Source organism: Panulirus ornatus, chromosome 10, assembly GCF_036320965.1.
Source record: "Panulirus ornatus isolate Po-2019 chromosome 10, ASM3632096v1, whole genome shotgun sequence".
NCBI lineage: Eukaryota > Metazoa > Arthropoda > Malacostraca > Decapoda > Palinuridae > Panulirus > Panulirus ornatus.
The window spans coordinates 34,390,761-34,462,849 of NC_092233.1; the positions used below are offsets into that span (position 1 = coordinate 34,390,761).

Consider the following 72,089-nt stretch of genomic DNA (forward strand, 5'->3'; position numbering starts at 1 on the left):
TAGCGGGTGGAGTGCGGTACGAGAACCATGGTGCCTAGCATTGTCAAGAAAAAGATTTTGTGCTCTATGATAATAGCTTTGTGTCTCAAGAAGAAAAGGATAGGGTGTAAAGATTGGTTAAAGAAAAGAAGTATGTTTAGAAGCACTGCAACAATACTTCATGAACTACAAAGTAGTGAGGAACACGACTTCAGAAATTACCTGAGGATGAGTGTAAGCACTTTTTACATCTTGTTATCAAAGGTGGAGCCATACATAGTGAAGAAAGACACAGTTATGAGAAACAGCATTACAGAGGAAGCTCGTCTGGAAGCAACTCTGCGATTTTTAGCAAGTGGATCTACTTATTCGGAGTTGCAGTACAGTACACGCATTTCAAAGCAAAGATTGTCCCGCATAATACCAGAAACATGTAGGGCCATATACGAGGTGCTGAAGGCTGACTACTTACAGGTAAGTGAATCTGTTATAAACATGTTACGTGTAAATAATGTTGTGACATTGTGATATAAGTAACTATACCTATATAATGGGTATTGATAATTAATCTGATGTCATATCTATTAACATTTCTGTCTCTCGTGTATATATAGACAATATATAGGTCAATCAAAGTACTAGTAAGTGCTTTAGACCAAAAAATTGTTGGTGGCTCACTAGAGTTATCCTGGGCTGCCATCGTTAAATGTTCACTATGCTACTATGCCGTGGGATGTGGGATGAAGGCCCGCTGTGGGTTCACGATATTATCTTGCGTCTGGCAGCGTAGAAACTCCAGCTACCGGGCACCAGCTCAGTGATTTCGCTCGGCGGGCTTTCGGGCAATTTGATCGTTTGCCCGTCAAATATGCCCGTTAACGGGCAAGCCCGCCGATCAGGCCCGCTCGTGTAGACAGGCCTTAACACACACCTACCTGTAAAATATTGCTGTAAGCCTAACTGATTATTTTCTCTAATAGTAGTATAAATCATATTGTCAAAGGACTATTCAAGTAACACTACTATAGGTTAAGACACTTTATACCAATGAATAAATGGGGAAATGTCTTAATCTAAATCACTAGTGAACTTAACGAGTACTGTAATTCATTGATACTTCTGTAAATACTTTCAGGAATGCTTACAAGTTACAATATTGCTTAATGAGGCATCTTTTTTTTCATTAAGATCTCTGTATTGGCATACAGTTAAGCAGTTTTCAATCTTGGTACTGAAGCAGTGTATCAACAAATCATGTCCATGAAGAAAAGCTGACCTGCTGTCTCTGGTACAGAGATATAGGTATATATACTCTCAATACAAACACATGTAATCAAATTTATGTTTATTATTATCATTATAGATAATCGCTGCCTCCCACATCAGTGCGGTAGCACCTGGAAAGACAAAAAATGGCCTATCCACTCATATACACATATATATATACATAAATGCCCATAAATCACATATACATACATATATCAACACATACATACATACATAGATTGCTACATATACAGAAAATGTACATATTCATACTTGCTTGCCTTCATCCATTCCTGTCGCTACCTAACCCCCCTCCAGCAAAGTATTGCCATAAAAGACAAAAAAGGCTGCATTCATTCACACTGTCTCTAGCTGTCATGTGTAATGCACAGAAACCACAGTTCCCTATCCACATCCAAGCCCCACACACCTTTCCATGGTTTACCCTACATGCTTCACGTGCCCTGTTCAGTCCAATGACAGCATGTCGACCCCAGTATACCACATCATTCCAATTCACTCTATTCCTTGCACACCTTTCACCCTCCTGTATGTTCTGGTCCCAATCACTCAAAATCTTTTTCACTCCATCCTTCTACCTCTAATTTGGTCTCCTGCTTCTCCTTCTTCCCTCCACCTCTCGACACATATATCCTCTTTGTCAATCTTTCGTCACTCATTCCTCCATATGTCCAAACCATTTCAATACACCTTCTTCTGCTTTCTCAACCGCACTCCTTTTATTACCACACATCTCTCTTACCCTTTCATTATTCAATCAAACCACCTCACACCACACATTGTCCTCAAACATTTTATTTCCAACACATTCACCCTCCTCTGTACAACCCTATCTATAGCCCAAGCCTTGCAACCATATAAGATTGTTGGAACTACTATTCTTTCAAACACACCAATTAATGCTCTCCAAGATAATATTCTCTCCTTCCACATATTCCTCATCGTTCCCAACACCTTTGCCCCTTCCCATACCCTGTGACTCACTTCCACTTCCACAGTTGCATCCACTTCTAAGTCCACTCCCAAATATCTAAAACACTTCACTTCCTCCAGTTTTTCTCCATTCAAACTTACATCCCAATTAACGTGTCTCTCACCACTACAAAACCTAATAACCTTGCTCTTATTCAAATTTACTCTCAACTTTCTCCTTTCACACACTTTTCCAAACTCTGTCACCAACCTCTGCAGTTTCTCACCCAAATCAGCCACCAGAGCTGTATCATCTGCATACAACAACTGACTCACTTCCCAAGCCCTCTCATCCACAAAAGACTGCACACTCGCCCCTCTCTGCAAAACTCTTGCATTTACTTCCCTAACCACCCCATTCATAAACAAATTAAACAACCATGGAGACATCACACACTCCTGCCACAAACCAATGTTCAGTGGAACCAGTCACTCTTCTCTCTTCCTACTCGTACACATGCCATACATCATTGGTAAAAACTTTTTACTGCTTCTAGCAACTTACCTCCCACACCATATATTCTTATAACCTTACATAAAACATCTCTATCAACCCTAGCATATGCCTTCTCCAGATCCGTAAATGCTACAAACCCCTGTTTTTCTAAGTATTTCTCACAAACATTCTTCAAAGCAAACACCTGATCCACACATCCTCTACCACTTCTGAAAACACACTGCTCTTCCCCAATCTGGTGCTCTGTATATGCCTTTACCCTTTCAATCAATACACTCCCATATAATTTTCCAGGAATGCTCCACAAACTTATGCCTCTGTAGTTTGAACACACCTCTATCCCCTTTGCCTTTGTACAATGGCACTATGCATGCATTCCGCCAATCCTCAGGCACTTCACTATGATACATACATACAATGAATATCCTTACCAAAACAATCAACAACATAGTCACACTTTTTTTTTAATAAATTCCTCTACAATATCATCCAAACCTGCTGCCTTGCCTTCATTCATCTTCCCTAAAGCTTTCACTACCTCTTATTTCTTTACCTAACCATTCTCCCTGACCCTCTCACTTCACACACCACCTGACCAAAACACCCTATATCTGCTACTCTATCATCAACCACATCCAATAAACCTTCAAAATACTCACTCCACCTCCACACTTATTCACCACTTATAATATTATTACCTCCACACTTGCCCCCTTCACCGATGTTCCCATTTGTTCCCTTGTCTTATGCACGTTATGTACCTCCTTCCAAGACATTTTTAGTCTCCCTAAAATTTAATGATATTCTCTCACCCTTACTCTTATTTGCCCTCTTTTTTACCTCTTGCACCTTTATCTTGACCTCCTGCTGCTTTCTTTTATACATCTCCCAGTCATTTGCACCACTTCCCTCCAAGTATTGTCCAAATGGTCTCTCTTCTCTTTCACTAAAAACCTTACTCCATCTCACCACTTTCTAATCTGCCCACCTCCCACCTTTCTCATGGCACATGCATCTTTTGTGCAAGCTATCACTGCTTCCCTAAATACCTCCCATTCCTCACCCACTCCCCTCACGTCATTTGCTCTCACCTTTTGCTATTCTATACTCAATCTCTCCTGGTACTTCCTCTCACAAGTCTCCCTTCCAAATTCACTTACTCTCACCACTCTCTTCTCCCCTACATTCTCTCTTCTTTTCTGGAAACCTCTACAAATCTTCCTTCTGCAGTGCTAATAGATCCCATATGAAAGTCTCATTATTGCTTTGTAAAACTATCAATGGTCTGATATCACCCATAGCTTACACACTACAGAATATGTAAACTGCAAGACTGACAGTGACTGATCATACCTATTTGCTCACAGAAAGGTCTATTCAATTTTTAAAATATCTGATATTTGAAGATCCAAAAATCTCTAATGCAAGTGGTCCTTATATTGATTAATAATCTACTTTTGAGATGAAGACATCTGTATTTTAGCTGGTAATGTATATCTATGAATATCAAATCTTTGATATGACGAAAACAATTTGTGAAAAATAATTCTCTCACATGGCATATCAGTGAACACCAAATAAACTTGATAACAAGTAGTGGTGATGTGAGGAGGAGATGGAGTTAGTATTTTGAAGGTTTGTTGAATGTGTTTGATGATAGAGTGGCAGATATAGGGTGTTTTGGTCGAGGTGGTGTCCAAAGTGAGAGGGTTAGGGAAAATGATTTGGTAAACAGAGAAGAGGTAGTAAAAGCTTTGCGGAAGATGAAAGCCGGCAAGGCAGCGGGTTTGGATGGTATTGCAGCAGAATTTATCAAAGAAGGGGGTGACTGGATTGTTGACTGGTTGGTAAAGTTATTTAATGTAAGTGTGTCTCATGGTGAGGTGCCTGAGGGTTGGCGGAATGCTTGTATAGTGCCATTGTACAAAGGCAAATGGGATAAAAGTGAGTGCTCAAATTACAGAGGTATAAGTTTGTTGAGTATTCCTGGGAAATTATATGGAAGGGTATTGATTGAGAGGGTGAAGGCATGTACAGAGCATCAGATTGGGGAAGAGCACTGTGGTTTCGAAAGTGGTAAAGGATGTGTGGATCAGGTGTTTGCTTTGAAGAATGTATGTGAGAAATACTTAGAAAAGCAAATGGATTTGTATGTAGCATTTATGGACCTGGAGAAGGCATATGATAGAGTTGATAGAGATGCTCTGTGGAAGGTATTAAGAATGTACGGTGTGAGAGGCAAGTTGTTAGAAGCAATGAAAAGTTTTTATCGAGGATGTAAGGCACGTGTACGTGTAGGAAGAGATATAAGTGATTGGTTCTCAATGAATGTAGGTTTGCGGCAGGGGTGTATGATGTCTCCATGGTTGTTTGATTTGTTTATGGATGGGGTGGTTAGGGAGGTGAATGCAAGAGTTTTGGAAAGAGGGGCAAGTATGCAGTCTGTTGTGGATGAGAGAGCTTGGGAAGTGAGTCAGTTGTTGTTCGCTGATGATACAGCGCTGGAGGCTGATTCGTGTGAGAAACTGCAGAAGCTGGTGACTGAGTTTGGTAAAGTGTGTGAAAGAAGAAAGCTGAGAGTAAATGTAAATAAGACCAAGGTTATTAGGTAGAGTAGGGTTGAGGGACAAGTCAATTGGGAGGTAAGCTTGAATAGTGAAAAACTGAAGGAAGTGAAGTGTTTTAGATATCTGGGAGTGGATTTGGCAGTGGATGGAACTATGGAAGCAGAAATGAATCATATGGTGGGGGAAGGGGCGAAAGTTCTGAGAGCATTGAAGAATGTGTGGAAGTCGAAAACATTATCTCGGAGAGCAAAAATGGGTATGTTTGAAGGAATAGTGGTTCCAACAATGTTATATGGATGCGAAGCGTGGGCTATGGATACATCTCAATGTATACATATATATACACACAGACATATACATATATACACACATACATAATTCATACTGTGCCTTTATTCATTCCCATCGCCACCCCGCCACACATAAAATAACAACCCCCTCCCCCCCTTATGTGCAGAGGGTAGTGCTAGGAAAAGACAACAAAGGCCACATTCGTTCACACTCAGTCCCTAGCTGTCATGTAATAATGCACCAAAACCACAGCTCCCTTTCCACATCCAGGCCCCACAGAACTTTCCACGGTTTACCCAAGGCTTCACATGCCCTGGTTCAATCCATTGATAGCACGTCGAACCCGGTATACCACATGATTCCAATTCACTCTATTCCTTGCACGCCTTTCACCCTCCTGCATGTTCAGGCCCCGATCACTCAAAATCTTTTTCACTCTATCTTTCCACCTCCAATTTGGTCTCCCACTTCTCCTTGTTCCCTCCACCTCAGACACATATATCCTCTTGGTCAATCTTTCCTCACTCATTCTCTCCATGTGACCAAACCATTTCAAAACACCCTCTTCTGCTCTCTAACCTCACTCTTTTTATTACCACACATCTCTCTTACCCTATTATTACTTACTCAATCAAACCACCTCACACCACTTTGTCCTCAAACATCTCATTTCCAGCACATCCACTCTCCTCTGCACAACTCTATCTATAGCCCATGCCTCGCAACCAGACAACATTGTTGGAACCACTATTCCTTCAAACATACCCATTTTTGCTTTCCGAGATAATGTTCTCAACTTCCACACATTCTTCAGTGTTCCCAGAACTTTTGCCCCCTCCCCCACCCTATGATTCACTTCCACTTCCATGGTTCCATCCACTGCCAAATCCACTCCCAGATATCTAAAACACTTCACTTCCTTCAGTTTTTCTCCATTCAAACTTACCTCCCAGTTGACTTGTCCCTCAACTCTACTGTACCCAATAAACTTGCTCTTATTCACATTTACTCTCAGCTTTCTTCTTTCACACACTTTACCAAACTCAGTCACCAGCTTCTGCAGTTTCTCACATGAATCAGACACCAGTACTGTATCATCAGCGAACAACAACTGACTCACCTCACAAGCCCTCTCATCCACAACTGCCTGCATACTTACCCCTCTTTCCAAAACTCTTGCATTCACCTCCCTAACCACTGCATCCATAAACACATTAAACAACCATGGAGACATCACACACCCCTGCCGCAAACCTACATTCACTGAGAACCAATCACTTTCCTCTCTTCCTACATGTACACATGCCTTACATCCTCGATAAAAACTTTTCATGCTTCTAACAACTTGCCTCCCACACCATATATTCTTAATACCTTCCACAGAGCATCCCTATCAACTCTATCATATGCCTTCTCAAGATCCATAAATGCTACATACAAATCCATTTGCTTTTCTAAGTATTTCTCACATACATTCTTGAAAGCAAACACCTGATCCACACATCCTCTACCACTTCTGAAACCACACTGCTCTTCCCCAATCTGATGCTCTGTACATGCCTTCACCCTCTCAATCAATACCCTCCCATATAATTTACCAGGAATACTCAACAAACTTATACCTCTGTAATGTGAGCACTCACTTTTATCCCCTTTGCCTTTGTACAATGGCACTATGCAAGCATTCCGACAATCCTCAGGCACCTCCCCATGAGTCATACATACATTAAATAACCTTACCAACCAGTCAACAAGACAGTCACCCCCTTTTTTGATAAATTCCACTGCAATACCATCCAAACCCGCTGCCTTGCCAGCTTTCATCTTCTGCAAAGCTTTTACTACCTCTTCTCAGTTTACCAAATCATTCTCCCAAACCCTCTCACTTTGCACACCACCTCGACCAAAACACCCTATATCTGCCACTCTATCAACAAACACATTCAACAAACCTTCAAAATACTCACTCCATCTCCTCACATCACCACTACTTGTTATCACCTCCCCATTAGCCCCCTTTCCTGAAGTTCCCATTTGTTCCCTTGTCTTACGCACTTTATTTATCTCCTTCCAAAACAACTTTATATTCTCCCTAAAATTTAATGATACTCTCTCAACCCCAACTCTCATTTGCCCTCTTCTTCACCTCTTGCACCTTTCGCTTGACCTCTTGCCTCTTTCATTTATACATCTCCCAGTCATTTGCATTATTTCCCTGGAAGGATCGTCCAAATGCCTCTCTCTTCTCTTTCACTAATAGTCTTGCTTCTTCATCCCACCACTCACTACCCTTTCTAATCTGCTCACCTTCCACACTTCTCATGCCACAAGCATCTTTTGCTTTGAAGAATGTATGTGAGAAATACTTAGAAAAACAAATGGATTTGTATGAAGCATTTATGGATCTGGAGAAAGCATATGATAGAGATGCTCTGTATAAGGTATTAAGAGTATATGGTGTGGGAGGCAAGTTGCTAGAAGCAGTGAAAAGTTTTTATTGAGGATGTAAGGCATATGTACAAGCAGGAAGAGAGGAAAGTGACTGGTTCTCAGTGAATGTTGGTTTGCGGCAGGGGTGTGTGATGTCTCCATGGTTGTTTAATTTGTTTATGGATGGGGTTGTTAGAGAGGTGAATGCTAGAGTTTTGGAGAGATGGGCTAGTATGCAGTTTGTTGTGGATGAGTGGGCTTGGGAAGTGAGTCAGTTGATGTTTGCTGATGATACAGCGCTGGTGGCTGTTTCGGGTAAGAAACAGCAGAAGCTGTTGGCTGAGTTTGGTAAAGTGTGTGAAAGAAGAAAGCTGAGAGTAAATGTGAATAAGAGCAAGGTTATTAGGTACAGTAGGGTTTAGGGACAAGTCGACTGGGAGGTAAGTTTGAATGGAGAAAAACTGGAGGAAGTGAAGTGTTTTAGATATCTGGGAGTGGATTTGGCAGTGGATGGAACCATGGAAGTGGAAGCGAGTCACAGGGTGGGGGAGTGGGCGAAAGTTATGGGAGCGTTGAAAAATGTGTGGAAGGCGAGAACATTATTTCAGAGAGCAAAAATGGGTATGTTTGAAGGAATAGTGGTTCCAACAATGTTGTCTGGTTGCAAGGCATGGGCTATAGATAGGGTTGTGCAGAGGAGGGTGGATGTGTTGGAAATGAGATGTTTGAGGACAATATATGGTGTGAGGTGGTTTGATTGAGTAAGTAATGAAAGGGTACAAGAGACATGTGGTTGAGAGAGCAGAAGAGGGTATACAGGGTATAGAGGGTATAAATAGCTTGGTCAGATGGAGAGAATGAGTGAGGAAAGATTAACTAAAAGGGTATATGTGTTAGAGGTGGAGGGACTGAGAAGTGGGAGACCAAACTGGAGGTGGAAGGATGGAGTGAAAAAGATTTTGAGTGATCAGGGCCTGAACATGCAGGAGGGTGGAAGGCATGCAAGGAATAGAGTGAACTGGAACGATGTGGTATAACAAGGTCGATGTGCTGTCAATGGATTGAACCAGGGCATGTGAAGCATCTGGGGTAAACCATGGAAAGTCTTGTGGGGCCTGGGTGTGGAAAGGGAACTGTGGTTTCCATGCATTATACATGACAGCTAGAGATTGAGTGTGAACGAATGTGGCCTTTGTTGTCTTTTCTTTGTCCTACCTCACACGCGTGCAGGGGGAGGGGGTTGTCATTTCATGTGTGGCGGGGTGGCAACGAGAATGAATAAATAAATGGTAGAAAGTATGAATTATGTACATGTGTATATATTTATATGTCTGTGTATGTATATATATATGAATACGTTGAAATGTATAGGTATGTATATGTGCGTGTGTCGACGTGTGTGTATATACATGTGTATGTGGGTGGGTTGGGCCATTCTTTCATCTGTTTCCTTGCGCTACCTCACTGGTGCAATTTACGTTTAATATTTCTTTAATGTATTATAATGCGGTTTCAGAAGTGGTAGAGGATGTGTGGATCAGGTGTTTGCTTTGAAGAATGTATGTGAGAAATACTTAGGAAAGCAAATGGATTTGTATGTAGCATTTATGGATCTGGAGAAGGCATATGATAGAGTTGATAGAGATGGTCTGTGGAAGGTATTAAGAATATATGGTGTGGGAGGCAAGTTGTTAGAAGCAGTGAAAAGTTTTTATCGAGGATGTAAGGCATGTGTACGTGTAGGAAGAGAGGAAAGAGATTGGTTCTCAGTGAATGTAGGTTTGCGGCAGGGGTGTGTGATGTCTCCATGGTTGTTTAATTTGTTTATGGATGGGGTTGTTAGGGAGGTGAATGCAAGAGTTTTGGAAAGAGGGGCAAGTATAAAGTCTGTTGGGGATGAGAGAGCTTGGGAAGTGAGTCAGTTGTTGTTCAGTGATGATACAGCGCTGGTAGCTGATTCATGTGAGAAACTGCAGAAGCTGGTGACTGAGTTTGGTAAAGTGTGTGAAAGAAGAAAGTTAAGAGTAAATGTGAATAAGAGCAAGGTTATTAGGTACAGTAGGGTTGAGGGTCAAGTCAATTGGGAGGTAAGTTTGAATGGAGCAAAACTGGAGGAAGTAAAGTGTTTTAGATATCTGAGAGTGGATCTGGCAGCAGATGGAACCATGGAAGCGGAAGTGGATCATAGGGTGGGGGAGGGGGCGAAAATCCTGGGAGCCTTGAAGAATGTGTGGAAGTCGAGAACATTATCTCGGAAAGCAAAAATGGGTATGTTTGAAGGAATAGTGGTTCCAACAATGTTGTATGGTTGTGAGGCGTGGGCTATGGATAGAGTTGTGCGCAGGAGGATGGATGTGCTGGAAATGAGATGTTTGAGGACAATGTGTGGTGTGAGGTGGTTTGATCGAGTAAGTAACGTAAGGGTAAGAGAGATGTGTGGAAATAAAAAGAGCGTGGTTGAGAGAGCAGAAGAGGGTGTTTTGAAATGGTTTGGGCACATGGAGAGAATGAGTGAGGAAAGATTGACCAAGAGGATATATGTGTCGGAGGTGGAGGGAATGAGGAGAAGTGGGAGACCAAATTGGAGGTGGAAAGATGGAGTGAAAAAGATTTTGTGTGATCGGGGCCTGAACATGCAGGAGGGTGAAAGGAGGGCAAGGAATAGAGTGAATTGGATCGATGTGGTATACCGGGGTTGACGTGCTGTCAGTGGATTGAATCAGGGCATGTGAAGCGTCTGGGGTAAACCATGGAAAGCTGTGTAGGTATGTATATTTGCGTGTGTGGACGTATGTATATACATGTATATGGGGGTGGGTTGGGCCATTTCTTTCGTCTGTTTCCTTGCGCTACCTCGCAAACGCGGGAGACAGCGAAAAAAAAAAAATCTAGCAGTCTAAGCTATACTTTAGACATATGGAAGATGTATAATTAATGGGTTAGAGGTGTGTTGACGAATTATCATTACGTGAACACGGATGGTTCAGCAAAACGGTTAATCCAGCAAGGCTTTGGAACCAAGAATGCCGGAAAGTCAGTGGTGAACCAGTAATTTTTTCAATTTTTAGAACAAAGTAAAAACTAATCTAAAATCTAATTAATTTAATAAATACCTATTACACTGAGTTTTAAGACCAGTACCTACTAGAAAGCATATCCCTAGAATTGGGAGTTCCCTTTTGCAGCCTGAGTGATTGTAAATGAGAGACACAGCTCTGTAAAGTTACTATAACAGATGAATAGTGCCTGGAACATATAAGGTGGCATGCCTGAATTTGCCACAAACAAGGGTTGAATGAAATGTGAGGAAAAATGACTATTGTAGTCAGATGGAAGAGTGTGTACATCAAATCTGTGTATATCAACCTATTATTACACAGCGAACAGGAAATTACAGTTCATAATGCTAGATAATCTAAGTATTTTCAAATCCTCAAAGGAAGAACACCATAATCATGCTACCCAAAGGCTATGATGGTTGAACAGACTCAAGAAACATCATTCCAGCCTGCCTGCTGTGCTTCTACTGGAGTTAAATATCATATAATAAAAACACTTTTTCTCTCTCATTCTCATCTTGTACAATAACTGGGCTACTAAAACAGCTGGTCAGCAAGCTTCAAGAAATAAATGGTAGTCGAGTGTATGAAAAGTGAGTGATTTAGTGACCAAAAGTGATGGATCAGCTTCATGCCATCTTGTGGTAACCAACAGTCTTGTCAACAACTGTCATGATAACCAACCATCTACCATCTCCGACAAACTGTTCTCTCATTTCTTAATTCAGCTCTAGATATATTACCAATAACTTGCACACACAACTCATTCACTCAATGTATATGAAATGTTCCTTACAGTGACAGACTCACTCACTCACTAGCTTTAACCTTTGAGTTTGTCAGAGACATTCTGAGGGGTATTTCTTTATATGATATCCTAAAAACAGGAAGAAATCTTACAAAAACTGGTAATGTACTCAACTAGTGTCCAGAGGCGAATTATACACACAGTAATCTCATTAACAGAAATGGAGACTTGTCCACTTGGTGTGAAATGTGAACTTCTGTTGCTGCTAGTTTCAGTTGTATTGACAGCAAACATATTGATGATTTTGAAAAGTGCCACTGTACTGAGGGTGCTGTTTTACCAAGTATCAGATAAACAAGAGTTTATTGTAACACTTATCAACACTGAAATCAGACCTCATTTAGAACATGCTGTTCTATTCTGGTCACCTAACATGTTCAAAGAAGAAAAACTAAAACAAATTCAGAGATGAGTAATAAAACTATTCCTTTACTCAGTAATAAGCCTCATGAAGATGCTGCAGAGTTGTAGAACACTAAAATAAAGTATCAACAGGCACTGTCAATGAAATAATTGTCAATACCTTCAAAACATATGTAGGTACTTCATTAATGGCTATAATTAGTATATACACCTGCTTTAAGTTTGTTTTTTCTCCTGGAGAATCTCACTGCTGTTAGAGAAACAAACTTTTCCAATCAAGACTTTCCAATGAAATATCTATGGCAGTATCCTTCCTCAATATACATGTTCCTTCTCAGTTTTTCTCACAGGGTTTGTGGGCAGATTGACAACTTCTGCTTCCCTAACCTGTCAGCCACAATTAATATTATGGCATTAGTACACTAATGCTGTCTTCCAGCAGACAACCTCATCATGGACCATAAGGAGTCCTGTTATCTGTCCTTCCCATGTAATCCAACTTATCAACAAAATACATTTTCTCTTCAATTATCTGCAAACTTCCTCAAAGGTAAAATAAACACAGTGAACAGTTACGAACATTCTTACATCATGATTCTGCACAAGGAATCATATTTCATTGTAGATGAAATCTTATGAATAACAATACAGAATATGTCTATCTTACTTATTACCTCTCATTAACCATTATCACCATGCAACTATCATCATCCACATTTTATTTGTAGATGTAAATCTTCAACATCAAATCTAATTATAATTTACTAATGTATACATAGTTTCCATTTCCCCATCTTGAAAAAATAGACACCAATTCAGAAATAGAAAGAAAATCTAGATTCCATAACACTGAATTCTGTCAACAAAGAAATACCATGGACTTATAACAATAAGCTATGGGAAGTAAGTATGAATCTGGGATTAACATTTTTATATCCAAGCATAATCTATCACAAAAAATACAGAATCAAGATAGCACTTTCACAAGTTATTTTTCTTATAATCTATACAATGCCCTACAAACCTGTGAAATAGGTAGATCATACACAGGAGGTACAGCACATTCTCTACCCTCTGGGTAGTCTTCTTCTTTGATAGCCTTGCTATCAGTTATGTTTCGTATATCATGTGGCTGAACAGCTAACATTAAATTAACTGCAGGATAAATGAAGAACACAAATATGACCAAAAGCATAATAATCACACTTGGAAAGGCTAAGGCCCAGTAAGGTTGTGGGATATATGTAAGTCCAAGGGCAGCCAAGTAACTATGAGGTATGATGGCCCACAAAAGATATGTAATAATACCTACCCAACCAAGTAGGTACAGGACAAAGCCATAATAAGAGCGACCTGGGGAGGGTGCAGGGGTATGTTCTCCCATGGTTGTAAATAGATGCTTCAGCTAAGAGCAAAAACTGTTCAAGTGACTTTAACTTTTGGCAAATGCTTCAATGTCATTTAGGTAAAACTTTTCAAACTATTGTGTTATAATTATCTCTGACTTGAGTGTACTTTGAAAAAGAAATTGAGGCTACTCCATGGGAGCTTTCAAATTTTCATTTGCATTTGATCATATTACCCTTGGCAGATAAGCACAACCATCATATCTTTCTCTATACACACACTATGGTAAAAAAGAAACAATAAACAGAATAAAAGAATTCTAGAAATGATAAAAATATTACACTCTTCCATCAATGTATATCAACAAGCAAGATGTCACACACACATTTTTTTGGACTGTTGTGCTGGTGGACCAAATTGATCAATGGTCTTCGATACTAGGTGCAAGAGATCCATGAAGGAAGAAAGTGCTGTCCTCAACTGTCGAACATCTGGTGAACGAATCTCTCTGTAAAAAGCAGGTAGATTAGTCTTGAAATTCTGATACTTCAAATAATCAAGCAAGAAAATTATGGCAAGATGTTGCACGATCTGATATAAAGATTCCAATTTAGTAAAAGCATCTATATTGCTCTCATCTTTTTATCATAACATGAGCCATCAGAATACAACCCATGCCCAGTTGGCTACATGCCACAGGGTGCTTGTACTCCACGTCCCACTTTGACCACCACGTACGTTCTCTGCTAGCATTAAAAATACGAGGAAACATTGTTTGATACTTGCACACTTCTACATTTCTGCTCACTTATTTAAACACTGGCAGTCACCATTATGCTTAAGTATCCAACAAGTACCCCTGTCCCTCGACCCTGCTAAACCTAATAATCTCGCTTTTATTCACAATTATTTTCAACTTACTCTTTCCACACTCTCTTCCATATTAAATTGCAAACTTTTGCAGTTTCTCACTCGAATCTGCCACCAGTGCTGTATCATCAGCAAACTAAAACTGACTCATTTCCCAGATCCTCCCATCCCTCAAAGACTACAAACTCATTCCTATTTCCATGACTCTCCCATTTAGCTCCTTCACCATCCCCCCCATAAACAAATCAAACAACCATAATGACATACCACACCCCTGCCACTGACCAACCTTCACTTGGAACCATTCAATCTCCTCTATTCCTCCAACTCATATGCATGCCTTACACCCTTGATTTTTTAAAAACTTTCACTGCTTCTAGCAGCTTTCCTGCCACACCATACATTCATAAGTTTCCATAAGGCATCTCTGTCAACCCTACCTTAAATGTCACAGACATCCATCTATTTCTCATTTCGCATTCACATTCTTCATACTACAGAGGAAGGGGGGAAATAGGGACCACAGATTGGCAGACTCACTGGTGCAATATTGATCTTTCTACAAACTACAATTCTACAGATTGTACAAAATCTACATGACATCACACTTTACTGAATGTTACAGATTCAATTAAAAATAAAGATATATATTTCACTTTTTCCTCTTTGAAAATATTCCATTTAAAGTTATCTCTGGCTTTTTCTTGTTCTTTATTTACATATTTGGAATGCATCTTTTGAGTCAAACAATCTTGGAAAGGGAGGGAATGACATTCTGACTAATGGTGAAAAGGGTGAATGGGGCAAGAAAGGTTGAGAATTGCTGCTTTATAGCAAACACCTGATCCACACATCTTCCACTTCAGAAATCACACTGCTCCTCCACAATCTGATGCCTTGTACATGCTTGCATTCTCTTAATCACTCCCATCCCCCATATAACTTACCAGATATACTCAGCATACTTATAACTCTATTGTTTGAACACCCACCTTTATCCCCTTGCCTTTATGCAATGGTACTAAACATACATTCTGTCAATCCTCAGGCACTTCATCATGATCCATACATATATTGAAAATCTTTACCAACCAATCAACAACACAGTAACCCCCGTTCTTAATAAATACAACAGCAATACCATCCAATCCAGCTACTGCCACATTTCAACATGCGTAAGGATTTCACTACCTTTTCTCTCTCCACTAACTATTCTCCACGACTCTCTCACTTTGCATACTACCATGACCCAAACATCCCACATCTGCCATCCTAACATTGAAGACAATCAACAGTCCTTCAAAATACTTACTCCACCTCCTCCTCACTTCATCACAACCTGTTACCACTTCACATTTTGCCAACTTCACTAAAGTTCTTATTTGTTCTTTTTTTGCACATAAACCTCCTTTCAAACTCTTATTCTCCCTTTAGTTTACTGATACTTACTCCTCCCAACTTTCATTTGCCCTCTTTTTCAACACTGCACCTTCCTCTTGACCTCTTTCTGCTTGCTCTTATACTTTTACCAATATTTATGCTTCCCCTTAAGTTCTGTCCATATGTCTCTCCTTTCTCTTTCATTAACAACTATACTTCATCTCACACTCACTCACTATCTCTGATGCTCGTTCCCTCTAGGAACTCCCATCAAGGGGGTGGCCACGGCAAAAGAATCTCCACTTATCCCAGTCCTTACATGCCTCCCTCACATACAGCATTCCACGCATTCTTCCACCATTTCTTTCCCTCCAGTATTCTTCCACTCCATTTCTCCATGTCACAGGAGGTCTTTTTCTCACTTTTTCTAAACTATAAGTCTTGTATTCCCTCCACATGCACAAACCACCTCAAAGTAAACATTTCACCCACTCTACCACTTTACAATTTATTCCCTTTGAATTCCCTGCCATACCAAATCTCTTATACACCCCTTCATTTCTTTCTTCATTTCCACAGCTTGGATTCTTGACCTTTGTGATTCATTCCATGTCCATGTTTTGGCTGGATGGGTCAGGATTAGGAAGACTATGCTGTCCCTCAATCCTCTTTTCACTTCCATAATTACACCTCTACCCTTTATTACTCTATTAAGGGGCCTAATGATTCTTCTACCCTGCACTGCTGTCTCCCTAATCTCTCCTTCCATACCACCAAACTTACCCATGACAGCTCCTAAATACTTAAATTTCTCACCTCTTCCAGTCTTTCTTCCCCCACATCCAAAACACAGTTTAGTACACTTGCTTCTTTAACTTTATATGGTTTTGCAAAAATCTATACTTTCACTCTGTTTCCTTTCAAACACCATTACTTTATTTTTACTTGCTTTTGTCTCCAATTTCCTAAGCTTACACATATCACAAAACACACTTACAATCTTCTGCAACTCCTCGTGACCCTCAACAAACAACACAGTATCATCCACAAACTGGCTTGCCAGTAGCCACCATACCTAACTGCCACACTCCATCTCTGCACTCATTTTCTACAGTTTTACTTTCATTTCTCATCACTCCATCCATGTATATATCAAAAAGCCATGGTGACATCACACAGTCCTGCCTCACATCCACATGTACATATCAAAACTTTTGCTCAACTCTTTATCCACTCTTACACAGGCATGCGCTCCTTTACAGAGGGCTTTCACACCATCGACCAGTTGTCCCCCTACCCCATTAAGCATTCCACTTGACTCTCATACACTTTCTCTAGATCCATGAGAGCTGCATACAACCTCTTACCTTTAATCAAATAATTTTCCACCGTCACCTTTATCACAAAAATCTGATCCACACATCCCCTACCTTCCTAAAACCCCCTTGCTCCTTACTAATTCTGCATTCAGTCACACACATCGCTCAACCAATCAACAGTCTTGCATACACTTTTCCTGGTATGATTAACAGACTTATTCCCCTATAACAGTTACATAAATCCCTAGCACTTTTCCAATGAATAAAGAAGCAACAATAACTTTCACCCAAACCTCAGGCACAACCTTCTATTTCCTTGCTAAATTACATGTCAGATACATCCACTCTATCACACTTTCTCTTCCAAACTTCAGCATTTCAGCCACAATCCTATCCACTCCAGGTGCTTTTCCTACCTTCAGCCTCATTAATGCCCTTCTTACCTCCCTTTCTGCTAATGGCCTCTGCACTTGTATCCTCTTCCTTCCATCCCCTATACCCATATATGTAACAACTGCAACCTTACCTTCTCCTACATCTATCAGGTTTCCAAAATACTCTCTCCATTTTCCTTTCACCTTCTCCTTTTGATTCTGCAACTCCCCATCCTTACTTATGACTAACATTTCCACTCCTCCTTCCACACCCTCCTATAACTCGCATTCATCATTTCCATTTTACTCCACACACCTTAACTAAGGATATGGGTTTTCCCAATCCCAGTACATCCTAGCTCAAACTAAAACTAAAACTCAAACTCCCTCCTTTTACTGTTACCACCCATCCTATTTACATTCAGCAGCATCACCCTCAATAACTAACCACTTTTACTTCTCAGCATAACAGGTACACTCCAGTTCTGATTCTTAGCCTTTTGTGCCTCACCCCTGACAGGTCACTGGCTGAGGTCAACTCTAAAAGTCAGCTTTATTATATGCCTAACAATCAATATGTAATCCAACAATGCCCTTTTAAAATCAAGTATTCCTAATCACCAGTACTTTTACAGCACACAGCTCCACAAGCAGTGCATCTCCATTCAAAAAATTTTCCACCAGTTACCTCCTCAATTGCCACATTATTCATCTTCACATTCCAATCACCCATAACTAACACCCATTCTCTTACATCAAAACTACTAACATACTCACTCAGCTGCTCCCAAAACACATGTCTCTAATGATCCTCTTTCCCACACTTCCACATATCCTGCTTATAATCACCTTCTCTCACCACCCATTTTCATTTTTACCCACATCACTTTAGAATTTACTTCCTTACACTCTTTCTCACACTTCCACAATTCCTGCTTCTGAAGTAGTGCCTCTCTTTCCTTACCTCTTGTCCTCTCATTAACTCGACTTTACTCTTAAAACATTTTCAAACCATTCTTCCCCTTTACCTTTGAGCTTTCTTTCACTGAGCCAGAACATTCATGTCTCTTTCCTCAAACATACTATCTTCCTCTCCCCTCTTCTCAACTTGGTTACATATACACACATTTACACACTACAGCCTCAGACTCTGAGGAGGGAAAGAAAATGTTTTTCTGGGCTAAAAAAAAAAAATACCCTAAGCTATCATTATCTGTATATTTTTTATTTATATTTTTTGATAGGTACTAGATTTCCTTGAAAACCTCGGTATAAGGACTAGTTTTTCATGCTGAATACGAATCTGGGGGTTAAAATATTGTTTGGGGGTCATTCAGGCCTGTAAGTAATGATTACATCTCAGGAAGATTGTGTCAATAATCTTTTCATATTTTTGGGAAGCATTACAAAATATTTTGATTTTATTTCAAGTATAAAAAGGGTTTCATTATGTTATATTATAGTTTTAACAGAAAAAGATTTTTGGGCTAAACAACACCACAATCTATCACCTGGAATTTCTGGAATTTTTTGTAAAGAACACAATTTGCTTGAAAACTTAAGTATGAAGACTATTTTTCATACTCAATATGAATCTCCAGTTGAAATATCATTTGGGGATTATTAAGACCAGTAATAATGATTACATTTTACAGAAGATTGTGTCATTATTCATTTCATAATCTATTTTGTATCTGACAGCTATGGCAAACACTGAGATATTTTTCAAGATCATTTCAAGTATAAAAGTGCTTCATTATGTTATACTACCAAAAAAGTCTCAGGTCTAGAAAGTACTCTGTACCTGCAATTTCTTGTATTTTTTGCAGAGTGCTAGATTTGCCAGAAACCCTAGTATAAGGACTATTTTTCATGATGTATACAAATCTGAGGTTGAAATATTGCTTGGGGGTCATCAAGGCCTACAATGGATTATCACATTTTTAGAATATAGCATTGTTATTCATTTCATATATATCAGTTAAGTGTTGGCCAGGGGAAGCATTACAAGATATCTTCTATGCTTATATCAAGTCCTGAAACATTTCATAATCTTATATTGTCATTTCAAAAAAAGTCTTTGGGCTAAATAATACCCTGAACTATCACCAGAAATTCTTGATATTTTTTTTGAAGAGTACTAGAATTGCTGGAAAACCTCAGTATGAGGAATCTGGGGTTTAACTATTGTTTGGTGGTCAGTAAGACCTGTAATCAATGATAACATTTTAAGAAGATTGTGTCATAATTCATTTTGTGTTTATCGGCTATCTGCTGTCTACAGGAAGCATTACAAGATAATTTCCAAGATTATCAAGTACAAAAGCATTTTATCATTATATACCCCTGGGGATAGGAGAGAAAGAATACTTGCCATGCATTCTTCACGTGTCGTAGAATGCGACTAAAGGGGACGGGAGCAGGGGGCTAGAAACCCTCCTCTCCTTGTATTTTAACTTTCTAAAAAGGGGACAGAAGAATGAATCATGCAGGGAGTGCTCATCCTCCTTGAAGGCTCAGATTGGGGTGTCTAAATATGTGTGGATGTAACAAAGATGAGAAAAAAGGAGAGATGTTTGAGGAAAGGAACCTGGATGTTTTGGCTCTCAGTGAAACAAAGCTTAAGGGTAAGGGAAGAGTGGTTTGGGAATGTCTTGGGAGTAAAGTCAAGGGTTAGTGAGAGGACAAGAGCAAGGGAAGGAGTAGCACTACTCCTGAAACAGGAATGGTGGGAGTATGTGATACAGTATAAGAAAGTAAACTCTAGATTGATATGGGTAAAACTGAAAGTGGATGGAGAGAGATGGGTGATTATTGGTGCATATGCACCTGGGCATGAGAAGAAACATCATGAGAGGCAAGTGTTTTGAGAGCAGCTGAGGGAGTGTGTTAGTAGTTTTGATGCAAGAGACTGGGTTATAGTGATGGGTGATTTGAATGCAAAGGTGAGTAATGTGGCAGTTGAGGGAATAAGTGGTGTACATGTGGTGTTCAGTGTTGTAATGGAAATGGTGAAGAACTTGTAGATTTATGTGCTGAAAAAGGACTGGTGATTGGGAATACCTGGTTTAAAAAGAAATATACATAAGTATACATATGTATACATATGTGGGAGCGGGGGGCTGGAAATCCTCCCCTCTCATTTTTTTTTTTTTTTAAATTTTCCAAAAGAAGGAACAGAGAAGGGGGCCATATGAGGATATTCCCTCAAAGGCCCAGTCCTCTGTTCTTAACGCTACCTCGCTAATGCGGGAAATGGCGAATAGTATGAAAAAAAAAAAAAAAAAAAAAAAAAAAAAAAAAAAAAAACATATGTAAGTAGGAGAGATGGCCAGAGAGCGTCATTGGATTATGTGTTAACTGATAGGCGCGTGAAAGAGAGACTTTTGGATGTTAATGTGCTGAGAGGTGCAACTCGAGGGATGTCTGATCATTATCTTGAGGAGGCGAAGGTGAAGATTTGTAGAGGTTTTCAGAAAAGAAGAGAGAATGTTGGGGTGAAGAGAGTGGTGAGAGTAAGTGAGCTTGGGAAGGAGACTTGTGTGAGGAAGTACCAGGAGAGACTGAGTACAGATTGGAAAAAGGTGAGAACAAAGGAGGTAAGGGGAGTGGAGGAGGAATGGGATGTATTTAGGGAAGCAGTGATGGCTAGCGCAAAAGATGCTTGTGGCATGAGAAGCGTGGGAGGCGGGCAGATAAGAAAGGGTAGTGAGTGGTGGGATGAAGAAGTAAGATTATTAGTGAAAGAGAAGAGAGAGCCTTTTGGATGATTTTTGCAGGGAAATAATGCAAATGACTGGGAGATGCATACAAGAAAGAGGCAGGAGGTCAAGAGAAAGGTGCAAGAGGTGAAAAAGAGGGCAAATGAGAGTTGGGGTGAGAGAGCATCATTAAATTTTAGGGAGAATAAAAAGATGTTTTGGAAGGAGGTAAATAAAGTGCACAAGACAAGGGAACAAATGGGAACATCAGTGAAGGGGGCTAATGGGAGATGATAACAAGTAGTGGTGATGTGAGAAGAAGATGGAGTGAGTATTTTGAAGGTTTGTTGAATGTGTTTGATGATAGAGTGGCAGATATAGGGTGTCTTGTTTGAGGTGGTGTGCAAAGTGAGAGGGTGAGGGAGAATGATTTGGTAAACAGAGAAGAGGTAGTAAAAGCATTGCGGGAGATGAAAGCTAGCAAGGCAGCGGGTTTGGATAGTATTGCAGTGGAATTTATTAAAGAAGGAGTTGACTACTGTTGACTGGTTGTTGAGGTTATTTAATGTATGTATGACTCATGGTGAGGTGCCTGAGAATTGGTGGAATGCTTGCATAGTGCCACTGTACAAAGACAAAGGGGATAAAAGTGAGTGCTCAAATTACAGAGGTATAAGTATGTTGAGTATTCCAGGGAAATTATATGGGAGGGTATTGATTAAGAGAGTGAAGGCATGTACAGAGCATCAGACTGGGAAAGAGCAGTGTGGTTTCAGAAGTGGAGAGGACATGTGGATCAGGTGTTTGCTTTGAGGAATGATGTTAGAAATACCTAGAAAAGCAAATGGATTTGTATTTAGCATTTATGGATATGGAGAAGGCATATGATAGAGTTGATAGAGATGCTCTGTGGAAGGTATTACGAATATATGGTGTGGGAGGCAAGTTGTTAGAAGCAGTGAAAAGTTTTTATTAGGGATTTAAGGCATGTGTATGAGTAGGAAGAGAGGAAAGTGATTGGTTCTCAGTGTGTGTGTGTGTGTGATGTCTCCATGGTTGTTTAATTTGTTTATGGATGGGGTTGTTAGAGAGGTGAATGCAAGAGTTTTGGAAAGAGGGGCAAGTATGCAGTCTGTTGTGGATGAGAGAGCTTGGGAAGCGAGTCAGTTGTTGTTTGCTGATATCACAGCGCCGGTGGGTGATTCGGGTGAGAAACTGCAGAAGATGGTGACTGAGTTTGGTAAAGTGTGCGAAAGAAGAAAGCTGAGAGTAAATGTGAATATGAGCAAGGTTATTAGATACAGTAGGGTTGAGGGACAAGTTAACTGGGAGGTAAGTTTGAATGGAGAAAAACTGGAGGAAGTGAAGTGTTTTAGATATCTGGGAGTGGATTTGGCAGCAGATGGAACCATGAAAGCGGAAGTGAATCATAGGGTGGGCGAGGGGCGAAAGTTCTAGGAGTGTTAAAAAATGTGTGGAAGTTGAGAACGTATTCTTGGAAAGCAAAAATGGGTATGTTAGAAGGAATAGTGGTTCCAACAATGCTATATGGTTGCGAGGCGTGGGCTATAGATAGAGTTGTGCAGAGGAGGGTGGATGTGCTGGAAATGAGATGTTTGAGGACAATATGTGGTGTGAGGTGGTTTGATCGAGTAAGTAATAATAGGGTAAGAGAGATGTGTGGTAATAAAAAGAGTGTGGTTGAGAGAGTAGAAGAGGGAGTTTTCAAATGGTTTGCTCACATGGAGAGAATGAATGAGAAAAGATTAACAAAAAGGATATATGTGTCAGAGGTGGAGGGAATGAGGAGAAGTGGGAGACCAAATTGGAGGTGGAGAGATGGAGTGAAAAAGATTTTGAGTGATCGGAGCCTGAACATGCAGGAGGGTGAAAGACGTGCAAGGAATAGAGTGAATTCGAACGATGTGGTATACCAGGGTTGACGTGCAGTCAATGGATTGAACCAGGGCATGTGAAGCATCTGGGGTAAACCATGGAAAGTTTTTTGGGGCCTGGATGTGGAAAGGGAGCTGTGGTTTCGGTACATTATACATGACAGCTAGAGACTGAGTGTGAATGAATGTGGCCTTTGCTGTCTTTTCCTAGCGCTACCTCGCACACATACAGGGGGGAGGGGGTTGTCATTTAATGTGTGGCAGGGTGGCAACAAAAATTAATAAGGGCAGACAGTATGAATTATGTACATCTGTATATATGTATATGTTTCTGTTTGTATATATACGTATATATTGAGATGTATAGATATGTATATGTGCGTGTGTGGACGTGTATGTACATACATGTGTATGTAGGTGGGTTGGGCCATTCTTTTGTCTGTTTCCTTGCGCTACCTCGCCAACGCGGGAGACAGCGACAAAGTATAATATAAATATAATATATATTTTTGTATTTCTAAGTGGTGTACTAGATTTGCTTGAAAACCTAAGTATGAGGACTATTTTTCATGCTGAATATGAATCTGGGGTTAAAATATCATTAAGGAGTCATTAAAGCCTGTAAATAATGAACATGTTTTAAAAAGATTGTGTCAAAGTTCATTTCATCTATCTGGTATCTGTTGGCTAGAGGAAACATGATGAGATATTTTCCAAGATTATCTAAAGTACAGAAGCATTTCATTAGCTGGTGACTGAGTTTGGTAAAGTGTGTAAAAGAAGAAAGCTGAGAGTAAATGTGAATGAGAGCAAGGTTATTAGGTACAGTAGGGTTGAGGGAAAAGTCAATTGGGAGGTAAGTTTGAATGGAGAAAAACTGGAGGAAGTGAAGTGTTTCAGATATCTGGAGGTGGATTTGGCAGCGGATGGAACCATGGAAGCGGAAGTGAATCACAGGGTGAGGGAGGGGGCGGAAGTTCTGGGAGTGTTAAAAAATGTGTGAAAGTCGAGAATGTTATCTTGGAAAACAAAAATGGGTATGTTTGAAGGAAAAATGGTTCCAACAATGATATATGGTTGCGAGGTATGGGTTATACATAGAGTTGTGCAGAGGAGGGTGGATGTGCTGGAAATGATATGTTTGAGGACACTATGTGGTGTGAGGTGGTTTGATCGAGTAAGTAATGAAAGGGTAAGAGAGAGGTGTGGTGGTAAAAAGAGTGTGGTTGAGAGAGCAGAAGAGGGTGTGTTGAAATGGTTTGGTTACATGGAGAGAATGAGTGAGGAAAGATTGACAAAGAGGATACATGTGTCAGAGGTGGAGGGAACGAGAAGTGGGAGACCAAACTGGAGATGGAAAGATGGAGTGAAAAAGATTTTGAATGATCAGGGCCTGAACAGGCAGGAGGGTGAAAAGCGTGCAAGGAATAGAGTGAATTGGAACAATGTGGTATACTGGGGTCAATGTGCTGTCAATGGATTGAATCAGAGCATGTGAAGCGTCTGGGTAAACCATGGAAAGTTTTGTGAGGCCTGGATGTGGAAAGGGAGCTGTGGTTTCGGTATATTATACATAACAGCTAGAGACTGAGTGTGAACGAATGTGGCATATGTGTCTTTTCCTAGCGTTACCTCGCGCATGTGCGGGGGAAGGGGGTTGTCAATTCATGTGTGGCTGGGTGGTGAGGGGAATGAATAAGGGCAGACAGTATGAATTATGTACATGTGTATATATGTATATGTCTGTGTGTGTATATATATGTATATGTTGAGATATATGGGTATGTATATGTGCATGTGTGGACGTGTGTGTATATACACATGTATGTGGGTGGGTTGAGCCTTTCTTTCGTCTGTTTCCTTGCGCTACTTTGCTAATGCGGGAGACAACGACAAAGTAGAATATAATAATAATAACAGTTTTAAACAAAAAAGGTCTTCGGGCTAAAAAACTATCTATATACTGCAGTTTTTGGTATTTTTAGCAGGAACTTTGATTTGCTTGAAAACCTCAGTAGAAGAACTATTTTTCACACTGTACACAGATCTGGGGTTGAAATACTATTTGGGAGTCATTAAGGCCTGTAATCTATGATTCCACATTTCTAAGAAGACTGTGTCATTATGTGTCTTGTATTTATCAGGTATCTGTCAGCCAGAGGAAACATTCTGAGATAATTTTGATGAATATTTCAAGTACAGAAGCCTTTCATTATGTTATAATAGAGTTTCAAAAGATTTTTTGAGCTAAAAATACCCTGAACTATTACGTGAAATTTTTGGTATTTCTTAGAGGGTACTGGATTTGCTTGAAAACCTCAGTATAAGGATCATTTTCCATGCTGAATACAAATCTGGGACTGATTTATTATTTGTTAATCAGTAAAGTCTGTTATACATGATTACATTTTTAAGATCATGTCATCATTCATTTCATATTTATTGGGTATCTGCTGGCTAAGGTTAGCATGAGACATTTTCCAAGAATATTCTAAATACAGAAGCGTTTCATTATCTTATATTGTTAACATTTTGAAAGAAAAAGTTTTTTGGCAAAAAAAAAAATACCCTCAAGTACGTACTATACGCAATTTTTAGTTTCTTCTGAGAAACTGCAGAAGCTGGTGACTGAGTTTGGTAAAGTGTGTGAAAGAAGAAAGTTGAGAGTAAATGTGAATAAGAGTAAGGTTATTAGGTACAGTAGGGTCGAGGGTCAAGTCAACTGGGAGGTAAGTTTGAATGGAGAAAAACTGGAGGAAGTGAAGTGTTTTAGATATCTGGGAGTGGATTTGGCAGCAGATGGAACCATGGAAGTGGAAGTGAATCATAGGGTGGGGGAGGGGGCGAAAATTCTGGGAGCCTTGAAGAATGTGTGGAAGTCGAGAACATTATCTCAGAAAGCAAAAATGGGTATGTTTAAATGAATAGTGATTCCAACAATGTTGTATGGTTGCGAGGTGTGGGCTATGGATACAGTTGTGCAGAGGAGGGTGGATGTGCTGGAAATGAGATGTTTGAGGACAATATGTGGTGTGAGGTGGTTTGATCGAGTAAGTAATAATAGGGTAAGAGAGATGTGTGGTAATAAAAAGAGTGTGGTTGAGAGAGCAGAAGAGGGTGTTTTGAAATAGTTTGGTCACATGGAGAGAATGAGTGAGGAGAGATTGACAAAGAGGATATATGTGTCAGAGGTGGAGGGAACGAGGAGAAGTGGGAGACCTAATTGGAGGTGGAAAGATGGAGTGAAAAAGATTTTGAGTGATCGGGGCCTGAACATGCAGGAGGGTGAAAGGCATGCAAGGAATAGAGCGAATTGGAACGATGTGGTATACCAGGGTCGACGTGCTGTCAATGGATTGAACCAGGGCATGTGAAGCGTCTGGGGTAAACCATGGAAAGTTCTGTGGGGCCTGGTGTCAAAAGGGAGCTGTGGTTTCGGTACATTATTACTTGACAGCTAGAGACTGAGTGTGAACGAATGGGGCCTTTGTTGTCTTTTCCTAAGCCTACCTCGCACACATGAGGGAGGAGGGGGTTGTTATTCCATGTGTGGCGAGGTGGCGATGGGAATGAATAAAGGCAGACAGCACGAATCATGTACATGTGTATATATGTATAGGTCTGTGTGTGTATATATATGTAAACATTGAGATGTATAGGTATGTATACTTGCGCGTGTGGATGTGTATGTATATACATGTGCATGTGGGTGCATTGGGACGTTCTTTCGTCTGTTTCCTTGCGCTGCCTCGCTAACGCAGGAGACAGCGACAAAGCAAAATAAAATAAATAAAAAATATTCATTTTATATATTTTGCTTTGTCGGTGTCTCCCGCTTTAACGAGGTAGCACAAGGAAACAGATGAAAGAATGGCCCAACCCACCCACATATACATGTATATACATACACGTCCACACACGCAAATATACATACCTATACATCTCAATGTATACATATATATACACACACACACACACATATACATATATACACATGTACATGATTCATGCTGTCTGCCTTTATTCATTCCCATTGCCACCTCGCCACACATGGAATAAAAATCCCCTCCCCCTCATGTGTGCGAGGTAGCACTAGGAAAAGACAAGAATGGCCCCATTCATTCACACTCAGTCTTTACCTGTCATGTAATAATGCACCGAAACAACAGCTCCCTTTCCACATCCAGGCCCCATAGAACTTTCCATGGTTTACCCCACACCCTTCACATGCCCTGGTTCAATCAATTGACAGCACGTCGACCCCAGTATACCACATCGTTACAATTCACTCTATTCCTTGCACGCCTTTCACCCTCCTGCATGTTCAGGCCCCAATCACTCAAAATCTTTTTCACTCCGTCTTTCCACCCCCAATTTGGTCTCCCACTTCTCGTTCCCTCCACCTCTGACACATATATCCTCTTGGTCAATCTTCCCTCACTCATTCTCTCCATGTGACCAAACTATTTCAAAACACTCTCTTCTGCTCTCTCAACCATACTCTTTTCATTACCACACATCTCTCTTACCCTTACATTACTTACTCGATCAAACCACCTCACACCACATATTGTCCTCAAACATCTCATTTCCAGCACATCCACCCTCGACCATTTTTGCTTTCCGAGATAATGTTCTTGACTTCCACACATTCGTCAAGGCTTCCAGAATTTTCGCCCCCTCCCCCACCCTATGATTCACTTCCGCTTCCATGGTTCCTCCGCTGCCAAATCCACTCCCAGATATCTAAAACACTTCACTTCCTTCAGTTTTTCTCCATTCAAACTTACCTCCCAATTGACTTGACCCTCAACCCTACTGTACCTAATAACCTTACTCTTATTCACATTTACTCTCAACTTTCTTCTTTCACACACTTTACCAAACTCAGTCACCAGTTTCTGCAGTTTCTCACATGAATCAGCCACCAGCACTGTATCATCAGCGAACAACTGACTCACTTCCCAAGCTCTCTCATCCACAACAGACTGCATACTTGCCACTCTTTCCAAAACTCTTGCATTCACCTCCCTAACAACCCCATCCATAAACAAATTAAACAACCATGGAAATATCACACACCCCTGCCGTAAATCTACATTCACTGAGAACCAATCACTTTCCTCTCTTCATACACGTACACATGCCTTACATCCTCGATAAAAACTTTTCACTGCTTCTAACAACTTGCCTCCCACCCCATATATTCTTAATACCTTCCACAGAGCATCTCTATCAACTCTATCATATGCCTTCTCCAGATCCATAAATGCTACATACAAATCCATTTGCTTGATATACATGGGGTGTTCAGCGTTGTAAATGGAAATGGTGAAGAGCTTGTAGTTTTATGTGCTGAAAAACGACTGGTGATTAGGAATACTTGATTTAAAAAGAGAGATATACATAAGTATACGTATGTAAGTAGGAGAGATGGCAAGAGAGCATTATTGGATTACGTGTTAACTGATAGGCGTGCGAAAGAGAGACTTTTGGATGTTATTGTGCTGAGAGGTGCAACTGGAGGGAAGTCTGATCATTATCTTGTGGAGGTGAAGGTGAAGATTTGTAGAGGTTTTCAGAAAAGAAGAGAGAATGTTGGGGTGAAGAGAGGGGTGAGAGTAAGTGAGCTTGGGAAGGAGACTTGTGTGAGGAAGTACCAGGAGAGACTGAGTACAGAATGGAAAAAGGTGAGAACAAAGGAGGTAAGGGGAGTGGGGGAGGAATGGGATGTATTTAGGGAAGCAGTGGTGGCTTGCACAAAAGATGCTTGTGGCATGAGAAGTGTGGGAGGTGGACAGATTTTAGAAAGGGTAGTGAGTGGTGGGATGAAGAAGTAAGATTATTAGTGAAAGAGAAGAGAGAGGCATTTAGACAATTTTTGCAGGGAAAAAATGCAAATGAGTGGGAGATGTATAAAAGAAAGAGGCAGAAGGTCAGAGAAAGGTGAGAGGTGAAAAAGAGGGCAAATGAGAGTTATGGTGAGAGAGTATCATTAAATTTTAGGGAGAATAAAAAGTTGTTTTGGAAGGAGGTAAATAAAGTGCATAAGACAAGGGAGCAAATGGGAACTTCAGTGAAGGGGGCTAATGGGGAGGTGATAACAAGTAGTGGTGATGTGAGAAGGAGATGGAGTGAGTATTTTGAAGGTTTGTTGAATGTGTTTGATGATAGAGTGGCGGATATAGGGTGTTTTGGTCGAGGTGGTATGCAAAGTGAGAGGGTTAGGGAAAATGATTTGGTAAACATAGAAGGGGTAGTAAAAGCTTTGCGGAAGATGAAAGTCGTCAAGGCAGCAGGTTTGGATGGTATTGCAGTGGAATTTATTAAAAAAGGGGGTGACTGTATTGTTGACTGGTTGGTAAGGTTATTTAATGTATGTATGACTCATGGTGAGGTGCCTGAGGATTGGCGGAATGTTTGCATAGTGCTATTGTACAAAGGCAAAGGGGATAAGAGTGAGTGCTCAAATTAGAGAGGTATAAGTTTGTTGAGTATTCCTGGGAAATTATATGGGAGGGTATTGATTGAGAGGGTGAAGGCATGTACAGAGCATCAGATTGGGGAAGAGCAGGGTGGTTTCAGAAGTGGTAGAGGATGTGTGGATCAGGTGTTTGCTTTCAAGAATGTATGTGAGAAATACTTAGAAAAGCAAATGGATCTGTATGTAGCATTTATGGATCTGGAGAAAACTTAAGTATGAGGACTAATTTTACTACAGAATAGGAATCTCAAGTTTAAACATCATTCAAAGGTCATAAAGGCCTGTAATTAATGATTACATTTTAGGAAGCTTGTGTCATTATTCATTCCATATTAAGTGAGTATCTGTCAGCTAGGGGATGCCTAATGAGATATTTTTCATGATTATTTCAAGTACAGATGTGTTTCATTATCTTATATTACAGTTTTAAAGGAACATTTTTTAGGCTAAAATCTTTTCAGTATTTTTTTAAGGGCACTAAATTCACTTGAAAACCGCACTGTAAGAACTATTTTTCATAATGAATATGAATCTGGGGATGAAATACCGTTTAAAGGTCATCAAGGCCTCGAATTCATGATTACTTTTTAAGATGACTATTATTATTCGTTTCATATTCATTAGTTATCTTCTGGCTATGGGAAGCATTAAGATATATTTTGTAATGTTATATGGTTGCGAGGCGTGGGCTATGGATACAGTTGTGCACAGGAGGGTGGATGTGCTGGAAATGAGATGTTTGAGGACATGTGGTGTGAGGTGGTTTGATCGAGTAAGTAATAATAGGGTAAGAGAGACGTGTGGTAATAAAAAGGGTGTGGCTGAGAGAGCAGAAGAGGGTGTGTTGAAATGGTTTGGTCACATGAAGAGAATGAGTAAGGAAAGATTGACCAAGAGGATATATGTGTCAGAGGTGGAGGGAACAAGAAGTGGGAGACCAAATTGGAGGTGGAAAGATGGAGTGAAAAAGATTTTGAGTGATCGCCTGAACATGCAGGAGGGTGAAAGGCATGCAAGGAATAGAGTGAATTGGAATGATGTGGTATACCTGGGTCGACGTGCTGTCAATGGATTGAAGCAGGGCACGTGAAGCGTCTGGGGTAAACCGTGGAAAGTTCTGTGGGGCCTGGATGTGGAAAGGGAGCTGTGGTTTCGGTGCATTATTACATGACAGCTAGAGACTGAATGTGAACGAAAGTGGCCTTTGTTGTCTTTTTCTAGTGCTACCTCACACACATGTGTGGCAGGGTGGCGATGGGAATGAATAAAGGCAGACAGTATGAATTATGTGCATGTGTATATATGTATATGTCTGTGTGTGTATATATATATGTATACGTTGAGATGTATAGGTATGTATATATTGCGTGTGTGGATGTGTATGTATATACATGTGTATGTGGGTGGGTTGGGCCATTCTTTCATCTGTTTCCTTGTGCTACCTCGCTAACGCAGGAGACAGCGACAAAGCAAAATAAATAAATAAATAAAATAATATTTCAAATACAGAAGCGCTTCATCATATCATATTAGAGTTTAAAAGAAAAAGTTTTGTGGGCCAAAAAAAACCTTTCACTATCACCTGCAATTCTTGGTATCTTTTGGAGGGTAATAAGTTTCCCTAAAACCCTCAGTATGAGAAGTATTTTTCATGATGAATATGAATCTGGGGTTGAAATAATGTATGGGAGCCAGTATGGTACAGAGTGAAAAAAAATTAAGGGTAAGGGGAAAGAATGATTTGGAAATGTCTTTGGAGTAAAGTCAGGTGTTGGTGAGAGGACAAGAGCTACAAAAGGAGTAGCACTACTGAAGCAGGAGTTGTGGGAGTGTGTGACAGAGTGTAGGTAAAAATGATAGTGGATGGTGAGAGATGAATGATTACTGGTCCTTATGCACATGACCATGAGAAGAAAGATAATGAAAGGCAAGTGCTTTGGGAACAGCTGAGTGACTGAGTCAGCAGTTTTGGTGTACAAGACTGGGTATGAGTGATGGGTTATCTGAATACAAAGATAAGAAATGTGGTAGTTCAGGATAAAACTAAATATAGTGGGGTATTCAATGTTATGAATGGAAATGGAAATAGTTTAGAGCTTGTAGAGTTGTGTGCTGAAAAAAAGACTGGTGATTTAGAATACCTAGTTGCATAAGATAGATACACACAAGTACTTCAGTAGGATAGATGGTCAACAGGCATCATTAGATCAGATAACAATTGATATGCATGAAAAAGGGATTTTTAAATGTAAATGTGCTGAGAGGGCAACTGGCAGGAAGTCTGATCACTTTCTTGTGGACGCAAGGATAAAGATTAGTAAAGCTTTTTGAAAAAGAAGAAACACTGTTCAGGAAAAGAGTGGTGGGAGTAAATGAGTGTGGAAAGCACACTTGTGTGAGGAAATACCAGCAGAGACTGAGTGTAAAATGGCAAAATGTGAAAGTAAATGAAGCAAGGAGATTGGATGAAAATAAGTATTAAGGGAAGCAGCTATGGCATGTACAAGTGATGCATGTGGTATGCAAAAGGTGGGAGGCGGGCAGATTAGAATGAGTAGTGAGTGATGGGATGAAGAAGTAAAATAGTAAGCAAAAGAGAAATGAGAGGCATTTGGGCAGTACTTCCAGGAAAGGAAGGAAAGAAGTGCAAATGATTGGAAGATGTTTGAAAAAAAAAAAGTGGCAGGAGGTCTAGAGGAAGGTGCAATGGTAGAAAAAGAGGGCAAATGAGCGTTGGGGTGAGCAAATATCATTTAAATCAAGGGAGGATAAAAAGATGTTTTAGAAGAAGGCAAATAATGTGCAAGTCAAGATAAAAGATAGAAGCATTGGTGAAGTGGGCAAAAGGGGAAGTGATAACAGGTAGAGATAAAGTGAAGAGGAAATAGACTGAGCATTTCTTAAGGATTGTTAAATATTTGATGATATTGTGGGAGACGTAGAATGTTTGGTTGGGGTGGTATGCGAAGTGAAAGTCATGGTACGTGGCTTTGTGATAAGACAAGAAGTGGTGAAAGCCTTCCTTTAGATAAAATGCAGCAAGGAAGTAGCAGTGAATGGTACTGCAGCTGAATGTATTAAGAAAGGGGTGCCAGTTCTTGATTGGTTGGTGTGATATTCATTGTATACACTGATCATGGTGAGGTGTCCGAGGACTGGCAGAATGCATGTATAGTTCCACTGTATAAAGGAATAAGGTGAGAGTTCAAACTACAGAGCTATAAGTCTCCTGAGTATAATGGCTGGTAAGCTGTATGGATGGATATTGATTGAGAGGGTGAAGGAGCAGTGTGGATTCAGAAGTGGTAGAGGATAAGCAGATCAGGTGTTTGCTTTAAAGAATGTGTGAGCAATAATTAGAAAGACAGAGGGATTTGTATGTGGCATTTATGGATCGGGAGAAGGCATATGATAGGGTTGATAGAGATGATTTATAGAAGGCATTTTAAATGGTGTTAATAATTGACATGTAAGACTCTTTAGGCAGATGTGAAACAATTCCAGAATTCAATCTTAGCCAACTGAACACACTATGTAACTACAGTCAAATGAATCTCCAGTAACATTAAACACGGAGTACAACTTTTCTCCACAACAGTAAAAAAATGCATCAATTATTGTAGTGCTCAACAACACTCCTCTTGAGTTTGAAATGAATATCACATCCAATGTACTGCCATATATGCTCTCACTTGATTCCCATGCCACCAAACTGACAAGCAAAGAGATTGCATTTAATTTCATCCATGTGTAAACTTTCAAATATTTTCTGTTCATCTTTTTTCTTTATATAGCACAGTACAGTACCAGCATGTTGATACTATACAATATGATACTGATGTTTCTCTCATGGCCACCTGTAAGATGATGGAAGCACTGTTGTTATATATTTCACATTTTTGATGTAACAAAACGGCATTACTACACTTTGCAAGCTGATTACCTGTTATCACTCCAAATCACTCCAACACGCTTGTCAATAAAGTCACAGACAAAAAAAGCATAATGGCAGTGAAAGTGCATGGGCTATGCTTCTGAATCTAAATTCAAATCTTTTAGCCTCATCATTATGTGGGCCTATTATTACACAATTTGCTGGAACATGTATTTATATGTTCATGATCTTTAAATATAAAAAAAACATTCTTCAACATACAACACTAAGTTCAACCAATTTCAATGCCAGGTACAAAAACGTTAGAATCCTTTCATACATATGAAGTAATGAAAATGGTAATACTAACAATTTCATTTTGTCATGGTAAAATGACATCTTTAGAGAATTGGCCCTCGAAACAAAAATTGCATTCAAAGGGTTAGGCACACATACATCAGTGCAAAACAGCTGACAGTCATAAAAGCAAGCAAAGTAATTATGCTTTGCAAAATTCAAGCTGAAAAAACTTACACACAAAGAACATTCTCCTTGATGGTGAAGGTCTTGGATGAGCCACTTCTCTTAGGTTCTGGATCAACTTGCAAGCTATTGCGCACAACCTCTGCTTCCCTTCTGGAGTTAAAGGGCACTTCAAGTGTACTGAAGAACAAGCTAAGGATATATTCATACTGGTATGGACTACATTCATAAAATAGAGATATAAGCAAACTTAAACCATAAATGTATATCTGAATCAACGCTAAATGCTAATCTGTTTCTACGAGAATATCTTAGATTTGCCATATGGTATTTCTCTAAGCAGAAAATAAAAAACAATGGTACATACATATTACAATAACTCTGCCACTTCCCAAACTTACTACTAAAGAGCAAAACTAACCACTGAATTTCCTTCTGGTTTTTTGTCTTACCAAACACATTCTCATTTGTTCTTCAAAGTTTGTCATTTGTTCCTCAAAGTTTCTAAACCTATTCATTTCTATCACAACTAGCTTAATTCATGGAGGTGCAATAAGTCAAATTCATGTTTTCCAAAATTCAAGATGATAACTTGTTTACTAAAGTTATTCAATGTGTCTCTTTCCCTGAACTCTACACACACACACTTTCATTTTCTATCGTACTTATTAACTGCTTCTCACGATAGTGAGATAGCACCAGGAGACAGATGAAAAATGATCCATCCACTCTTTTACACTTACATACATATATCTGCACATAACATATATCATTCTCATACATGATCGCTATTTCCCATGTCAGCGAGGAAGACCCAAGAAACAGACGAAGAATGGCCCATCCACAAACACACACCCACACACACATATATATACATATCTATTTATTTACTTACTTATTATACTTTGTCGCCCAACCCACCCACATAAACATGTATATACATACACGTCTACACACACACATATACATACCTATACATCTCAACGTATACATACATATACACACACACAGACATATACATATATACACTTGTACGTAATTCATAGTCTGCCCTTATTCATTCCTGTTGCCACCCCGCCACACATGAAATGACAACGCCCTTCCCCCACAAATGCACGAGGTAGCGCTAGGAAAAGACAACAAAGGCCACATTCGTTACACTCAGTCTCTAGCTGTCATGTATAATGCATCGAAATCACAGCTCCCTTTCCATATCCAGGCCCCACAGAACTTTCCATGGTTTACCCCACACTCTTCACATGCCCTGGTTCAATCCATTGACAGCATGTCGACCCCGGTATACCACACCGTTCCAATTCACTCTATTCCTTGCAACCCTTTCACCCTCCTCGATGTTCAGGTCCCAATCACTTCAAATCTTTTTCACTCCATCTTTCCACCTCCAATTTGGTCTCCCACTTCTCCTCGTTCCCTCAACCTTTGACACATATATCTTCTTGGTCAATCTTTCCTCACTCATTCTCTCCATGTGACCAAAGCATTTCAAAACACCCTCTTCTGCTCTCTCAACCACACTCTTTTCATTACCCCACATCTCTCTTACCCTATCATTACTTACTCGATCGAACCACCTCACACCACATATTGTCCTCAAACATCTCATTTCCAGCACATCCACCCTCCTCTGCACAACTCTATCCATAGCCCATGCCTCGCAACCATATAACATTATGGGAACCACTATTCCTTCAAACCTACCCATTTTTGCCTTCTAAGATAACGATCTCGACTTCCACACATTCTTCAACGCTCCCAGAACTTTCGCCCCCTCCCCCACCCTATGATTCACTTCCGCTTCCATAGTTTCTCCCGCTGCCAAATCCACTCCCAGATATCTACAACACTTCACTTCCTCCAGTTTATCTCCATTCAAACTTACCTCCCAATTGACTTGACCCTCAACCCTACTGCACCTAATAACCTTGCTCTTATTCACATTTACTCTCAGCTTTCTTCTTTCACACACTTTACCAAACTCAGTCACCAGCTCCTGCAGTTTCTCACATGAATCAGCCAACAGCGCTGTAACATCAGCGAACAACAACTGACTCACTTCCCAAGCTCTTTCATCCACAACAGACTTCATACTTGCCCCTCTTTCCAAAACTATTGCATTCACCTCACTAACATCCCCATCCATAAACAAATTAAACAACCATGGAGACATCACACACCCCTGCGCAAACCAACATTCACTAAGAACCAATCACTTTCCCCTCTTCCTACACGTACATGTGCCTTACATCCTTGATAAAAACTTTTCACTGCTTCTAACAACTTGCCTCCCACACCATATATATATATATATATATATATATATATATATATATATATATATATATATATATATATTATCCCTGGGGATAGGGGATTAACAATAATTCCCACGTATTCCCTGCGTGTCGTAGAAGGCGACTAAAAGGGGAGGGAGCGGGGGGCTGGAAATCCTCCCCTCTCGTTTTTTTTTTTTCCAAAAGAGCGAACAGAGGGGGCCAGGTGAGGATATTCCAAAAAAGGCCCAGTCCTCTGTTCTTAACGCTACCTCGCTAATGCGGGAAATGGCGAATAGTTTAAAAGGTGTTTGCTTTGAAGAATGTGTGTGAGAAATACTTAGAAAAGCAAATGGATTTGTATGTAGCATTTATGGATCTGGAGAAGGCATATGATAGAGTTGATAGAGATGCTCTGTGGAAGGTATTAAGAATATATGGTGTGGGAGGCAAGTTGTTAGAAGCAGTGAAAAGTTTTTATCGAGGTTGTAAGGCATGTGTACGTGTAGGAAGAGAGGAAAGTGATTGGTTCTCAGTGAATGTAGGTTTGCGGCAGGGGTGTGTGATGTCTCCATGGTTGTTTAATTTGTTTATGAATGGGGTTGCTAGGGAGGTGAATGCAAGAGTTTTGGAAAGAGGGGCAAGTATGAAGTCTGTTGTGAATGAGAGAGCTTGGGAAGTGAGTCAGTTGTTGTTCGGTGATGATACAGCGCTGGTGGCTGATTCATGGGAGAAACTGCAGAAGCTGGTGACTGAGTTTGGTAAAGTGTGTGAAAGAAGAAAGTTAAGAGTAAATGTGAATAAGAGCAAGGTTATTAGGTACAGTAGGGTTGAGGGTCAAGTCAATTGGAAGGTAAGTTTGAATGGAGAAAAACTGGAGGAAGTAAAGTGTTTTAGATATCTGAGAGTGGATCTGGCAGCGGATGGTACCATGGAAGCGGAAGTGAATCATAGGGTGAGGGAGGGGGCGAAAATCCTGGGAGCCTTGAAGTATGTGTGGAAGTCGAGAACATTATCTCGGAAAGCAGAAATGGGTATGTTTGAAGATATAGTGGTTCCAACAATGTTGTATGGTTGCGAGGCGTGGGCTATGGATAGAGTTGTGCGCAGGAGGGTGGATGTGCTGGAAATGAGATGTTTGAGGACAATGTGTGGTGTGAGGTGGTTTGATTGAGTAAGTAATGCAAGGGTAAGAGAGATGTGTGGAAATAAAAAGAGCGTGGTTGAGAGAGCAGAAGAGGGTGTTTTGAAATGGTTTGGGCACATGGAGAGAATGAGTGAGGAAAGATTGACCAAGAGGATATATGTGTCGGAGGTGGAGGGAACGAGGAGAAGTGGGAGACCAAACTGGAGGTGGAAAGATGGAGTGAAAAAGATTTTGAGTGATCGGGGCCTGAACATGCAGGAGGGTGAAAGGCGGGCAAGGAATAGAGTGAATTGGATCGATGTGGTATACCGGGGTTGACGTGCTGTCAGTGGATTGAATCAGAGCATGTGAAGTGTCTGGGGTAAACCATGGAAAGTAGTGTGGGGCCTGGATGTGGAAAGGGAGCTGTGGTTTCGGTGCATTATTGCATGACAGCTAGAGACTGAGTGTGAACGAATGGGGCCTTTGTTGTTTTTTCCTAGCGCTACCTCACACATATGAGGGGGGAGGGGGATGGTATACCATGTGTGGAGAGGTGGCGATGGGAATGAATAAAGGCAGACAGTGTGAATTGTGTGCATGGGTATATGTGTGTGTCTGTGTGTGTATATATATGTGTACATTGAGATGTATAGATGTGTGTATTTGCATGTGTGGACGTGTATGTATATACATGTGTATGGGGGTGGGTTGAGCCATTTCTCTCATCTGTTTCCTTGCGCTACCTCGCAAACGCGGGAGACAGCGACAAAGCAAAATAACAATAACAATAATAATAATAATATATATATATATATATATATATATATATATATATATATATATATATATATATATATATATATATATATATTTATTATTTTGCTTTGTCGGTCTCCCACGTTTGCGAGGTAGCGCAAGGAAACAGACGAAAGAAATGGCCCAACCCACCCCCATACACAATGTATATACATACACGTCCATGGTTCCATCCACTGCCAGATCCACTCCCAGATATCTAAAACACTTTACTTCCTCCAGTTTTTCTCCATTCAAACTTACCTCCCAATTGACTTGACCCTCAACCCTACTGTACCTAATAACCTTGCTCTTATTCACATTTACTCTTAACTTGGTTCTCAGTGAATGTAGGTTTGCGACAGGGGTGTGTGATGTCTCCATGGTTGTTTAATTTGTTTATGGATGGGGTTGTTAGGGAGGTGAATGCAAGAGTTTTGGAAAGAGAGGCAAGTATGAAGTCTGTTGTGGATGAGAGAGCTTGGGAAGTGAGTCAGTTGTTCTTCGCTGATGATACAGCGCTGGTGGCTGATTCATGTGAGAAACTGCAGAAGCTGATGACTGAGTTTGGTAAAGTGTGTGAAAGAAGAAAGTTAAGAGTAAATGTGAATATATATATATATATATATATATATATATATATATATATATATATATATATATATATATATATATATATTTTTTCCTTTGTCGCTGTCTCCCGCGTTTGCGAGGTAGCGCAAGGAAACAGACGAAAGAAATGGCCCAACCCACCCCATACACATGTATATACATACGTCCACACACGCAAATATACATACCTACACAGCTTTCCATGGTTTACCCCAGACGCTTCATATGCCCCGATTCAATCCACTGACAGCACGTCAACCCCGGTATACCACATCGCTCCAATTCACTCTATTCCTTGCCCTCCTTTCACCCTCCTGCATGTTCTGGCCCCGATCACACAAAATCTTTTTCACTCCATCTTTCCACCTCCAATTTGGTCTCCCTCTTCTCCTCGTTCCCTCCACCTCCGACACATATATCCTCTTGGTCAATCTTTCCTCACTCATTCTCTCCATGTGCCCAAACCATTTCAAAACACCCTCTTCTGCTCTCTCAACCACGCTCTTTTTATTTCCACACATCTCTCTTACCCTTACGTTACTTACTCGATCAAACCACCTCACACCACACATTGTCCTCAAACATCTCATTTCCAGCACATCCATCCTCCTGCGCACAACTCTATCCATAGCCCACGCCTCGCAACCATACAACATTGTTGGAACCACTATTCCTTCAAACATACCCATTTTTGCTTTCCGAGATAATGTTCTCGACTTCCACACATTCTTCAAGGCTCCCAGAATTTTCGCCCCCTCACCCACCCTATAATCCACTTCCGCTTCCATGGTTCCATCCGCTGCCAGATCCACTCCCAGATATCTAAAACACTTCACTTCCTCCAGTTTTTCTCCATTCAAACTCACCTCCCAATTGACTTGACCCTCAACCCTACTGTACCTAATAACCTTGCTCTTATTCACATTTACTCTTAACTTTCTTCTTTCACACACTTTACCAAACTCAGTCACCAGCTTCTGCAGTTTCTCACATGAATCAGCCGCCAGCGCTGTATCATCAGCGAACAACAACTGACTCACTTCCCAAGCTCTCTCATCCCCAACAGACTTCATACTTGCCCCTCTTTCCAAAACTCTTGCATTCACCTCCCTAACAACCCCATCCATAAACAAATTAAACAACCATGGAGACATCACACACCCCTGCGCAAACCAACATTCACTAAGAACCAATCACTTTCCCCTCTTCCTACACGTACATGTGCCTTACATCCTTGATAAAAACTTTTTTTTTTTTTTTTTTTCCAAAAGAAGGAACAGAGGGGGCCAGGAGAGGATATTCCAAAAAAGGCCCAGTCCTCTGTTCTTAACGCTACCTCGCTAACGTGGGAAATGGCGAATAGTGTAAAAGGTGTTTGCTTTGAAGAATGAATGTGAGAAATACTTAGAAAAGCAAATGGATTTGTATGTAGCATTTATGGATCTGGAGAAGGCATGTGATAGAGTTGATAGAGATGCTCTGTGGAAGGTATTAAGAATATATGGTGTGGGAGGAAAGTTGTTAGAAGCAGTGAAAAGTTTTTATCGAGAATGTAAGGCATGTGTACGTGTAGGAAGAGAGGAAAGTGATTGGTTCTCAGTGAATGTAGGTTTGCGGCAGGGGTGTGTGATGTCTCCATGGTTGTTTAATTTGTTTATGAATGGGGTTGCTAGGGAGGTGAATGCAAGAGTTTTGGAAAGAGGGGCAAGTATGAAGTCTGTTGTGAATGAGAGAGCTTGGGAAGTGAGTCAGTTGTTGTTCGCTGATGATACAGCGCTGGTGGCTGATTCATGTGAGAAACTGCAGAAGCTGGTGACTGAGTTTGGTAAAGTGTGTGAAAGAAGAAAGTTAAGAGTAAATGTGAATGAGAGCAAGGTTATTAGGTACAGTAGGGTTGAGGGTCAAGTCAATTGGAAGGTAAGTTTGAATGGAGAAAAACTGGAGGAAGTAAAGTGTTTTAGATATCTGAGAGTGGATCTGGCAGCGGATGGTACCATGGAAGCGGAAGTGAATCATAGGGTGGGGGAGGGGGCGAAAATCCTGGGAGCCTTGAAGAATGTGTGGAAGTCGAGAACATTATCTCGGAAAGCAGAAATGGGTATGTTTGAAGATATAGTGGTTCCAACAATGTTGTATGGTTGCGAGGCGTGGGCTATGGATAGAGTTGTGCGCAGGAGGGTGGATGTGCTGGAAATGAGATGTTTGAGGACAATGTGTGGTGTGAGGTGGTTTAATCGAGTAAGTAATGCAAGGGTAAGAGAGATGTGTGGAAATAAAAAGAGCGTGGTTGAGAGAGCAGAAGAGGGTGTTTTGAAATGGTTTGGGCACATGGAGAGAATGAGTGAGGAAAGATTGACCAAGAGGATATATGTGTCGGAGGTGGAGGGAACGAGGAGAAGTGGGAGACCAAACTGGAGGTGGAAAGATGGAGTGAAAAAGATTTTGAGTGATCGGGGCCTGAACTTGCAGGAGGGTGAAAGGCGGGCAAGGAATAGAGTGAATTGGATCGATGTGGTATACCGGGGTTGACGTGCTGTCAGTGGATTGAATCAGAGCATGTGAAGTGTCTGGGGTAAACCATGGAAAGTAGTGTGGGGCCTGGATGTGGAAAGGGAGCTGTGGTTTCGGTGCATTATTGCATGACAGCTAGAGACTGAGTGTGAACGAATGGGGCCTTTGTTGTTTTTTCCTAGCGCTACCTCACACATATGAGGGGGGAGGGGGATGGTATTCCATGTGTGGAGAGGTGGCGATGGGAATGAATAAAGGCAGACAGTGTGAATTGTGTGCATGGGTATATGTGTGTGTCTGTGTGTGTATATATATGTGTACATTGAGATGTATAGATGTGTGTATTTGCGTGTCTGGACGTGTATGTATATACATGTGTATGGGGGTGGGTTGAGCCATTTCTTTCGTCTGTTTCCTTGCGCTACCTCGCAAACGCGGGAGACAGCGACAAAGCAAAATAACAATAACAATAATAATAATATATATGTATATATATATATATATATATATATATATATATATATATATATATATATATATATATATATTTATTATTTTGCTTTGTCGGTCTCCCACGTTTGCGAGGTAGCGCAAGGAAACAGACGAAAGAAATGGCCCAACCCACCCCCATACACAATGTATATACATACACGTCCACACACGCAAATATACATACCTATACATCTCAATGTACACATATATATACACACAGACACATACATATATACCCATGCACACAATTCACACTGTCTGCCTTTATTCATTCCCACCGCCACCTCGCCACACATGGAATACCATCCCCCTCCCCCCTGATGTATGCGAGGTAGCACTAGGAAAAGACAACAAAGGCCCCATTCGTTCACACTCAGTCTCTAGCTGTCATGCAATAATGCCCGAAAACCACAGCTCCCTTTCCACATACAGGCCCCACACAACTTTCCATGGTTTACCCCAGATGCTTCACATGCCCTGATTCAATCCACTGACAGCACGTCAACCCCGGTATACCACATCGATCCAATTCACTCTATTCCTTGCCCTCCTTTCACCCTCCTGCATGTTCAGGCCTCGATCACACAAAATCTTTTTCACTCCATCTTTCCACCTTCAATTTGGTCTCCCACTTCTCCTCGTTCCCTCCACCTCCGACACATATATCCTCTTGGTCAATCTTTCCTCCCTCATTCTCTCCATGTGCCCAAACCATTTCAAAACACGCTCTTCTGCTCTCTCAACCACGCTCTTTTTATTTCCACACATCTCTCTTACCCTTACATTACTTACTTGATCAAACCACCTCACACCACACATTGTCCTCAAACATCTCATTTCCAGCACATCCACCCTCCTGCGCACAAATCTATCCATAGCCCATGCCTCGCAACCATATAACATTGTTGGAACCACTATTCCTTCAAACATACCCATTTTTGCTTTCCGAGATAATGTTCTCGACTTCCACACATTTTTGAAGGCTCCCAGGATTTTCGCCCCCTCCCCCACCCTATGATTCACTTCCGCTTCCATGGTTCCATCCACTGCCAGATCCACTCCCAGATATCTAAAACACTTTACTTCCTCCAGTTTTTCTCCATTCAAACTTACCTCCCAATTGACTTGACCCTCAACCCTACTGTACCTAATAACCTTGCTCTTATTCACATTTACTCTTAACTTGGTTCTCAGTGAATGTAGGTTTGCGACAGGGGTGTGTGATGTCTCCATGGTTGTTTAATTTGTTTATGGATGGGGTTGTTAGGGAGGTGAATGCAAGAGTTTTGGAAAGAGGGGCAAGTATGAAGTCTGTTGTGGATGAGAGAGCTTGGGAAGTGAGTCAGTTGTTCTTCGCTGATGATACAGCGCTGGTGGCTGATTCATGTGAGAAACTGCAGAAGCTGATGACTGAGTTTGGTAAAGTGTGTGAAGGAAGAAAGTTAAGAGTAAATGTGAATATATATATATATATATATTTTTTTTTCCTTTGTCGCTGTCTCCCGCGTTTGCGAGGTAGCACAAGGAAACAGACGAAAGAAATGGCCCAACCCACCCCCATACACATGTATATACATATGTACACACACGCAAATATACATACCTACAAAGCTTTCCATGGTTTACCCCAGACGCTTCACATGCCCCGATTCAATCCACTGACAGCACGTCAACCCCGGTATACCACATCGCTCCAATTCACTCTATTCCTTGCCCTCCTTTCACCCTCCTGCATGTTTAGGCCCCGATCACACAAAATCTTTTTCACTCCATCTTTCCACCTCCAATTTGGTCTCCCTCTTCTCCTCGTTCCCTCCACCTCCGACACATATATCCTCTTGGTCAATCTTTCCTCACTCATTCTCTCCATGTGCCCAAACCATTTCAAAACACCCTCTTCTGCTCTCTCAACCACGCTCTTTTTATTTCCACACATCTCTCTTACCCTTACGTTACTTACTCGATCAAACCACCTCACACCACACATTGTCCTCAAACATCTCATTTCCAGCACATCCATCCTCCTGCGCACAACTCTATCCATAGCCCACGCCTCGCAACCATACAACATTGTTGGAACCACTATTCCTTCAAACATACCCATAATGTTCTCGACTTCCACACATTCTTCAAGGCTCCCAGAATTTTCGCCCCCTCCCCCACCCTATGATCCACTTCCGCTTCCATGGTTCCATCCGCTGCCAGATCCACTCCCAGATATCTAAAACACTTCACTTCCTCCAGTTTTTCTCCATTCAAACTCACCTCCCAATTGACTTGACCCTCAACCCTACTGTACCTAATAACCTTGCTCTTATTCACATTTACTCTTAACTTTCTTCTTTCACACACTTTACCAAACTCAGTCACCAGCTTCTGCAGTTTCTCACATGAATCAGCCACCAGCGCTGTATCATCAGCGAACAACAACTGACTCACTTCCCAAGCTCTCTCATCCCCAACAGACTTCATACTTGCCCCTCTTTCCAAAACTCTTGCATTCACCTCCCTAACAACCCCATCCATAAACAAATTATATATATATATATATATATATATATATATATATATATATATATATATATATATATATATATATATATATATATATATGTGTGTGTGTGTGTGTGTGTGTGTGTGTTGTAAGTGAAAATGGTGAAGTGCTTGTAGATTTGTGCACTGAAAAAGGACTGGTGATTGGGAATTGACCGGGAATACCTGGTTTAAAAAGACAGATATACATAAGTATACGTATGAAACTAGGAAAGATGGCCAGAGAGTGCTATTGGATTACATGTTAATTGACAGGTGTGTGAGAGAGACTTTTGAATGCTAATGTACTGAGAGGTGCAACTGGAAGGATGTCCGATCATTATCTTGTGGAGGCGAAGGTGAAAATTTGTAGAGGTTTTCAGAAAAGGGAGAATGTTTGGGTGAAGAGAGTTGTGAGAGTGAGCTTAGTAGGGAGACTTGTGTGAGGAAGTACCAGGAGAGACTGAGTAAAGAATGGAAAAAGGTGAGAACAAAGGACGTAAGGGGAGTGGGGGAGGAATGGGATGTATTTAGGGAAGCAGTGATGGCTTGCACAAAAGATACTTGTGGCATTAGAAGCATGGCAGGTGGGCAGATTAGAATGGGTAGTGACTGGTGGGATGAAGAAGTAAGATTATTAGCGAAAGAGAAGAGAGAGGCATTTGGATGATTTTTGCAGGGAAATAATGCAAATGACTGGGAGATGTATAAAAGAAAGAGGCAGGAGGTCAAGAGAAATGTGCAAGAAGTGAAAAAAAGGGCAAATGAGAGTTGGGGTGAGAGAATATCATTGAATTTTAGGGAGAATAAAAAGATGTTATGGAAGGAAGTAAATAAAGTGTGTAAGGCAAGGGAACAAATGGGAACTTCAGTGAAGGGGGCTAATGAGGTGATAACAAGTAGTGGTGATGTGAGAAGGAGATGGAGTGAGTATTTTGAAGGTTTGTTGAATGTGTTTGATGATAGAGTGGCAGATATAGGGTGTTTTGGTCGAGGTGGTGTACAAAGTGAGAAGGTTAGGGAGAATGATTTCGTAAACAGAGAAGAAGTAGTAAAAGCTTTGCGGAACATGAAAGCTGGCAAGGCAGCGGGTTTGGATGGTACTGCAGTGGAATTTATTAAAAAAAGGGGGTGACTGTGTTGTTGACTGGTTGGGTAGGTTATTTATTATATGTGTGACTCAAGGTGAGGTGCCTGAGGATAGGCGGAATGCTTGCATAGTGCCATTGTACAAAGGCAAAGGGGATAAAGGTGAGTGCTCAAATTACAGAGGTATAAGTTTGTTGAGTATTCCTGGGAAATTATATGGGAGGGTATTGATTGAGAGGGTGAAAGCATGTACAGAGCATCAGATTGGGGAAGAGCAGTGTGGTTCCAGAAGTGGTAGAGGATGTGTGGATCAGGTGTTTGCTTTCAAGAATGTATGTGAGAAATACTTGGAAAAGCAGATGGATTTGTAGGTAGCATTTATGGATCTGGAGAAGGCATATGATAAGAGTTGATAGAGATGCTCTGTGGAAGGTATTAAGAATATATGGTGTGGTAGGCAAGTTGTTAGAACCAGTGAAACGTTTTTATCAAGGATGTAAGTCATGTGTGCGAGTAGGAAGAGAGGAAAGTTATTGGTTCTCAGTGAATGTCGGTTTGCGGCAGGGGTGCGGGATGTCTCCATGGTTGTTTAATCTGTTATGGATGGGGTTGTTAGGGAGGTGAATGCACGAGTTTTGGAAAGAGGTCCAAGTGTGCAGTCTGTTGTGGATGAGAGAGCTTGGGAAGTGAGTCAGTTGTTGTTCACTGATGATACAGCGCTGGTGGGTGATTCAGGTGAGAAACTGCAGAAACTGGTGACTGAGTTTGGTAAAGTGTGGGAAAGAAGAAAGCTGAGAGTAAATGTGAATAAGAGCAAGGTTATTAGGTACAATAGGGTTGAGGGACAAGTCAACTAGGAGGTAAGTTTGAATGGAGAGAAACTGGAGGAAGTGAAGTGTTTTAGATACCTGGGAGTGAATTTGACAGCGGATGGAACCATGGGTGCAGAAGTAAATCATAGGGTGGGGGAGGGGGTGAAAGTTCTGGAAGCGTTGAAAAATGTGTGGAAGGCCAGAACGTTATCTTAGAAAGCAATAATGGGTATGACTGAAGGAACAGTGGTTCCAACAATGTTATATGGTTGCGAGGCGTGGGCTATAGATAGAGTTGCGTGGAGGAGGGTGGATGTACTGGAGATGAGAAGTTTAAGGACAATATGTGGTGTGAGGTGGTTTGATCGAGTAAGTAATGAAAGGGTACGAGATATGTGTGGTAATAAAAAGAGTGTGGTTGAGAGAGCAGAAGAGGGTGCTTTGAAATGGCTTGGTCACAAGGGGAGAATGAGTGAGGAAAGATTGACCAAGAGGATATATGTGTCAGAGGTGGAAGGAATGAGAAGTGGGAGACCAAATTGGAGGTGGAAAGATGGAAGTGAAAAAGACTTTGAGCGATTGGGGCCTGAACATGCTCTCTCAACCACACTCTTTTTATTACCACACATCTCTCTTATCCTTTCATTACTTAATCGATCAAACCACCTCACACCACATATTGTCCTCAACCATCTCATTTCCAACACATCCACCCTCCTCCGAACAAACCTATCTATAGCCCATGCCTCGCAACCAAATAACATTGTTGGAATAACTATTCCTTCAAACATACCCATTTCTGCTTTCTGAGATAATGTTTTCCCCTTCCACACATTCTTCAACACTCACAGAACCTTCGCCCCCTTCCCCACCCTGTGACTCACTTGCGCTTCCATGGTTCCATTCGTTGCCAAATCCAGTCCCAGATATCTAAAACACTTCACTTCCTCCAGTTTTTCTCCATTCAAACTTACCTCCTAATTAACTTGCCTCTAAACCCTACTTTCTTCTTTCACACACTTTACCAAACTCAGTCAGCAGCTTCCGCAGTTTCTCACCCGAATCAGCCACCAGCGTTGTATCATCAGTGAAGAACAACTGACTCACTTCTCAAGCTCTCTCATCCACAACAGACCTCATACTTGCACCTCTCTCCAAAACTCTTGCATTTACCTCCCTAACAACCCATCCATAAACAAATTAAACAACCATGGAGACATCAAGCACCCCTGCCGCAAACCAACATTCACAGGGAACCAATCACTTTCCTCTCTTTCGACTCATACACATGCCTTACATCCTCGATAAAAACTTTTCACTGCTTCTAGCAATTTGCCTCCCACACCATATACTCTTAATACATTCCACAGAGCATCTCTATCAACTCTATCATATGCCTTCTCCAGATCCATAAATGATTCATACAAATCCATCTGCTTTTCCACATATTTCTCACATACATTCTTCAAAGCAAACACCTGATCCACACATCCTCTACCACTTCTGAAACCACACTGCTCTTCCCCAATCTGATGCTCTGTGCATGCCTTCACCCTCTCAATCAATTCCCTCCCATACAATTTCCCAGAAATACTCAACAAACTTATAACTCTGTAATTTGAGCACTCACCTTTATCCCCTTTGCCTTTGTGCAATGGCACTATCACGCATTCCACCAATCCTCAGGCACTATGAGCCATACATACATTGAATATCCTCACCAACCATGCCGGCTTTCATCTTCCGCAAAGCTTTCACTACCTCTTCTCTCTTTACCAAATCATTCTCACTGACCCTCTCACTTCGCACACCAACTCGACCAAAACACCCTATATCTGTCACTCTATCATCTAACACATTCAACAAACTTTCAAAATACTCACTCCATCTTCTCACATCACCACTACTTGTTATTACCTCCCCATAAGCCCCCTTCACTGATGTTCCCATTTGTTCTCTTGTCTTACGCACTTTATTTACATCCTTCCAAAACATCTTTTTACTCTTCCTAATATTTAATGATACTCTCTCACCCTAACTTTCATTTGCCCTCTTCTTCACCTGTTGCACATTTCTCTTGACCTCCTGCCTCTTTCTTTTATACATCTCCCAGTCGTTTGCACTATTTCCCGGCAAAACTCGTCCAAATGCCTATCTCTTCTCTTTCACAAATAATCTTACTTCTTCATCCCACCACTCACTGTCCTTTCTAATCCGCCCACCTGCCACCCTTCTCATGCCACAAGCATCTTTTGCACAAGCCATCACTGCTTTCCTAAATACATCCCATTCCTCCTCCACTCCCCTTACGTCCTTTGCTCTCACCTTTTTCCATTCTGCACTCAGTCTCTCCAGGTACTTCCTCACACAGGTCTCCTTCCCAAGCACACTTACTCTCACCACTCTCTTCAACCCAACACTCTCTCTTCTGCAAAGGTGAGTAATGTGGTAGTTGAGGGAATAATTGGTGTACATGGGGTGTTCAGTGTTGTAAATGGAAACGGTGAAGAGCTTGTAGATTTGTGTGCTGAAAAAGGACTGGTGATTGAGAATACCAGGTTTAAAAAGAGGCATATGCATAAGTATACATATGTAATTAGGAGAGATGGCCAGAGAGCATTATTGGATTACGTGTTAACTGATAGGTGCATGAAAGAGGGACTTTTGGATGTTAATGTACTGAGAGGGGCAGCTGGAGGAAAGTCTGATCATTATCTTCTGAAGGCAAAGGTGAAGATTTATAGGTGGTTTTCAGAAAAGAAGGAGAATGTTGGGGTGAAGAGAGTGGTGAGAGCATATGAGCCTGGAAAGGAGACTTGTGTGAGGAAGTACCAGGAGAGATTGAGTGCAGAATAGAAAAAGGTGAGAGCAAATGATGTGAGGGGAGTGCAGGAGGAATGGGATGGATTTCACGAAGCAGTGATGGCTTGCACAAAATATGCTTGTGGCATAAGAAATGTGGGATGTGGGCAGATTAGAAAGATAGTGATTTTTGCCATGAAGAAGTAAGATTGTTAGTGAAAGAGAAAGGGGAGGCGTTTGGATGCTTTTTGCAGGGAAATAGTGCAAATGAGTGGTAGATGTATAAAAGAAAGAGGCAGGAGGTCAAGAAAAAAGTGCATATGATAAGAGTTGATAGAGATGCTCTGTGGAAGGTATTAAGAATATATGGTGTGGGAGGCAAGTTGTTAGAAGCAGTGAAAAGTTTTTATCGAGGATGTAAGGCATGTGTACATGTAGGAAGAGAGGAAAGTGATTGGTTCTCAGTGAATGTAGGTTTGCGGCAGGGGTGTGTGATGTCTCCATGGTTGTTTAATTTGTTTATGGATGGGGTTGTTAGGGAGGTGAATACAAGAGTTTTGGAAAGAGGGGTAAGTATGAAGTCTGTTGGGGATGAGAGAGCTTGGGAAGTGAGTCAGTTGTTGTTCGCTGATGATACAGCGCTGGCGGCTGATTCATGTGAGAAACTGCAGAAGCTGGTGACTGAGTTTGGTAAAGTGTGTGAAAGAAGAAAGTTAAGAGTAAATGTGAATAAGAGCAAGGTTATTAGGTACAGTAGGGTTGAGGGTCAAGTCAATTGGGAGGTGAGTTTGAATGGAGAAAAACTGGAGGAAGTGAAGTGTTTTAGATATCTAGGAGTGGATCTGGCAGCGGATGGAACCATGGAAGCGGAAGTGGATCATAGGGTGGGGGAGGGGGCGAAAATTCTGTGAGCCTTGAAGAATGTGTGGAAGTCGAGAACATTATCTCGGAAAGCAAAAATGGGTATGTTTGAAGGAATAGTGGTTCCAACAATGTTGTATGGTTGTGAGGCGTGGGCTATGGATAGAGTTGTGCGCATGAGGATGGATGTGCTGGAAATGAGATGTTTGAGGACAATGTGTGGTGTGAGGTGGTTTGATCGAGTAAGTAACGTAAGGGTAAGAGAGATGTGTGGAAATAAAAAGAGCGTGGTTGAGAGAGCAGAAGAGGGTGTTTTGAAATGGTTCGGGCACATGGAGAGAATGAGTGAGGAAAGATTGACCAAGAGAATATATGTGTCGGAGGTGGAGGGAACGAGGAGAAGAGGGAGACCAAATTGGAGGTGGAAAGATGGAGTGAAAAAGATTTTGTGTGATCGGGGCCTGAACATGCAGGAGGGTGAAAGGAGGGCAAGGAATAGAGTGAATTGGAGCGATGTGGTATACCGGGGTTGACGTGCTGTCAGTGGATTGAATCGGGGCATGTGAAGCGTCTGGGGTAAACCATGGAGAGCTGTGTAGGTATGTATATTTGCATGTGTGGACGTATGTATATACATGTGTATGGGGGTGGGTTGGGCCATTTCTTTCGTCTGTTTCCTTGCGCTACCTCGCAAACACGGGAGACAGCGACAAAGCAAAAAAAAAAAAAAATCTATATTGTAGAGGTTTTCTCTGGGGATAGGGGAAAAAGAACACTTCTCATATATTCTCAGCGTTTCATAGAAGGCAACTAATAGGGGTAGGAGTGGGGGACTGGAAATCCTCCCCTCAACATTTTTCTTTTCCAAAAGAAGGAACATAGAAGGGAGGGAAATGAGGAATTTTCCCTTTAAGGTTCAGTCCAAATTCCTATTAAGGTTAAGTCCTCTATTGCTGATGCTACCTCACTAACACAGGAAATGGTGAATGTATGGAAAAAATATTGTGGAGGTGTCTTTTTGAAAAAATGATACTCTTCTGTTTATTTGGGAAATAAAGGCATTATATTAACTAGTATTATGGAAAACCAAGAGGAAAAATATATCAGATAATCTAGTATGAAAAAGGAAAAGGTCATAAATAAAAACTACCTATATCTTTGTCTATATCATAATATTAACTAAACTGAAATTAATACAAAACTGGGTTAACAGGGAGAAAATTTTTAATCATTTCTGCATTATGAAGGTATACAGAAGTAGGGAGCTGCTTAACATACAGAGCATGTACTGCATTTGATGTCATAATGAAACTAGTATGCATCTTTTGAAGCAATGGAAACACATGGACAAAGGGTACGAAGCAACAATAAATAAAGGTTCTGAAGTGATGGAAAATGTTTGGTCATGTTATTTCTGCAGATCCTTAAGTGCCTGCCATCCACCTAACCTTGTTCCACATGTCTCCGTTGCTTATAAAGATGTGTATACAGTTTAATTATGACATAAGGGTTTGAATGGTAATCAGTACTATTTGTTGCATGGGAAAGACCCAATTATACTAATAAAATCCTCAATTACAGCACCTCATCACATGCCCTGTGAATCAATTCATTTTCAAAGAACTCAAATAATAAAGTGTAACATGCACACAATTAACCGAAAGTCTAATACATCTTATAAAACTGAAGTGGCACATTTCAATATTACCCACAAGGTTCACGCCTAAGGCGAGTACCTAACCAAATATTGCTTTAAGCAATATGGAAATACAATGAAAGATTAACACATATGATAAGAACAATATATGCAACAAAATCTTCATTATTGAGGAAATACACAGCCTAAATCATAATACTCTATAATAAAAGGATACGCGACTGCTGGCTGTCTAGATGCTACAGTCTCTTCTGCTTGGCTGGTCTCCTCATCAGAGTCCATATCACTGCCATTGGCAACGTCGTCACCCATTGATATTACTATTGCACTGAAAATCCAGTTTATATTGAAACAGACAACACTAATTGTTAAGTGAGGACTTAAACCTGACCTGTTCCTCTAAATTAAAGTACGAACATTACGGTCATGTTGGCAATATTGTTGACGAAGACAACAAGCTTACATATAGTTTGAAAACATTGAAGAAAATATGTGGATTAATTTAATCATGGTCAAGTCTATTTTCTTTTGGGTATGTATACAATAATTTCAGCTTATCCTCTAACATTAATAATCGCTTTCAGTTACAAAAATGAAATCACAACTTACAAAGCTTCAACGCGCAGATTCAAACAATGAATTCTTCATCTGTGCAACAGAGGCCATATAAAATCGACAATACGTAAATGAAATAGGAAATTAAAGCAATCAACGAAATCAACGTAGCCAACTTTAGGGAAAGATACAAATTTTGATGTATGGGAACATTTTAGTCAAACACTTGGTAAAAGTTCGAAAGGATATGACAAAAAAAATATGGGGTTAAATGAATAACAATCTCACAAGTGATCCCGTGGACACATCTAAACAACCATAACTAATTTTAACCATAACTAAAGAAGTTTGCTTATAAAACATTTTACTGCAATCGACACTGAATGGCGAGTGGATGATTTTCGTTTATTGGTACTCATTCTTTATGGCAGCGGAATTTACTGCTGGAAGTTTTGTGCATGATTCTTACGTTCAGTTAATTATAGGAATGTTTTATTCGTTTTATTAAAATGATTGACCGTAGTTTTGTTTTCAAAAAGTAAAAGATAAATGAAATTTTGTATTTCTACTGTACATTACTCAGTACTATATATCTATGATTATTTTTCTATGCTCTGGGGACTTTACTGAACAGTCCTGAGAGGTTGAATTTGGATTCTTGATTTTTGTTCATGAAGTATTGCAGGCAAAATAAGTTTAAGCTTGTAGCTGCTTTCTTCAAGGTTCATATGAATTTACCATGAAATAACCTTATTGCATAACACTTTATATGATTTTGAATGCTTATCAATTATCAGGGAATAGTTACATTCTAAAATATGATCTCTTCAAAGATTGAAATAAAGTTTGCTAGCTGACGCTGTAGATGTTTTGAATGTGACGACACGGTGACGTCACAGTTGTAGCCAACCAATCTGTTGTTAGTTTTCAATAACCAGACAGTGGAGGTGAAGGCTTTAACGAGCTCTGTAGTTTACATATCTGTGACACAAGCACATCTCTTTGTAACCTTGCAATGGGTATTCTGATTGCAAAGCTTTGGAGCCTATTTGGCAACGAAGGTATGTGTTTTCGAATAAGTTTTGTCCTTTAGTAGTTAGATAAAGAGAAAAGTTGAGGGTTAGTCTTGTACTTTGGGACATGGAATATTTTTTATGTCCATATGTTTTGATTTTTCATGGAGTCAGCTTGTACCTCCTGACAGAATTGGAAATATAATTTGATTGTGAAGGTACGTTTCATTTGATTGGTGCGTCATTTACACTATAGATTGGAAGTGTAAGTAATCAAATTTCCTGATATATTGAATTCGTATTAAAGACAGAGTGGTAATCCTTACTGAATACTTATTAACTAATATTTGCTACTGTTGTCCTTAGACGTTACGTAATGGTCATTTTGCAGACATATGTCGGCACTGTTGGACAAATGGGGTTAGTAGTTGTTCTAAAGGCATATCGTTTTGCGGGGGTAATTTGAATTGGCACTGCATAATTTTGAGCATGATATTATGTTTTGTAAGTCTAAATAGATAGTAGGGAGGGTTATGAAAATCAGGAGAAACATTGGGTCGATTGATTTCAGAGAAAGCTAAAAGTTTGTGGTAATCAGAAGTATCAAGTAATACTTGTTCCAAAAAAGCAAATATTTTTAACAGAAATATGTTAGTATCAGTGGTTGCCTCAAAGGACCATATGGAGTTACTTGGGTAGAAGGCAGTTTGCTGCACCTGGTGAAGTCTACAGGGCTTTTCTACCCCACAACAGAATGTTGAGTTGGGTCATTGGTCAACCAAGCAAGGCCTCTAGGCCCACACAGCCCCAACACCCTGGTTGGTCTTGTACACTTTATAGTTACTTGTCCGGGACACTTACACTTTCCCATGCTGTTTCTGATGATAGGAGACAAAGTATTTAAGGTCCTAGGAGCCTGGATGTTTAACTTATCTCCTTCTTTGCTTATAGCTCCTTCAGGTTTCAGAGGTAGTATTTAATAGTCTTCCAAGCCTGTCATGAGAGCACGATGTTATTTCAGAGTGTAAGTTTGCAACCATAACTTACAAGAGTTTCCAGGTTTAGATGGTGCTATACCTCTCCCATCTGCACTCCAGAGAGTATTGCCTGAGAGATTTTTGCTATTCACAGTAGCTTAAATCCTTTACCACATTTACATGGGTTGTGAAAGATCTCTGAGCACTTTCTTATACTGCCTTCCTTGTAGGATGGTGTTAGAATGCAGCAGTATTGAGGTGGCGAAAGAATTAGGACCTTGAATAATAGCATCGTTTGTTTTTCTTCTCTTTTGTTGAAAGTCTGCAGAATCCAGTTGACCACCCTTCTGGAGGAGGCAGTATTACCCTTGGATGTTGAGTGATTTTGCTTTGCAATGTTAAAGTGGTGTTTAGAGAGTACAGTAACGCTGGGGACAGGTCTGGACTAAGGGTTTATCGTGCCCTATGGCATATTGAATATTCTAAGGAAGCTTGATGGGGCCAGGTTTCAGCATGAGAAGTACAGGATTTTGTAAGATATGTATATTACATTATGAGAGAAAGTTTGTTTTGCTTAGCTTGAAAAGAACCTAGCCTTGCAAGAGAATCCTGCCTAGAAAGCCTTAGAGGCTTAGGTACAGGTTCTAGGCCACAGCCTAACTGGCCTGGGCCTTAATCCATCCCTGGCTGAGGAGCTTGACTTTGAGCATTGTATTTGATGAAATGATATTGATTAAGTCATTAGTAATATATCAGGGAGTGTGTGGTATTCATTAATGTAAGATTAGGTAATATACTTGAAAAAGAAAATCAAGAGAATCTGTGATAACCATCTTAGTAGTCAAGATTTATCTGTGTCAGTATTCTAGTCGAAATATGCTATTCACATTGATGGTTTAGCATTGTACATATGACACCAGATGTTAGTAAATGCTTTGCTTATCAGAACTTCCATGTGGTGTACAGCACTGCTGGAGCAGTTAGTCTTCCTTGGCTGACTTAGTGCCTCCTAAAATGCCTTATGAAATGGATCATTTCTTGCCATGAATCCATTTACAGTTATCACTATAACTGCCTCCACAGGCAATTTGTTCCATGATCCACACCACTGAAAGAAGAATTATATTTGATTTTCGTCTGCATCATTGTTTATAAAGTTTGTAGTCATGCCCTCGTGTTGTCCCTGTATGAAACAAACAAGTCTTCAGATTTCATGGTGGTATATTTCTGCTATCATTTTGGCTATTTAATGACTCACCAGATACCAAGTAAGTCACTTCCACAGTATCAAGAGAGGAAGGGATTTTCATTTTAAGTAGAAAGGAAATAAATTAGAAAGGAAAAGCACACACTTTGGAAAAGATATATGGGTACTAGACAAAAGATATTGTGACATACAGCAGAAATAGAAATCATCAGAAAATTGAGAGGGAAAAAGAAGAAAACAGCATGAGAATATTGCTGCTGAAGCCAGACACAACACCATGGTGATTTGAAACATACATTCCAAGGTAAAGAAAGACAAGAATAGATATTCCTAACCAAAAGGTAGTTGTAAACAATCTTCAGTTAAATTACAGTATGATGACTCAAAAGCAGAAATAAAGCAAATTTCCTTTGTACAAGTACCTCTCGATTTATACGTATTTGATTTACACTGCTTAGAATAAAATAGTTCATTTATGCCTTTCTTAATTCATGCAGAGATAAGTTTGGAATTTTGTAATCATCATTGGGTTAGCAGTGCAGTGATATGGTGTTGCTAATGCCATGTGAGAGGCATGCGAATGCGTGGCATTTATGCAATTAATAGTCATGAAATGCTACAGTATTTTGGGCTGCAGTATACTGTATAATGTATGTGTTTTGCCCCTTGCAACATGCCACCAGAATGTCTTGTGAGTCTTTCATGGTACCATTGAGATTAGATGGATGTGCTGAAGCATTATGATAAGAGGTGAACGAATAGCTGATATTGGACTTAGTGCATCTTCTTTACGGACTTTTCACGATAGTGCAGAGAAGATGCTGGAGAGTGCCAAGAATTGGATATTAATGAGTGTATCTAACACTTCATATTCCCAAAGTTTGATTATATAGAGAATGGAAATAATGTTGAGCACATGTATTGAAATGTAAACTCATGAAAATATTCCTGTCAGTATGCTTGTGATACAAGCAAAGGCCCAGAGTATATGAGATAGCTTGGCAGTGGAAGAAGGAACAGTGAAGACATTTCAAGCAAATACTGGTTTGTTTGCGAATTTTGGAAAATGTGCAATTGCCACAGCATCAAGATGTCCAGTGAGGCTGCTTCTGCTGATATTATTGCTACCAAAAATTTCCCAGGAACCATCAAGACCATTAACAGGAATGTGGTTATTCTTCTAAGTAGATTTTAATGTGGATGAGATTATTTTGAAAGAGAATGCATTCAAGAATGTGGATTTCCCATGATGAAAAGACTGTGCCAGGATTCAAAGTTTGCTATATTATCTTTTTATGAAAAGAGTTCAATGTATAGTATGTATATTATGATAGTGTATACTATTGTTTTGCAATGGTGTAATATTCAGTATTGTCTTTCTCATAGCGAAAACCCTGAATGTTTTTTAGTTGCATTATTTGATTTAGGCCTTTTTGATACATGTGACCATTTGCTAAGAATTTGACTATTTTACAAAGTGAGAGGTTACTGTACATTGTTTATGCAGGAATCACCAGGATATTTTCCTAAAATGGAACCGCAAACATTTGGAGAGTGTGTTGAGTAAGGAAGTTATAGAAAAATATATGGAATCATTGGATGGATCAGAACTTCCTAGCCAGACAATTTGCTTCCAGAATTCTTACAAAGAATTGTGAGAGATTTGTCAACCTCTTGAAAAATATTTTGCTTCGTTACTGAAAGTAAAGGTTGTGCCTAATGATTGAAAGAATGGAAAAATTAAGGAACTGCACAGATAAGAAGACAATGGAACTGCATAAAAAAGGAGATAGAACTTTATCATCAAATTTTAGACCCACCACTTTTAACCAGTTTAGTTTTGAAATATTATTTCAAAGAAAGAGGAGATAGCATATTGGAACATATGAAAGAAAATGATTATTTGAATGACACAATTTGGTTTCTTGAGATCAGCAACCTTGTAACTCCATAAATATTTGACATTTGAATGAAGGCTGTTGATGGACAAGATATGGACAATGATAACATGATTTCATGAATGCCATTTACCAAGTTCCACTTAGCACATCATATATGTGATCCTATTCGTCAGTTATGGAAAACAGTTAACAAACTGATTGTAAACTGCAAAGAATCATCCAAAAATGTAATTAGTGGAAAGCCCCAGGATCAGTGCTTGGTTCTTTTGTGTTAGTAATTTATATCAGTGATTTGCCTGACCATATCAACTCAAATATTTTTATATTTATAGAAATTACTATCCAGGAAAGACGTAATTAGTGGAATGCCCCAGGATTAGTGCCGGCTTCTCTTCTGAGAGTAATTTATATGTGATTTGCCAGACTACATCAACTCAGATATTTTTATGTTTGCAGACAGAACTATAATCTTTAAAACTATCTGAAATGAAAAAGACTATTATGTTCCAGATGTGTTTAAGTTAGAAGAATGGAGTCATAAGTAGTTGCTGAAATTTCACTAGCAAAGAATGTGTCACTATGCATGTTGGCCACAAGGGAGAGGAATTCTTTTACAAGTTTTCTAAAGAAAGTGGCCCACCAGAATTAAAAGAAGTGAAAGAGGAAAAAGATAATGGTATATGTGTAGATTAGACTATGGAATTTGAATTTACGAAGATTAGGCAAGCCCATAATTTTTTTTTAACCATTTTACTCAATAATTGAAGTCTATAGGGGTCTGAGTCTGTTGACACCACATCTTGAACAATGAAATTCAATAGGTACCATACATGCGAAAATATATCAAGGTCCTTGAGACTTCATAGAAGAGCCACTCACATGGTACCATCATTGAGACACTTATTTTTTGTAGTAAGAACAAAGGAAATGAAACTTCAAATGCAAGTATGCATAAGAATGAAAGGGTATGTGATTGAAATCTTTTTAAGATGTTAATAGGTATATATTTATTTATTTATTTTGCTTTGTCACTGTCTCCCTGCGTTAGGAGTTAGCGCAAGGAAACAGACAAAAGAATGGCCCAACCCACCCACAGAATGGCCCAACCCACCCACATACTCATGGATATACCTACACGTCCACACTCACAAATATACATACCTATACATCTAAACGTATACATATATATACACACACAGACATATACATATATACACATGTACATAATACATACTGTCTGCCTTTATTCATTCCCATTGCCACCCCGCCACACATGAAATAAAAACCCCCTCCCCCTCATGTGCGCAAGGTAGCGCTAGGAAAAGACAACAAAGGCTACACTCGTTCACACTCAGTCTCTAGCTGTCATGTAATAATGCACCGAAACCACAGTTAATAGGTATACTAATATTCTTAATGTTTTGAAACTGCAGTCGGTTTGTACTAAGGGTACCTACCAACATACAGTTACCTGTGACAAGATTTTTTTCCAAATAATAAATGATTAGCCTGATGGACTGAAGTAATAATGAACAAGTTTGTAGACATTGCCAAGATCATGAGAGAAATTAAAAATGATGATTGCATCAGCCTTTAGGGGGGACCTGGACAAACTCCAAAGTTGGTCAGACAAATAGATGATGAGATTCAGTTCAAGTAAGTGCAAGTTAATGAGGATGGGACAAAGTGAAAGAAGGCCTTATTGCAGTCATTACCTAGCAGGAAAAAAAATGCAGGACTATGCCTGTAAGAGACCTGTTTTGTGGTGTCATTGGTTTTGGACAAGTGTTATGAGTCCTCTTCTTTGTCCTTGTTTTTTCTTGTTTCATATAGGCTGATTTGTTTGATGAAGGCTTTGTGGATGCTGTGTTCTTTTAGTTGGATAAGTATTTCTGTGTTTCTTTATGATCCCATTGGTGTTTTATTGCAATTACTAGGGTTCTGTGAAGTAGAATGGTTTGTTTTGAAGAGCAGGAGTGTTTGTTCTGTGGTGTTGTTGGATGATTGTGCTGGAGATAAGGGGGCTTGAGATGGAATTTTAGGAGTAACTGTCTGAGTGGCTTCTGCATTTCCAATATTCAGTGATGTATAGTGGAGGTGATACCACTGAGTGCAGTCAGAGTTGGAGTGGTGCTTCTTTGTGACTGGCAATGGCACTTTGGGCAGAGGTATACTGATGGTCCAGGGTTAGGGTTAATGTCACCAGCTTGCATTAATAGTTTGGAGATGAAGATCTCCCAATGAAGATGATCAAGATGATCATCTTCTAGTGATGAAAAGAGTTTGTTTGTTTGAAATGTCTGGATACGATCCATGTTCCATGCAGGCACTGTGTCTCCACTTTCAAACATTTTACAGATAGTTTTACCAGCAGATATTATTGCACTACACAATGGAGGGTAGGTGTATGTCAGAGGGATTAGAGAAAATTTTGAAAAGGCTATTGCACAGTACCTTTTGGTGTTATTGCTAGAACATAACTGATGCACTTATGATGTATTGTAATTGGGTTACTATGAGAGAGCAGGCTTCAAGGAATGACTCATCATTCAGAGTGACTGTTTTAAGTGAATTTTTCTGATGAGTTAAATGAGAGTTGTCAGGTACAAATTGGACAAGAGTAGAAATTGACATTTGTCTCATGGTATGTGAGGATGTTAAGAGCATTGAGTTGAAAAAGAGAGGCTGAGGGCTACAAAGCTCTCCACCATGTGAGATAGGAGAGAGAAGGGGAACTTGAGAATGGTCTTCAAGTCTCAAAATCACTTAGAAACTTCAGTGAATCAAGAGATGCATCTCCAAAGTAGACACCATGACAAAAGCTATTAGAGAGGCTGTTATGAAGTACTGGTTTAGTGTTAAGATATTAGATGCTTGCAGTTAACAGAACGGTGAGATAGTGAGTGCCTACACTTCAAGAAAGCCACACAAGTTAAAAATTCTCTCTCTGCACTGAACAGACAAGTAATTACACAAACACTTTGTTTATTCAGGTTATTCCTCTGAAGAAACTGCTTCCTTATACTCCTAGTTTCATTTTCTTCTTCCTTTATCATTCAATACTTGTCTTTGATCAAAGGACTGGGCAGAGGCAAGTTAATCCCTCAAAGACCTTTGGCTGTTGATTCAAATGGCCTATGTCTAAATTTTTTCAAGTTCATTATATTGCTTATAAGAGTCTGATCTTGAGTAAAAACATAGACATGTTTTGGTGGCCCACATTGTCATGTCAACCTTTGTGTCTTGGTGGGCCAATGTTCTTTGGTGAACCTAGGGCTGCTGCCCCACCATCCCCACGTGTGATCTGTGAAATGGTGGTGATCATATGAGCATACAGTATTTCTATGTATTTTCTGAATTACAGCTGCAGAATCATCTGAATTGGCCTTTGACATAGATGTTAATTATTTTCAAGGAGTTCTAAATGCAAAGCATTGTTCATTGTACTTCATTCTGGGTCTTCTGCTCATAGGCTGATGTTACAGATGGTGACAAATAAGGACTAATAATTAGGCTTTTATGTTAATAATGAAGATAGATGATTGAATAGAGTGATTAGCTTTATTATGCAAAATGATTATGCATCAGATTCCAGTTCTGCTGTATCTGTACAAGAGTAGGCCTGTGCAGGCAGTGAGCACGAGGTGAAAAGTGTAAACTAATATGATTTTACTGTGAAATTTTTTTTAGAAAAAGATGGCTGTTGTAAGCATGAAAAAAGTGTGAATCCTTAGTTGACAGTTCTGAATTTGTGTACCTAAGCTTCACTCTGTACTGCATTTTGTAGATAGAACCAGTGGTATATTGATTTCAGAAATCAGTCTTACCTTTGTCACCATTGCCATAATTTACAAGAATTTCGAAATATGTAAATCCCCGCTTATACTGTATTCATGACTGTTGGATTTTGTTTTGCTATTCACACAGAAAAGGTTCATTTTCTTTAGAAAAAAATGGAATGCAAATAATTGTTTTAGACTTTTACATTTGTTTTCAAATTAACAGATTTGGTTCTTGAATAGTAACTGTAATTTTTCATCACAGGCAGAGAAACATTTTGTACAGGGAATTTCTTTGCAGTATTGCAGCATATTATTAGCTCTAGTTCTGTCTTTCCATTTTCTCAATATCTTCCAATTATGCTTTTTTCCCATGACTTCATTACCTATCATCCCATGATCTCGCTACTTGTTTCTTCCTCTTCCCTTTTAATTTTTACCTTTTCAGCTCTGTAGGTGTCATCATTCTCTCCTTGCTGCTGTTACTAAGGAGTAGTAGTTTCATTTATTATAAGTGATGCTGCGTATAATAATATATATGTGATTACTCTGAGAACAAGGGACGATAATAAAAACTGTTACACTCGCACTGTGGTTAACCACATGTCCTTGTCAGACTAACTACATGATCCTGGAATCTAAAAACATATAACACAGAAAAACAGCAATTCATCCTCTTTTATATAAATACAGTTTTACTGATGACCTACTGCAAATCTTAAATTTAATATCACCATCATCATTGTGCTGTAAATCTTTGTACTGAAGTGAATTTATTGTATTACCATTATATTGTGTTCTCCTTTGAGTTTGTGGTATAATGAGTACTATGCAATAGTCATACAATTATGTAATTTATTTCTGTTTATATTTTTATGCAGTGAATGTTTACAGATGATTGCTCTGTATTACATACAGTGTATTGTGCTCTAGATTTGGTCATGTATATTCCCTCATCACAAGTGATGATGAATACAGTACATGATGCTGGGAAAAATATTTTGAAAGGCTACCAGTCAAATACTGAAAAATTAGTGGATGCCTGTAAGATGGTTATTCTCCCAATACCTTGTGGCTTTTAGAAAAAGCACAAAAATTAGTGGACACCTGTAGGATGGTCATATGGCTTTAAAAGAAAAACAGTGTACCATTCCAAGCTAAGTATGCCCTGCATGAACCAACATACAGCACTGCTGAGTTTCTGCGTTAGTGCCAGCAATCGACCTTATGGATGGAGTGGCCTACTATGGTTTCTGTCGAGCTTTTGAGGTTTCTTAGTAGTCATGCTCTTATAATAGGTTTGGTTGGAAAAGGAGGGTAATGCACCTTCATCCAAGGAATGAAGAAGACTCAGATGACATAAAAATACTGACATTTGTTGACAAGGCAGTATAATGGTAAAAATGTTCCCTTTTTGAGAACTGGGGTAGACTCTGCACCTTTTTTATCTCTTTAACCTGATTGTCAAATTTTGTGGTTCAGTTTTACATATTAAGGAGGCATTTCAGAGTGCCTAGAGTGTTTCTTTTGGGTGACTTTTGGGCTTAGACATCTACACTACTCTAGCTACAGTAGTTTTAATTCAAGCCTTTGTCTTTCACAACCTCTGGAGCTATGTAAGGCCAGATCCTCACACTTATGTGTGTTTCCTCTCTCCTTGGCTCCACTCCATGATACAGTGGCACTGCTGTATGTGTAGGGTATTGTATATCACTTGAGTTCCATCTGCCAGAAGAAACTCAAGTATTACAGTATTATCATTGTTTTTTTATTATTATTATGATTATTATTATTAATCCTTGAGAATTGTACAAGGTGACAAAAATGGCAAGGAAGGGCATGGGGGCTAGATACCCACCCTCTCTCATATTTCAGTTGCTAAAAGCTGTAATAGAGGAAACCAAGTGAGGAGTGCATTTCCTCCTTGTAGGCTGAGGCTGGGTAGTTTGAATGTTCATGAAATTTACCTAGATGAGAAGAACAGAGATATAGGTAGTATGTTTTGGGAAAGGAACCTGAATGTTCTGGCTTTAAGTGATGTGAATAGGTAATATTGCAATTGTAGGTATAATTGGTGGGCATGGGTTACCCATTGTGAATGAAAATGGTGAACAGCTTGTGAAGATGTGTCATGATAAAGGAATGGTGATTGGGAATAGTTGATTTTAAAAATTAAATATGTGTGGATGAGTGGGTTTTTGATAAGCTGGCATTATTTGATTATGTACTTATTGATGACTGTACTAAAGAGAGAGTGCTGTATGTAAATGTGCTTGGAGGGGTAGCTGGTGGTGGAGGCAGTGGTGAAAGTTTGAAAAGGTTCAGGGAAGAGGGCAGTAAACATGAATGAGCTGGAAATGAGATGTTTGAGGACAATATGTGGTGTGAGGTGGTTTGATTGAGTAAGTAATGTAAGGGTAAGAGAGATGTGTGGAAATAAAAAGAGTGTGGTTGAGAGAGCAGAGGAGGGTGTTTTGAAATGATTTGGTCACATGGAGAGAATGAGTGAGGAAAGATTGACCAAAAGGATATATGTGTCAGAGGTGGAGGGAAAGAGGAGAAGTGGAGACCAAATTGGAGGTGGAAAGATGGAGTGAAAAAGATTTTGTGTGATCGGGGCCAGAACATGCAGGAGGGTGAAAGGAGGGCAAGGAATAGAGTGAATTGGATCGATGTGGTATACCGAGGTTGACGTGTTGTCAGTGGATTGAATCAGGGCATGTGAAGCGTCTGGGGTAAACCTGGAAAGCTGTGTAGGTATGTATATTTGCGTGTGTGGACGTATGTATATACATGTGTATGGGGGTGGGTTGGGCCATTTCTTTCGTCTGTTTCCTTGCGCTTCCTCGCAAACGCGGGAGACAGCGACTAAGCAAAATATATATATATATATATATATATATATATATATATATATATATATATATATATTATTTATTTATTTATTTTGCTTTGTCACTGTCTCCCGTGTTAGCGAGGTAGCGCAAGGAAACAGACGAAAGAATGGCCCAACCCACCCATATACACATGCATATACATACACGTCCACACACGCAAGTATAGATACCTATATGTGTCAATGTATACATATATATACACACACAGACATATACATATATACACATGTACATAATTCATACTGTCTGCCTTTATTCATTTCCATCGCCACCTCGCCACACATGGAATAACAACCCCCTCCCCCCTCACATGTGCGAGGTAGCGCTAGGAAAAGACAACAAAGGCCACATTCGTTCACACTCAGTCTCTAGCTGTCATGTAATAATGCACCGAAACTACAGCTCCTTTTCCACATCCAGGCCAAACAGAACTTTCCATGGTTTACCCTAGACGCTTCACATGCCCTGGTTCAATCCATTGACAGCACGTCGACCCAGGTATACCATATCGTTCCAATTCACTCTATTCCTTGCATGCCTTTCACCCTCCTGCATGTTCAGGCCCCGATCACTGAAAGTCTTTTTCACTCCATCTTTCCACCTCCAATTTGGTCTCCCACTTCTTCTCTTTCCCTCCACCTCTGACACATATATCCTCTTGGTCAATCTCTCCTCACTCATTCTCTCCATGCGATCAAACATTTCAAAACACCCTCTTCTGCTCTCTCAACCACACTCTTTTTATTTCCACACATCTCTCTTACCCTTACATTACTTACTCGATCAAACCACCTCACACCACATATTGTCCTCAAACATCTCATTTCCAGCACATCCACCCTCCTGTGCACAACTCTGTCCATAGCCCACGCCTCGCAACCATACAACATTGTTGGAACCACTATTCCTTCAAACATACCCATTTTTGCTTTCTGAGATAGTGTTCTCGACTTCCAAACATTCTTCAAGGCTCCCAGAATTCTCGCCCCCTCCCGCACCCTATGATTCACTTCTGCTTCCATGGTTCCATCCGCTGCCAGATCCACTCCCAGATATCTAGAACACTTTACTTCCTCCAGTTTCTCTCCATTCAAATTTACCTCCCAATTGGCGTGACCCTTAACCCTGCTGTACCAAATAACCTTGCTCTTATTAACATTTACTCTCAACTTTCTTCTTCCACACACTTTACGAAACTCAGTCACCAGCTTCTGCAGTTTCTCACATGAATCAGCCACCAGCACTGTATCATCAGCGAACAACAACTGACTCACTTCCCAAGCTCTCTCATCCCCAACAGACTGCATACTTGCCCCTCTTTCCAAAGAGGGGTAAAGGTTTTTCAAAAAAGAAAAGAGAATGTTGGGGAGAAGAGAGTGGTAAGAGTAATTGAGCTGGGAAAGGAGACTTGTGTGAGGAAGTACCAGGAGAGGTTGAGTGTAAAATGGCAAGAGGTGAGAGCAAATGACGTGAGGGGAGTGTGAGGAATTCGATGTATTTAGGGAAGCATTGATGGCATGTGCAAAAAGATGGGAGATGTACAGATTAGAACGGATGGTGAGTGGTGGGATGAAGAAATAAAGTTGTTAGTTTAAGAGAAAAGAGGCATTTCGATGATACTTGCAGGGAAGTAGTGCAAGTGACTGGGAGATGTATAAAAGAAAGTGGTAGAAGATCAAGAGAAAGGTGCTAGGGTTGAAAAAGAGGGGAAATGAAAGTTGGGGTGAGAGAGTATCGTTGAATTTTAGGGAGAGTAAAAAGATGTTTTGGAGGAGGTAAATAATGTACGTAAGAGAACAAATGGGAACATTGGTGAGGGGGGCAAGTGGGGAAGTAATAGTTGGTAACGATGAAGTGAAGAGGTTGATTGAGTAATTTGAAGGTTTGCTGAATGTTTTTTTTGATAGAGTGGTAGATATAGGGTGTTTTGGTCTGGGCAGTGTGCGAAGTGAGAGGGTCAGGGAGAAGAGGTAGTGAAAGTGGTGCGGAAGATGAAATCCCGCAAGGCAACGGGTTTGGATGGTATTGCTGTAGAATTTATATAAGGAGGCTACTGTGTTGTTGAATGGTTGGTAAGGATATTCACTGTATATATGGATCATGGTGAAGTGCCTGAGAATTGGCGGAATGCATGCATAGTGCCATTGTACAAAAGCATTTATGGATCTGGTGAAGGCATATGATAGAGCTTATAGAGGGGAGAATGGTTTGGTTATGAGAGAAGAGGTAGTGAAAGTGGTGCGGAAGATGAAATCCGGCAAGGCAACGGGTTTGGATGGTATTGCTGTAGAATTTATATAAGGAGGCTACTGTGTTGTTGAATGGTTGGTAAGGATATTCACTGTATATATGGATTATGGTGAAGTGCCTGAGAATTGGCGGAATGCATGCATAGTGCCATTGTACAAAAGCATTTATGGATCTGGTGAAGGCATATGATAGAGCTTATAGAGATGCCTTTTGGAAGGTTTTAAGAGCGTATAGTGTGGGAGGTAAGTTGCTAGAAACTGAAAAGTTTTTACCGAGGATGTAAGGCATATGTACAATTAGGAAGAGAGGAGATTGATTGGTTCCCAGTAAAGTTCTGTCTGTGGCAGGGGTGTGTGATGTTCCCATGGTTGTTTAATTTGTTTATGGATGGGGTTGGTTAAGGAAGCAAATGTAAGAGTTTGGAGAGAGCGGTGAGTATGAAGTCTGTTAGGGATGAGATGGCCTGGAAAGTGAGTCAGTTATTATTTGCCGATGATACAGCTCTAGTGGTTGATTAGAGTAAGAAACTGCAGAAGTTGGTGACTGAGTTTGGAAAAGTGTGTGAAAGGAGAGAATTGAGAGTAAATGCGAATAAGAGCAAGGTTATTAGGTTCAGTAGGGTTGAAAGACAAGTGAATTGGGTTGTAAATTTGAAGGGAGAAAAATGGGAGGAAATGAAGTTTTAGATATCTGGGAGTAGACTTAGCAGCAGATGGAACCTTGGAAGTGGAAGTGAGTCACAGGGTGGGGGAGGGGCGAAGGTTTTGGGAGTGATGAAGAATGTGGGAAAGGAGAGAACGCTATCTCAGTAGAGCAAAAATGGGTTTGTTTGAAGGAATAGTTGTAACAATATTATATGGTTGCAAGGCATGAGCTATGGATAGGGTTGTACGGGGAGGGTGGATGTGTTGGAAATGAAATGTTTGAGGACAATATGTGGTGTGAGGTGGTTCGATTGAGTAAGCTTCAGGAATGGATGAAGGCATGTAAGTATGAATATGTACTCGCTTGCTTTCAATCCATTTCCAGTGCCATTCCACCCCACAGAAAACAGAATCGCTCCCCCACCCCTCCCCAGCTTCAGCGAGGTAGCGCCAGGAAAACAGATAACAAAAAGTCCACATTCGTTCACACTCACACTCTAGCTGTTATGTGTTAACTGTTATGTGTAATGCACCGAAACACCACTCGCTATCCACATCCAGGCCCCAGAGGCCTTTTCATGGTTGACTTCAGACGTTTCACGTGCCCTGGTTCAGTCCGATAAGAGCACGTCAACTCCAGTATACCACGTCGTTCCAATTCACTCTATTCCTTCCACGCCTTTCACCCTCCTGGATGTTCAGGCCCTGATTGCTCAAAATCTTTTCACTCCTTCCTTCCACCTCCAGTTTGGTCTCCCGCTGCTCCTTGTTCCCTCCACCTCTGACATACATATCCTTTTTGTCCATTTTTCCTCACTCATTCTCTCCATATGTTCAAACAATTTCAACACGTCCTCTTCTGATTTTCAACCACGCTTTTTATTTCCACACATCTCTCCTACCCTTTCATGACTTACTCGATTAAACCACGTCATAAATTCATTGTCCTCAAACATTTCATTTCCGATACATCCACACTTCTCCGTACAATCCTCTATAGCCCATGCCTCGCAGCAATATAACATTGTTGGAACTACTGTTCCTTCAAGCATAGTTTTGCAGTTACATTACTTTCCAATCTATACATTTAAAAGGCGTCCCTTATTTTCCGTACACCCAGTCTTGTAGACAAAGCGAGGTAGTTGCTAGATGTATGATGATTACACCTCATGCACATTGCCAAGAAGTCATCCATGTCCTTGATAGGCTAGAAATTGCTGTCTGTTAGGGTTAAATATTATCAGAAAATTAGTTTGCTCTCAAGCGGGAAGGCTGTGCCTACAATATGGAAAGTTTGGAGAGAGGAACTATGTTTCACCTCTGAACAGTACCATCCGTCGTTCATAGTGTGGCGGCTCTGGAGGAAGACAGTGTCGTTGTTTCCTGTGGTAGTCAGTTGTCGTTGTTTTGAAATAAACTTCGCTACAACCCAGGAAGTGCGGGCCTTATGCTTTAGGATGGCCCGCCGGTGGTGAGGGAGCTAAGCACTGGGCCTAGAGGGGTTGGGACTTGTTATCCCACACCTTTCCCTCTGGGTTAGTCAAGAGGAAGGGAATGGTGAGGTAACCCTTCCCAGGATCAAACAAACGAGTGCCCAAATGTGATAGTTTTACTATTATTTTTAATTTGCCTACATTGTATATTTTTCAGCATATGTGACTGATGAATTGGGTTTGTATGTGATAAAAACTACAGTGGCAGAAATATAAATCGCTAAGTAGCACCATGACTTCACAATGATCTTCGTAAGTGACGTGAATATATCCTGTTACTAGTCAAGGGTTTATTTTTTTGTTTAACTCTTCACAGTAAACTTATTGTATTGTGACTAATTCAAATATAAAAGACCCATATTATCTCCATCAGAATCGGTAGTCATCTGTAGACCATTAGAGACGGGCAGTGGAGAGGGGCTCTACATGTAACGGTTAGCAATCGCCTTGCGACTTGTGTACGTAAAGATCCTTACAGGAATAGCGTAATAATATTAAGGCTCCGTATTTATCCATACTTCCAAGGGTAGACAAGTTGTATCCACTGGCGTTCGTTTTATACTTAAACAAATTGTTAAAGATGTTTTAAGGGTACTTTCAAAGCTCAGCATGTCATTCTGTATGAAAATTTCTTTCGTTTAATAGTAAAGAATGCTTAGATTACCTTATGGAAAAGCCAGCCAGTCCAGAAAAGCTGATGATATGATTAGAACTACAGTATTATATAGTAAATTATGTAACACCTTGTCTATCACTCATTAGCAAAACTTCAAAAGAGTGACTTATCTCTTAGGTTATCATTGAAACGATTCGGAAAACTTGCGAATCGAATGTATATCCAACACCTAGTAACAGGATAGTCACTTAGTATTGGAAACTGGTAAACATTTGCCCAATTTCTCAAGATGAAAAAAAAAAAATCTCAGAAGCTGTTGGGAAGACTTGAACTTGTTGATAATATCATTCGCTAATGTCACATCACATGAAACTATCAACACGATGATACTCCAGATTCGCCATAACTTTGTGAGTACAATGACAAACGTGAACGGAGAGCACGAAACTGGTTAACTGGCTTGGTAAATCATCTAATTATGTAGTTCATTTATCAGTGAATGTCGTAACAAAATATGAAAGTGTAAATCAAGTAGTACATCTGTGTACCTGCATTGTTTTGCTGTTCGCTTATGTGTTAAAAAAATTTAACTTAGCGGCTTCGGGTAAACCTATGTACATGCAGTTTTGTTATCATATATGGACGATATCCAACACACACGAGGTACATTTCTAAAGAGCAGATATTAGACTACAAACTTATTTATTTGATATCCCAGCAGAAATACTCACTCTGAGTGGTGGGATAAAGAAGTAAAGAAACTGGTGAAAGAGAAAAGAGAGGCATATGAGCAGCACTTACAGGAAAGAAGTCCGTTGATTTGGGGGACGTAATAAAGACAGCGGCAGGAGGTCATGAGGAAGGTGCAGGGGTTGAAAAAGAGGGCAAATCAGTTAGAGTGAGTGAGTATAAGTAAACTAGAGAGAATATGATTTTTGGAAGGAGGTTGATAATATCTGAAAACTACAAAAAGGAAATAGGAACACCGGTGAAGGGGGTAAAAGGGGAAATGGTATGTGAGGAGATGGAGTGGATATTTTGAAGGACTGTTATATATGTTTTATGATACAGTAGCGGATGTCGAGTGTTTGGGTCGGTTTGGTATACGATGTAAGAGAGGCATGGAGAGTGATTTGATGAAAAGAAGAGGTAAATACCTTATGTAAGATGAAGTATGGCAAGGCGGCTAGAGTGGATGGTATTGCAGCTGAATTTATCAAGAAAGGGGGTGACTGTGTTGTCGATTGGTTGGTTAGGATTTTCAGTGTATTTATGGATTATGGTGAGGTGCTTGAGGATTGGCGCAATGCATATATAGTGTCATTGTATAAAGGCAAGGTCGATAAATGTGAGTGTTCAAAATTGAGGTAAAATTCTGTTGAGTGTACCTGGTAAGATATATGAGGAAATATTGATTTGTGAGGGTCTAGGAAAGGACAGAGCATCAGAATGGGGAGGAACACTATGGTTGCAGAAGTGGTACGGTATGTGTGGATTCAGTTGTTTGCTTTAAAGAATGTGTAGGAAATACTTAGAGAAACAAAAATATTTGAATATGGCATGTATGGATCTGGAGAAGGCATATAATAGGGTTGATAATGATGACTTATGTCTTAAGAATATTTGGTTTGAAAGGAAAGCTGCAAGCAGTGAGAAGTTTTTATCAAGGGTATAAAGGCATGTGTACAAGTAGGAAGAGTGAATGGTGTCAAGTGAAGGCTGGTCTACGGCGTCATGGTTGTCTAGTGTGTTGATGGATGGTAAGGGAGATAAATGCGAGTCTTGGAGAGAGGGGCGAGTATACAGTCTTTATGGGATGAGAGGGCATTGGAAGTGAGTCAGTTGTTGTTTGCTGATGATTCAGCACTGGTGGCAGATTCGAGTGAGAAACTGCAGAAGTTGGTGACTGAGCTTGAAAGAGCGTGTTAACGGAGGAAGTTGAGAGTGAATGTGAATAAAAGCAAGGTTATTAGGTTTAACAGGGTAGAGGGACAGGTTAGTTAGGGTGTGAGTTTGAATGGAGAAAAATTGGAGGAAGCGAAGTATTCTAGATACCTGGGAGTGGACATGGCAGCGAGTGGAACTGGAATCAGAAGTGAGCCATAGAGTAGGTGGGGAAGCGGGCGAAGGTTCTGAGAGTGAGGAAGAATTGTAGAGAGAGAGAGAGAGAGAGAGAGAGAGAGAGAGAGAGAGAGAGAGAGAGAGAGAGGAGAGATCGTTGTCTGAAAGGGCAAAACTGTGGATATGGAAAGGTATAGTAGTTCCATCAATATTATATGGATGCGAGGAATGAGCTACAGCTATGATAAGGTTCTGTGGGGGAGGATGGATGTTTTGGCAATGAAATGTTAAGGACAACATGTGGTGTGGGGTGGTTTTATCCAATAAGTAACGAATTAGTTAGAGAGTGTGCTAGAATAGTGTGGACATATGGAGAGAATGAGTGAGGAGAGGTTGACAGGGAGGATATATGTGTCAGAAGTGGAGGGAATAAGGATAACGAGACCAAATTGGAGTGAAAAATATTTTGAGCGATCGGGGGCTGAACATGCGGAGGTGAAAGGCGTGCACGGAATAGAGTGAATTGGAACGATATAGTGTACAAGGGTCGACGTGCTGTCAGTGGATTGAACCAGGGCATGTGAGGCGTGCGGGATAAACCGTGGAAAGGTCTGTGGGGCCTGGATGTGGATAGGGAGCTGTGGTTTTCGGTGCAATACACATGATAGAGCGTGACTGTGAGCGGATGCGACCTTCGTCTTTTCCTGGCGCTATGTTGCTAACGCTTAGAGAGAAAGACGAGAACAGGGTAGGATATCAGGTATGTCGGCGTACCCATAGCCATTGCATATATTAAATATTAAATAAGACAGTAGGAGTAAGCCGCTGGAAATACGGGGTTCATTAGTAGGTAATACGCTTGCATGAAATCACCAGAACCTATGAAAACCAACTAGCCTTCCTACTTGTTACGATTTATGTCAAGTTCAGTACTTCGGTGGATATGTGTGCGAAAATAGTTTAAACAAATAGATGAGTCAGTGATTGGCCATGCGATTCCCAGTAGCACACTTGTGCCATCGTGTAGCTGTTAGCAGGACACGTATTTGATTTGTTGGTGGTGTCTCACTTCCATCACTTAAGATACTAAGTGAGCTTTTTAGATTCCAATGATATTTTACAAACATTTCCCATTATGACAATTTAATCAATTAACAATGTAACAATTTAATC

The 72,089-nt window shown here is 40.3% G+C and overlaps 1 protein-coding gene across 1 annotated transcript; it reads right to left on the minus strand.

The window, feature by feature from the left end:
- Window positions 1–12,780: 12,780 nt before the first annotated feature.
- Tcs6 (Threonyl-carbamoyl synthesis 6) lies at window positions 12,781–51,978 on the minus strand. The gene is made up of 3 exons (XM_071665780.1): window positions 51,741–51,978; window positions 33,992–34,120; window positions 12,781–14,068 (listed from the first exon to the last, which is right to left on the minus strand). Exons 1-3 carry the CDS (start codon window positions 51,833–51,835, stop codon window positions 13,936–13,938), a joined length of 357 nt encoding a protein of 118 aa, XP_071521881.1. The 5' UTR covers window positions 51,836–51,978; the 3' UTR covers window positions 12,781–13,935.
- Between the last annotated feature and the right edge of the window lie 20,111 nt (window positions 51,979–72,089).

Coding starts and splice junctions, on each gene's coding strand:
- Tcs6 (XM_071665780.1), bottom strand. CDS start 51,835: ATGGGTGACGACGTTGCCAATGGCAGTGATATGGACTCTGATGAGGAG. Junction 34,121..51,740: donor TCTAGACAGCCAGCAGTCGC/GTATCCTTTTAT, acceptor CTTGTTCTTCAG/TACACTTGAAGTGCCCTTTA. Junction 14,069..33,991: donor AAGGAGAATGTTCTTTGTGT/GTAAGTTTTTTC, acceptor TGCTTTTTACAG/AGAGATTCGTTCACCAGATG.